Source organism: Peromyscus leucopus, chromosome 16_21, assembly GCF_004664715.2.
Source record: "Peromyscus leucopus breed LL Stock chromosome 16_21, UCI_PerLeu_2.1, whole genome shotgun sequence".
Classification (NCBI taxonomy): Eukaryota; Metazoa; Chordata; class Mammalia; order Rodentia; family Cricetidae; genus Peromyscus; species Peromyscus leucopus.
The window spans coordinates 40,330,370-40,402,458 of NC_051084.1; the positions used below are offsets into that span (position 1 = coordinate 40,330,370).

General features: G+C 42.5%; 1 protein-coding gene across 1 annotated transcript; it reads left to right on the plus strand.

Moving 5' to 3' along the window:
- The first annotated feature begins 19,257 nt into the window (after nucleotides 1–19,257).
- Nms (neuromedin S) lies at nucleotides 19,258–29,540 on the plus strand. The gene is made up of 9 exons (XM_028865840.2): nucleotides 19,258–19,532; nucleotides 21,830–21,885; nucleotides 22,194–22,244; nucleotides 24,404–24,427; nucleotides 24,515–24,568; nucleotides 26,043–26,117; nucleotides 27,821–27,856; nucleotides 28,447–28,488; nucleotides 29,502–29,540. Exons 1-9 carry the CDS (start codon nucleotides 19,352–19,354, stop codon nucleotides 29,538–29,540), a joined length of 558 nt encoding a protein of 185 aa, XP_028721673.2. The 5' UTR covers nucleotides 19,258–19,351.
- Nucleotides 29,541–72,089: the final 42,549 nt, after the last annotated feature.

Sequence of the window (72,089 nt, forward strand, 5' to 3'; positions counted from 1 at the left end):
AGATGGGTAAGAACTTGAGAGGAACGAACTGAGATGGAGAAGAACTAGATTGGAGGGCTAAAAGAGAGGACTAGAGGAATGAGATGGAAGATGAGAAAGAACAAGATGAGGAAGAACAAGATGAGAGAGAAGCTGCTAGGGGAAAGAACTAGATAGATGAGAACCTAGAAGGGACAGAACTAGATGAAGGAATTAAGATAGAACCTAGAGGGGACAGTAGACAAATATAGAGAAATCAGGCAAGGAAGGAGCTAGGCATGAGAACAGAATAGTAGCTGTGTAGAGAGAGAACTATCACAGAATAATAAAGTGTATGAACTAAGGAGTTTCGTGTACATAGATTCATTTTTTCTCATTAAAGATTAATTATCAGCTGGTTGTAGATTCTTCCCGGACCCTTGGAGGGGACTATCAAGGGGCTGGACCCCCATAGTCCCCGAAACAAATTATTAAAAAAAAAGAAGTAATATTGCCCAATTTGTTTTATGAGGCTATAGTTACCTGACACTTTAACCACATTAAGTTACAACAAAGAAAGAAAATTACATATGAACATAGATGCAAAAATTCTCAATAAAATACTTGCAAACCGAATCCAAGAACACACCAGAAAAAAAAAAAATCATCTATAATCAAGCAGGCTTCATTTCAGAAATGTAGGCATGATTCAATATGTAAATTGATAAATGTAAGCCACAATATAAACAAACTGAAAGACAAAGATCACATGATCATCTCTTTGGATGCAGAAAAGGCCTTTGACAAAATCACCCACTCATGATAGAAGTCCTGGAGAGATTGGGAATACGAGGAACATATGTCAACATGATAAGGACAGTTTACAGCAAGCCTATAGCCAATATCAGTTTATGTGGAGAGCAACTCAAAGCAATTCCACTAAATCTGGAACAAGACAAGGTTGCCCACTGTCTCCAAACCTAGTCAATATAGTATGTAAGTCTTAGCTAGAGTCACAAGACAACCGAGGGAGATCAAGGAGATGCACATTGGAAGAAATCAAAGCACCTTTATTTGCAAATGATGTGATAGTATACATAAGTGTAGTAAAATTTGTAGTTGACTTTTTTTTTTTAAACTATTTACTCTTTTGGCTCTTTGGGGGGCCCAGCCACCAAGCCACACAGCCAGACGTGGAGTAAGAAGTAAAAAAAAAAAAAAAAAAAAAATACAGAAATAGAAAAAAAATAAAATAAAAGACCAGAGACAAGAGATACACAGGATAATTTAAGTTAAGAAAAGATAGCTAGAAATAAGCCAAGCTAAGGTTGGGCATTTGTAAGTAACAATAAGACTCTGTGTGATTATTTGGGAGCTGGGTCCCCGAAAGAGCAAAGAGTGAAAAAAACAAACAAACAAACAAAAAAAAAAACCAACATTTTGGCATACCAATGTGAGGCTTGAATATCCCTAGGGCCTAAGAAAGCTGGAAAAAAAATGCGAAAAAGCTAAAAACAAATTTTAAAAAATGGGTATGGCTCCTTTAAGAAACTCTGCATTACAGCAGAGCACTTAAACAGCCTTTTCACGCTAAATAGAAACAAAAAAACTAGGTAAAAAACAAAACAAAACAAAACAAAAACATACCTGCCACAGTGCAGGGCACTGGCATTCCAGAGTTGGGGGGTTGAATGCAGTTCCTAGTCAAACGTACCTCCAACCAGGCTGCGATCTTTAGGATTGGCTTTCACAGCTGGAGAAGCAGACAGAGACAGCCACCAAAGCTGTGCACAGAGGTCCTGGCCATGTTGCCTAGCAGTTCTTGCTCCTGCAGACAAAAACAAAAAACAAAAAACAAAAACCTAGAGATATGCAGTAAAGACAGATCCAGATGGAAAAAATTCTCCAAATGGATTCCAGTGTGTTTTACAATGTGCTAGGCTTAATAAAGAAAGAAAGAAAGAAAAAAAGAGTATAGACAGTCACAGAAAAAAATAGTTTAAAAGCAATAAAATCTTTAAAGAGAGAAATAAAATAATAAAAAAAGTCCATGAAGAGATGGGAAATACACAGGGAGTCTGGATCCTGTATGTTGTATTGATTTTGAATTTTTTGATTGCTGATAAGCAAAGGACAGCTGCTAAGAGACCTGGAACTGAAAGAGGGACTATTGAAATAAGCCAGCCTTATACTTTGGGAGTGCCTAAACTTTAAAATGGAAGAAAAAAATGCATTGCTTTCGAGAAAAGGTTTTACTTTTATTTCCACAGGAGAAGAGAGACTGTGGATTCCTTCAGGATTGATACAGATCAGGTTTGATTGGGGAAGACCTCCTAAATCTTGACAAATGAGATATATATATATATAAAACAAAGGTTACAGCTGGTCTTCCCAGGACTTGGTCATTATCTCAGTTTTATCAGGGACCCCCAGAAATACCTTCACCCACAGACAACAGGAAGCAGTCTGGAGAACATCACACTCACATTGCCAAGAGATGGGGTGGGTGGTCTTTGGTTAGTTGGTGGGTTGTGGATGTTTGTTGTCATTTAGGGGAATGTAAGAATATAAGATAAAAAGACAACGATTAATCTCAGATATTTTGCATTGGCATGGATTTTGGTATATTGATACAAATTTAAAGCTATTTTTGTTACTCTGTTTCTACTCTTGTTTGGGGGTATTGTGTTTATGCAGTTCATTTAAAAATGTACTGTATAATTAAGAAATGAGGTTAGTAACTAATCTGATAAACTTGTAGTCACATTAGGTATGTTTTCAAGGTTAAACAGGTATATTTTAGACAGATGGTTTTCAAACACTCCAAAGACCTACAGAATATGGCATTTAAGGTGTTTAAAAACCTAAGGTTTGTCATGGCAGTGAGACACAGCTGTTCCTGGCAGCACCAATTTACTTCATAAAAGGATGATAGGGTTGAAGAAACTCCATATGGCAAGGACACAGGAAAAAGACTGTTGAACTTTGCCAAGACAAGGCAGGACAGTCCTTCAAGATTCCTGCTTCACTGAAAAGTCTGTCAGATAGTCTAGGCCTTTAGGCTGAAGATGGATGCCCCAATGTTGCAGAGGAACTTTGAGTGACTGTCCAGGCAGCCAGATGTCTCTGTTGTTAGGTAATACTACATCCTTCTGTGGTCTCTGATGGAGTTAAAGGCTAAATAATTGGAGTTATAGTTTTCCTTAGTTATAATGAAAAGTAAATTGGGTATAAAACTTAAAATCACCGAGATAAGATAGATAATAGAGTTTTTCCTCTAAATTTGTTCAGTATAAATAGACTGAATATTGTAAATGTAATTCTTACTTGATTAGTGTTTTTGTTGTATAGAGTTTTACTATGTTAAAGTTAAAACCTTTCATTTTTACTTAGACAAAAAGGGGGAAATTTTGCGGAATTAAATTAGTTGAAGATGTGTTACATTTGTTTATGCTGTGGAATATTTGTTTACTGATGCAAAGATGTGTTGCAGTCTTTTATGTTACATGTGTTTAACTTGGTGAAGTTGTGTTACTTTGCCTGTCTAAAACACCTGATTTGTCTAAAAAAGACCTGGATGGTCAATAGCTAGGTGGGAGAAAGGATAGGTGGGGCTGCCAGGCAGAGAAAATAAATAGGGGGAGAAATCTTGGGTGAAGGATCTAGAAGCAAGAAAAGGAGGAGAGGAAGACATCAGGGGCAGCCACCCAGCTACACAGCTACACAGCAAGCCATGGGGTAAGATGTAAAGAAAGGTATGTAGAACAGAGAAAGATAAAAGCTCAGAGTCAAAAGGTAGATGGGATAATTTAAGAAAAGTTGACAAGAGACAAGCCAACCTAAGGCCAGGCATTCATAAATGAGGATAAGACTTTTTGTAATTATTTGGGAGATAGGTGGTGGGCCCATCAAAGAGTAAAGAGTTAAAAACAACAACAACAACAACAACAACAAAAATTCCATTGGGAAACTCCTACACCTGATGACAATTTCAGCAAAGTAACTGGATATATAATTAATTCACAAAATCATTAGCTTCCTATATGCAAACGACAAACAGACTGAGAAAGAAACTCAGGAAATAACACCCTTCACAATAGCTCTAAAAAATTAAAAAATATCTTGGGTTAACTCCAATCAAGGAAATCAAATATTTGTGTAATTAAAAACTTTAAGATATTGAAGAAATAAATTGGAGAAGATATCAAAAGATGGGAAGATCTCCCATGCTCATGGTTCAGTAGAATTAATTAGTAAAAACAGCTATCCTACCAATAACAGTCTACAGATTCAAAGCAATCCCCATCAAAATTCCAACACAATTCTTCACAAATCTTGAAAAGACAGATTTCAGCTTCATATGGAAACAAACAAAAATTCAGGACAACTAAAATAATTCTGAATAATAAAAGAACTATTGTAGGGATCACCATCCCTGACCTCAAATTGTACTACAAAGTTATAGTAATGAAGACCACATAGCATTAGTATAAAAACAGACACATCAATCAACTCAATCCAATTGAGACCCAGACACAAATTTACACACCTATAGACACCTGACTTTTTTATGACGAAGCCAGAAATACACATTGGAAAAAAGACATTATCTTTAACAAATGGTGCTTATGAAACTGGACATCTGCTAGTAGAAGAATCCAAACAGATTCATATCTTCCTGCACAAAACTTAACTCCAAATGGATCAAGACATCAATATAAAATCAGATACACTGAACCTGATAGAAGAGAAATTGGGGAACAGTCTTGAACTCATTGGCACAGAAAAGACTTTCTCAACAGAACACCATTAGTACAGGCACTCAGATCAATAATCAATAAATGGACCCTCATGAAACTGAGAAGCTTCTTCATGACAAAGGACACTGTCATTTGGACAAAGTGGCAGCCTACAGAATGGGAAAATATTTTTTAGCAACTCCAAATCTGATAAAGAGCTAATATCCAAAATAAATAAAGAACTAAAAAACCTGGATATCAAGAAAACAAATAACCCAATTAAAAACCGAGGTACAGATTTAAATAGAGAATTCTCAAAAGATGAAATTCAAATGTCTGAGAAGCACTTTAAGAAATGTTCATTATCAACATTATTAGTCATCAGGGAAATGCAAATCAAAACTACTTTGAGAGTCCATCTTATACCTGTCAGATGGCCAAGATCAATAAAACAAATGGCAGCTCATGCTGGCAAGTATGTAGAGTAAGGGGAACACTCATCCATTACTGGGGGAGTGCAAACTTGTACAGCCACTATGGAAATCAGATGGTCTACCTCAAGATCTACCTATACCACTCTTGGGCATATACCTAAGGGATGCTTCATCCTACCACAAGAACACTTGCTCAACCATGTTCATTGCTGTTCTCTTCATAACAGCCAGAAATTGAAAACCTAAATGTCTGACATCAGAAGGATGAATAAAGAAAATTTAGTATATTTATACAATGGAATATTACTCTTTCATTTAAAAAATGAAATGAAATTTGCAGATAAATGGACGGAACTAGAAAAAAAATCATCCTGAGTGATGTAATTCAGACCCTGGAAGACAAATATGGTATGTATTTGATAATATGTGGATGTTAGCTGTAAGGTAAGCAGTCTACAATGCATAAAATCACAGAGATTAGGTATAGAGTAAGGGACTAGGGAAAAGGGACAAATCTCTTGAAGAAGGATAAGGGAGGGGACTGGGACATAAGGCTCAAACAGGGAGGGGGAAGGGAGGAGAGAGTGAGGGAGGAGATATGGGGAGGGACAGCTAAATTTAAGGGTCATTTGAGGGACTGTATGGAAACCTAATACAGGAGAAACTTCCTAGATTATATGCATATACGAAGGTGATCTAAGTGAAATCACCAAATAATAGGAGATGTAGCCTCAACTGGGCATCTCTCATCACCAAATGAAGCTTCAGTACCAAGAATGGCTTACATCTAGTTGAGTTGCAATAAAATGTAGCAATAAAATGACTCCCGGTGACAGTCTGCTACATTCATAGATCAGTGCCTTGCTCAGCCATCATCAGAGGAGCTTCGTCCTGCAGCAGATGGGAACAAACACAGAGACCCACAGCCAGACAATACGCAGAAGTGAGACCTTGGAACACTCAGCCTAAATGGGATGTCTTCATCAAATTCCTCCCCTCAGGGCTTGGGGAACCCTGTGGAAGAGGATGTAGAAAGAGACTAAGAGTCACAGGGGATGGAAGACACCAAGGAAAAAAGGCCTTCTAGACACAGCAGGACTGTCACACATATGAACTCACAGAGACCGAGGCAGGTCTGTGCACAGGGCCTGCACAAGTCTGCATCAGATGGTGCCCTACAGCTGAAAGAAGTAGACACATGCCCCCATCACTAACCCAGAACCACTGGCTGTAGCTAGAGTTTTCCTGCCTTGCCCACAGTCAGGACAAATCTTTGTTACCTGCCAGTCCCACAGCCCCTCAGACCCAACCAAGTAAACACAGAGACTTATATTGCTTACAAACTGTATGGCCGTGGCAGGCTTCTTGCTTACTGTTCTTATAGCTTAAATTAATCCATTTCCATAAATCTTTATCTTGCCACGTGGCTCGTGGTTTGCCGGCGTCTTCACATGCTGCTTGTCATGGTGGCGGCTGGCAGTGTCTCCTTCTGCCTTCCTGTTCTTTCTTTTTTCCTTTCTGTTAGTCTTGCCTATACTTCCTGCCTAGCCACTGGCCAATCAGTGTTTTATTTATTGACCAATAAGAGTAATTTGACATACAGACCATCCCACAGCAACTGGCAAATGAAAAATTAGTTTTCTCCAAGGAAGTCCCACTGGGGAAACAAACTACTCTTCAGGGTAGGCTGCATGCCCAGCATGTGGCCAACAGAAAATGAACACAATAACATCTTTGGAGGTTCCTTGTCTCATAATGTCATGTCAGAAATTTAAAATTTTTATTATTATTATTATTATTATTATTATTATTAACCCTATAGGCTTATGGCTTCCAGTTTTGTGTTTTTATGAGATTCCTGAATATGTGAATGAGTGGGTCTCTGTGTCTATAGGTTTCTGTGCCTTTTCTTGGGCTCTTTTCCTTCTGTTCATTTGTTTCACCCTACAGTGGTTTATTTGTTTTTATTATCTTATTTTAATTATTATTTCTCAGAAGCCTATTTGTTTTCTAATGAGAGACAGAAGGGGGTGTGGGGGAGGGGAGGGACTGGGAGGAGTAGAATGAGGAGAAACTATAACCAGAATATATTGTGTGAAAAAGTATTTTTAATGAAAGGAAAAAAACCAAAGGAACAAATACATTTTGAGATCTTTTAACACGGTTAGTATAATTTTTTAAAAAGTGAATAAGCAGAGATCCATCCATACCGACCTGTTTGTTTGAGGAGATTGGGACAGAAATTAGCCTGTGTGATCCAGAGCTGTTAGGCTTACAGGCAGATCACCTACCTTTTTAACATCCCCAGCATGGAAGTTTCAGGTGAACACTATATAGACAAGATGGGGTTTTTGGTCTGCATATTTTCCATTTTTAGGGGCAAAAACAGAAGCTCTAAGCCCTAGTGTTTAGGGCTGGTATTTTTTATTTACATGAAACTAAATATCTGTTTATTAAAAATATTTGAGATATTTCAACCTCTTTCTAATGTTACCTGTGTACAAACTATTTCATACAGCCTGATGAATTTAGAGTAGACATGAGTACTAGACATGTTTTATTAAACAATAAATAAAAATCAGTTTGACTTGGGGATAGCTTATAGTTTTGAGTTCCTTTTGTTTTTATGTCATGGGAAGCAGGCAGTGAAATGTGAAGAGAAAACACATTCTCCTCTACAGTGAACTAGATCAGAAAAGGGGAAACATCACCTGGCTTGAGACAATGGCTGATTGTAAAGCAGAATCTCTTCATAACATGGAAATTATTTTGGGGCAGTAAACAACAGTTGTCATGCTGTTAACTGTGGTTAAGGACACACAGCAGTATAATCATTTGATGGCTTACTTGTGTTTTGAAATATGACAGCCTTTTTTACATCCCAATAAATATGAAATTACCTAGGGGGAAAAGTCCCAGAAAAAAAAAGCAGATGAAGAGGTTGAAAGAAGGTCGAGGCTACACCATCAGGAGGTGAGAAGGGAAGAGAGAACATTTAGGTGGACAGAGTGTCAATCAATGGGAGAGGCTGGCTGCTTCTGCCATTAACAGCTTTGTTGGATTTCATGGTCAGATTCTGAAATAAATCTTTCTGAGAATGCCTGCTCTTCAGATAGACGGGAAGTTGCCACCCCGAAACATATGACTGCAGGAGATTACAATATGCTGCTCCAAAATAAGCCTCTTTTGCGTAAAGAATATTTTGAGCTAATTATTTTGGGAAACAGCAATCACAACGGATGTTCTTAAAAGAGAAGTTATCTCTGTGTAAGAGAAAATCACATTTAAAAAGGAAATATCCATGTATAAGACAGTCTCTCTGTCTGAAGCCAGGAGAAAGAATGAGTAAAATAACCAGCCGGAAACTCTTACCAACTGAAGCCCAACAAGATTTACTACGTTTCTTGGACTGCTCCCCATAACCAAGCCCTCACCATAATCAGCCTTCTTGGAATTTAAACTCTCTGTTTGAGATTTATTCATTTTCCCAGGTACCTCCCTTGTACACAAGAGGTATACGTATTAGTGTGTTTGTGGTAGTATAACAAAATGCCCGGGACAAGGCAATTAATAAAGAATAGAAATGTATTTCATACAGTTATGGAAGCTGAGAAGTCTAATATCAACATGCTGGCACTGTATGGTGAGGCCGCTCTCTGAATCCAAGATGGTGCCTTTATTCTGGAGGGGAGGACCACTGCATGGTTGAACGGTCAGGAAAGGGCTCCCCATCACCCAGGAGCCCTTTAGTCAAGATGCTAATCCCACTTGTAAGGACTCAACTCTCACAATTTAATCATCGCCCAAGTCCATCCTTGGATAGTTTTGTCACATGCGTTTTGTTTCAACATGAACTAAAGCTGTTTCAATCCAAATCTGAGAAGGAACACTGCCATTAGTAGCATAACGCCATTTCATGAAACTTCAACTTGCTTTTCATTTGTTAATTTATCTTTCTTCACAGGGGTCTGCCCCACCTAGGAAAGCATATTTTTCCTTTCCCTGTTTTAATTTACTTTGGACCAAAGGTGTTCCTGAAGGCTGTCAGGTGCTGCTAGGGAACTTAGCAAGTTATGCTTTGAACACACAAACTTATCATTGATTTACAAGTTAAACATTTTACATCCTGCAGACTAAAGTTCAATTCCTTAATAGCCTGCTGAGTTTTTTTTTTTTTTGAGACAGGGTTTCTCTGTGTAGCTTTGCGCCTTTCCTGGATCTCACTTGGTAGCCCAGGCTGGCCTCGAACTCACAAAGATCCGCCTGGCTCTGCCTCCCGAGTGCTGGGATTAAAGGCGTGCGCCACCACCGCCCGGCAGCCTGCTGAGTTTTAATATTACAAACATTTACAAAGGGAATCTAGTTTAACGTGAGGAGAAAGTATTTTTAGTTTGGTTCTCTGGCATATGTATGATTCAGACAGTTGATACTCTGTGTGATAAGGTCATTTATTTAGAAAAGTTACATCTTAGCCAGATGGTGATGGCACACACCTTTAATCCCAGTACTTGGGAGGCAGAGGCAGTCAAATCTCTGTGAGTTTGAGGCCAGCCTGGTCTACAAAGTGAGTTCCGGGACAACCAGGACTGTTATACAGAGAAACCCTGTCTCAAAAAACAAAATGAAACAAAAAAAAAAAAAAAAAAGAAAGAAAGAAAAGTTACATCTTAGTAATACCTAATGAATGAAATATCAGGGAAAAACAAATGAAATAGAGGAGTTGATCTTTTCTGTAGGTAAGTTCAGCTCTTTGAATATTAACCCCTATACTTGGAGTGTGTTTAGAGTTAATTACATTAAAATTTTACATTTACACATGTATATATAGGCAACTCATAAATTTTATCAGTGTAAAAATTTAAAAGCATAATTAATAGAAGAGATTGTAATGACCTCTCACAATAGTACCTTAGCTTGAGAATCACTGCTATTTGTGTGTGTGTGTGTGTGTGTGTGTGTGTGTGTGACATTGCCCACTTGTCTAATATATGTATTATTATTATTTTTTGTTTTGTTTTTCAGGACAGGGTTTCTCCGTGTAGTGTAGTTGTATATTAATTAAAAATACTTGGCCATTAGCTCAGGCCTACCACTGACTAGCTCTTACATTTAAATTAACCCATAATTCTTATTTATGTTTAGCCACAAGGCTTGGTACTTTTCTCAGTTCTGCCTTCACATCTTGCTTCCTCTGTGTCTGGCTGGTGACTCCTGATTCAGCCTTTCTGTTCCCAGAATTCTTTTCTCTGCTTGTCCTGCCTATACTTCCTGCCTGGCTACTGGCCAGTCAGCATTTTATTTATTAACCAATCAGAGCAACACATTCACAGTATACAGAGTGATATCCACCGCACTTCCCCTTTTTAGTGCCTGTCCTGGATCTTGCTCTGTAGACCAGGCTGGCCTAGAACTCACAGAGATCCTCCTGGCTCTGCCTCCCAAGTGCTGGGATTAAAGACATGCTTCACTGCTGCCTGGCTTAATATATGTATTTTTAATTTATGCTTGTCTAGTATATGTATACATGACATTACTTGTTCTGTTCTTGAATAAACTCTTATCTGTAAGTGGGGTTTCATGGATTGCAAAATTGGTCCTCACCTGTGGTGATATATTGTATACCCTAAGAAACTTGCCTGGGGATCAGAGGATAGAGCCAGACACTAGATTAGACACAGAGGTCAGGCAGTGGTGGCACACACCCTTAATCCTATCACTCAGGAGGCAGAGATCTGTCTGGATCTCTGTGAGTTCAAGGCCACACTTGAAACAGAGCCAGGCAGTGGTGGCTTACACCTTTAATTCCAGTACTGGGAAGTACACACGCCTTTAATCCCATGAAATGATGTTGGGGCAGAGAAAGGTATATAAGGCGTGAGGAAATAGGAACTGAGGATTTCCTAGAGGTTAAGAGCTAGTGGCTGGCTGTTCTGCTTCTCTGATCTTTCAGCTTTCACCCTGATATCTGGCTCCGGATTTTTTTTTTAATTAAAAGACCATCTAAGATTCGAACAACACTCACACTTTTGTTCAGTCCATCACATTGACAGACAAATTTTTTTCCCCACCACTTGAATCTGGGCTAGCCCTGTGGCTGGTTTTGACTAATGTGTTAGGTAATTTTGATTGTCAACTTGATTAGATGAAGAAACACCTAGATGGTTAGTGAAGCATGCTGTCTGTGAGTCATCTCTAGAGATGACTAGATCATGGGAGCTCTGGCCGAACGTATGAATGGCTTGATCCCTTGATGGATCTATAATATGACGTCATTATTAGGAGGTGGGGTCTAATACAGGAAGCAGGTCAGAGGGGCCGTGTCCCAAAGGGCAATATTTACCTTGGCTCCTTCCTATATTCTCTTCCTCTGCTTGCTGCCTCCGCCCCATGCTTTCAGCACTGTGCACAGAACTGAAGTGAGCAGAGCCAAGTGACCATGGACCGATCCCTCTGACCCCAAAATGAATCTTTCTTTCTTTGTTTACATCAGGTATTCTGTCATAGAACCGAGAGAGATGCTGACACAACTAGTGGTGTGCAGTTGGTGAAATTGGGACTCAAGAGGCCTGGTGGCTTCAATCTCATTGTCTTAAAACGCCGAACCAAACATGGGATCAAGCCTGGATTAGCGACCTGAAGAATGAGAGACTACGAAGAAAAGGAGCACAGGTACTCTGTGTGTTCAGTAGATGAATACAAATACAGGAACGAGTCCAACTGATAGCAGCCATGCTGTCATGAGTCCATGAGTTAAGACCATGCTGTAAGAACTGCCCCCTGGAGCCCCGCCCACGCTGTAAGAACTGCCCCCTGGAGCCCCGCCCACGCTGTAAGAACTGCCCCCTGGAGCCCCGCCCACTCTGTAAGAACTGCCCCCTGGAGCCCCGCCCACACTGTAAGAACTGCCCCCTGGAGCCCCGCCCACGCTGTAAGAACTGCCCCCTGGAGCCCCGCCCATGTTCTAGGAACCAGCCCCTGGAGCCCAGCCCAAATTGCTGACCTGATTAGATGACTGTGCTTCAGTTTGTTTCCAGAAACTGACACCAGAGCATGTGGAATGCAGCTTTTCTATATATGATCTTTCTTTATTAATTGTGCTATAAAGAACTTACCCCATCAATGCATACAGAACCTACTTAATCCTTTAAAGAGCTGCATATGTTTACACGTTAATAGTCAAGTTCATCCACAATTTCGTCTGTGATGTACAGCTTACTCCTCCATCTGATTATAAGCATCTTTATGGAGTTCTAATATATATCTTTTGCCTGCTCATACTGATTACGGCACCTTGACAAAATATAGAACTTTTCAAAATGAAATGACGTTTGTCAATCTTTTCCTTTATGACTCCCTTGTTTTAAGTTTGGCTTCAGGGCAATTTTCTGGAGGCAGCACTGGTTTTGCAGAGGACTCAAACTGGGTTCCCAGCAACCATGCCAGGTGGCTCAAACCTGCTTGGAAATCCAAGGGATCCGAAGCCCTTCTCTGGCCTCCTCAGACAACTGCACTTCTGGGGACACTCTCCCACACGCATATGTAGAAGTCAAGAGACAATGTCCGGTCATTATTCGCCTTCCACCACGTCTGAGGAAGGGTACCCCCCTTTAGTTTGCCGCTGTGTTAAGTGCTCCAGACAGGCTGGAGGATTTTCCAGTCTCCACCTCCCAAACCACTGCAGGAGTGTAGGGATTGCAGGTAGGCATCATGTCTTCTTTCTTTTCCTTCCTTCCTTCCTTCCTTCCTTCCTTCCTTCCTTCCTTCCTTCCTTCTTTCTTTCTTTCTTCTCTCTTTCTTTCTTTCCTTTCTTTCTCTCTCTCTTTCTTCTCTTCCTTCCTTCCTTCTTTCTTTCTCTCCCCGCCCCCCCCCCCCCCCCCCCCCGAAAACAAAAACATGGCTTTGGAATTCAACCCCTCAGCAAGTACTGTTTACCTGCTAAGCCATCTCCCTGGCCCCGCTGCCGTTTTCCAACGTAAGACTTGATATATAAATGTCCATACCTCTCTGTATTTTATAATTTTCTTATTTTCAGCCCAGGGTTCTGGCATGGTGGGCAAGCGGCCCACCATTGAGACACACTCCCAGCCCTTAGGTTCTTTTAAATGACAGTCAGGCAAGTCTGGCCTCCAGAGGAGACAGGACAAAACGAAGAGTACACCCAGTTTTGGGGGGCAGCAAGATGACTCAGTGGTTGAAGGGGCTTGTGGCCAAGCCTGATAACTTGAGTTTGATCCTTGGGAGCACACAGTTGAAGGACAGAACTCACTTCTGCATGATTCCTAGATATGCGCATAACACCAGTATCCTCACACACCTAGTTACACAGAGACACAGAATCTATCTCTCTTTCTCTGTCTGTCTCTCTGTCTCTGTCTTTCTTTCATCTGTCTGTCTGTCTGTCTGTCTCTCTCTCTCTCTCTCTTTCACACACACACACACACACACACACACACACACACACACACACACACAAAGAGGAAAAAGCCAATTTAAACAAAGTTTATTTTATAGACAATAGCAGATTATGACTTCTTTGGTTTATGACCATACGAAAGTAATCCCTACCCAACAGAAACGTATTCATCATTTGAATTGTGATCCTTTCCTGAGCTAGCAGTATGTAGCACAATCCCTACTTGCAATGCTAGGAAGCACTAGTGAGACACGACTCCCTGTCAACCTCATAATCACCAGGGGAAAGGGTATGTATGCAGTTGCCAAGCCGGGATGGCTGGAAGGTTGGGTGTACTAAATACATTTTCAACTTAGGCAGCTTTTAACTCCACCCTAAGCCAAGGCACATCTGTACTTACATGTCCTAGACCCAAGAGACATGCTCTTCCACAAAGGACCATATGGAAAGACACCAGGATGGTCAGGAAGCAGAATGCAGAGGTGAAGCTAAGTCTGAAGATTAAAGCCTTCGGGAGGGCTTCCAAGAAGAGGCAGAGCAGGTGTGCAGCTCAGGACTGCCTGATTGTAATCATTCTCCAGATTTCAGGAAATAGCGGTCCTTCCCACTTGCCTGTCCCATGGCTCTTGGATGGTTAAGGCAGATACATTCAATCTGGGTCATTGAGACCAGATAAAGTGAATATAGGCTCTAAACTGTTAGTTTGCATATGAAAGGCTCTGTTAGTCCATTTCCCATATCATGACAAGATAGCTGAGATCAACACCAACAATGAGTGAAGTTTACTTGTACTCCTAAAAAAATGACACCCGAAAATAGCTTTCTCTAAATCTGATCATTTTGGTAAGTGCTCAGTAATTTTCCAATTGATTTTTTTTTCTTGCAGATAGGCATCATTTGAAAGCAGTGTGAGAGTTTCCAGCCTTAACTTCTTGATTTTACTTTTTTATTTATTTGACTAGAGAAATCCCTTTGTGTCTGTATTATCCTGTTTGAATTACTGCAATAAAATACCATAGATTGGGGCCTTTGACAGCAGAGATCCACATTTTCACAGCAGCATATGGCTGGTTTCTGGTAAGCTGCCCTCCGTGGCTTGGGGAAAGAAGATCTCCTTTCCCATGGTGTCCTCTCATAGCCTTTCCTCCACCCACGTGAGCGGCTGCGAGAGACCTCTTATAACCCCATTTAACTGTCCATTGAAGGCTCTGTCTCTACACAAAGTCACCCAGAGGCATGGACCTTCAACACAAGATGAATTGTGGAGGGCACAACAGAGCTCAAAGCAGTGCACAGGGGTAGCGTAAGCACCGTATTTTTTCTTATAGTTTTACAATTTTGAATTAACATTACATGCGATACTGTACATCTTGTCTTGAATATCTGAGAACTAGTGTGGACCGGATGTGCATATGCAAATATGCAAGGATTAATATGGACAAAACATAAGTTTGTTTTGAATTATTCGTTACCGTGGTTCATTTGAAAAGTATGTGTATCTTTTAGACACGGACCAGATGTCCGATAAGCACCTGCTGATAGACAACAGAGCCACCACGAGTGCTTGGTACTATTTGCATATTGAATGTCTCAAGTGTTTGTACATGGTTTACACTAACAAACTACTCATTCATAGTTGCCTTTCATTCAGTAAAGACTTTCTGTGAGGCAATAAGTGTATTTTAATATAAGTGGCATAGTCTTTGGCATGTAAGATCATGTGTTATTCTTGAACTAAAATTTTACATGTCATAAAATATATGTCTATTTCTTGCTGACTTAGGGAGGAGAAAAATATGATAAAGGAGACATCATAATTCCCATTCTGTTATGAAAGGAAACTTTTTTTGGGAAAACACACCATTTAAAGACACAAAAAATTCCTTCTGAGCAACTCTCACTCAAAATTATTCTTTTAAAAATAGTATTTGTATTAATTTTTTGGGAATTTCATACAATGTATTTAGGTCATGTTGACCCTCAGTTTCTCCTTGTAACTTCACCCAGATGCATCCTGTATTAGTCAGGGTTCTCTAGAGGAGCAGAACTTATAGAATTATCCTCTATCTGTCTGTCTTTGTGTGTGTGTTTGCACTCCTGTGTATGTGCATGTGTGTGTGTGTGTGTGTGTGTGTGTGTGTGTGTGATTTATTAGAATGGCTTTCAGGCTGTAGTCTAGCTAGTCGAACAATTGCTGACTGTTGGGAAATATTATTTTAAAGTGTGTTGCATTTTTTTCCTACTGCTTTTGTTAACAATTCAAAGATGTGTTTGATTAAATAAAATTAATATGAGCAGGAGGCTGAGTCAGCAAGTAGCTGACAGGAAGTGGTAAGGAGGAACCATGGATAGCAAGGGTTTTTAAGTGAGGGCTGAGAGAAGGACACTGGGGTTTTGGAAGACCCCAGTAAAGGGAGAAGGTTAGCTACTAGTTATTTGGTCTCTCTGAGCAAGCAGGTTCCACCTAAACTGTTGAATTGTGAGTTCTTTAAATTTACATAAGCTCCCTTAGTAGCTTGGTGCCTGAGGGAACAGAATCCTCTCAGGCTGCGGCCCTTGCTGCCGAAGCCATTGCTTAGGGGTAGCCACTGTAGATAATAAAAAACAGTTAACAACAGCTGACTATAGATGGAAGATCCAAGAATCAAGCAGTTGTTCAGTCCATGAAATGTGAGGTCTCAGTTGGTCTCCAGTTCTGGATTAGAAGTGGGTCTTCCGACTTGGCATGATTTAATTAAAAAAAGATCCCTCAAAGGTGGGCCCAATCATTTGGGTTTTAGTTAATTCTATGTAGATAAGTTGACAACCAAGAATAGCCATCATGGGCTGGAGAGATGGCTCAGAGGTTAAGAGCACTGACTGCAGCCGGGCAGTGGTGGCGCACGCCTTTAATCCCAGCACTCGGGAGGCAGAGCCAGGCAGATCTCTGTGAGTTCGAGGCCAGCCTGGGCTACCAAGTGAGCTCCAGGAAAGGCGCAAAGCTACGCAGAGAAACCCTGTCTCGAAAAACCAAAAAAAAAAAAAAAAAAGAGCACTGACTGCTCTTCCAGAGGTCCTGAGTTCAATTCCCAGCACCCACATGTTGGCTCACAACCATCTGTAATGAGATCTGGCACCCTCTTTTAGCGTGCAGTCATACATGCTGTATACATAATAAATAAATAAATCTTTAAAAAAAAGAATAGCCATCACACATCCCTACCTTCTTACCACCCAAACTTTGTGTTTGGATTATTTTTTTCTTTTTTATTAAGAAATTTTCTATTTATTTTACATACCAACCACAGATCCCCTCTCCTCCTGCCTCCCACCCCTCAGCCTTCCTCCCCCATCCCAACCCCCATTCCCACCTCCTCTAAGGCAAGGCCTCCCATGGGGAGTCAGCAGAGCCTGATACACTCAGTTGAGGCAGGTCCAAGCCCCTCCCCCTGGACCAAGGCTGTGTAAGGTGTCCCACCATAGGTAGTGGGCTCCAAAAGGCCCGCTCATGCCCTAGGGATGGATTCTGATCCCACTAACAGGGGGCCCTGGATTCTTTTAAAATAACCTACCCACTCTAATTTGTGCTTTTCACACACTCCAGGGTGTGGGACCATCCCGGAGCTTGGTCAACCCATCAGGAGCTGAGTCCTTAAAAAAAAAAAATTGACTGTTTCTCCTCCGGAAGCTGTCAACTCTCCCTGGCTCCTCCCTTAGAGGTGGGGCTTATGAGGTCGAATGCTGATTGGCTTGATCCTGCGCAGGCCCTATGCAGGCCGCTATAGCTGGGGTGAGTTCATGAGTGCAGTGGTCCCACCATTCCAGAGGACACTATTCAGTAGGCTCCTCCCCAACCTCTGGCTCTTACAATCTTTCTCCCCTTTCTCTGTGATTCCTCAACCTTGTGGGGAGACTATGATATGGATGTCCCGTTTGTGCCCGAGAACTCCACAGATACTTATTCTCTGCACGTTGACCAGTTGTGAGTCTCTGCATTCACAGCTCTGTGAGCTGCGCTGATCAACATTGTTCCGAAAGAGTTCATTCATTTAAAATTTACTTGACTCCGGGAAAATGATGTCCATGTTTAGAACAATTTTTAAAATTTAGAAAATACGTCCAAGAAAAACAAGTTAGCATATTTGAGATACACTGTAAGGCTTCGTTGACTATTAGTTATCTTGTGACCTTTAAAGGGGTAAAATTAATGATATACATAATGAAAAACCTCTAAATATGTATTGCCATATTGCTATCCTTTTGACAAGAAATAGAAGACTTCATTCATTTACTTTCTGTCTCATAGAACCCCCAAAGGACTCATTTTAGAAAAAGTAACTGGTCAACCCAAATCTCATTGTCTGTGGACACACAGACAGGCTCAGCTGCCCTTGGGGTCAGTTTCTCGCTTTGGCCCTCAGCAACTGAGTAATCTCTGGTGAGTTCCTTAATGATTCCCAGATCTAGCTTCTCCATTCATAAAATTAGAATAGCATCAGTGTACTGTGTTTCTCCCCCCCCCTGATAATTATAAGCTAACCTACTTGAGATAATGAGGACAGATTCTAGCATGTAGAAGCTTAGCGCATGAAACCAATTCATTTTTGTTATTAATAAACAACCACAGTACCACGTTTTTGAAGTTACTGACTTAATTTGAAATATTTAACTAGTCTGTGGAAATGAATCTGAGAAAGTCTTAAAAAGGTAAATTTCCAAGCGTGATTATTTATGTGCTTATTTAGTTTTGAGACAAGGTTTCACTGTGGCCCTGGCTGGTCTGGAATTCACAAGAGATCCACCTGTCTCTTTTCTCCCAAGTGCTGATATTAAAGGGGTGCTCCATCACACCTGCCTGAGTCTGAAGAAAATGATATTTTGGTTGATGAGTTACTTTTTAAGAAATTATTTATTTCCTTTTTTGAGATCATAATACAATTGCACCATTTCCCTTTTACATTTCCTCCCTCCAAACTTTCCCACTCACCCCTCCGAGCCCTCTTTCAAATTTTCAAATTCATGGCCTCTCCCTTCCTTATTAATCATTTATACATACACACACATAAGGAAAACCTTCTCAGTCCATATGTTCTTTGTGCATATGTTTTCAGGGCTAACCATTTAATACTGAATAACCAGTCGGCGTGCTCTTTCCTGGGTAAGACTATTTCTCCCACTCTTGGCCTTCCTTAGTTGCCAATAGATCCCTGTGTAGGGCTGAGGACTCTGTGAGCTTTCCCCATACACTTTAGCATATCTATTGGCATCATCTTTGTTCGGTTCATGTTTAGGCAGACATATTGGTTAATTACTTTTTTTCTGTAAAAGAGCTCCCTATGGATTAGACACGGAATAGAAAAGAAGGTGAAATAATGAAATCTTCTAATTGAACGTTGACTTCCTGTAATGTTTATCCAGTCCAGGACTTCAGGATCTGTTCTTAGATGCACCAAAGACTACTAGACAACCTTTGTTATTAAGAGAAGAGAAATGGTTTCTTAGGAAGCACGGCTTCATCATGCAGGAGTTTATGATTTGTGTCCAGCTCGATGATTTAGAAAGGAAGAGGACCAGGCCTTTCCTGAGTCAGAAGTTTTCCTCAAACCATTACAAAATAACAATTATGACTCCCCACTTCTTATTTTTATTGCTGGCTTGAAAAAGATGACTCTACAATGCTTACACCAGGAGGAGATTATTCTACAAATAAGGGCCCAGCATGACATTTATGAGAAAGCCAGGGTCCTCCTGCGCAAAGCTGATTGGTGCTCAGCCAATGGGCTCTAGGATGCTCCAATAAAAGCTGCTTACTGCCCTGGGCTGGACAGATGCAGGGCAAGGGGTCAGCTCTGCCGCTGGACCCTGGGGAAATGCCCACTGCCTCTCTGAACAGCACACATCTGTGGCCTGCAAAGAGAAGTCAGACCTTGAAGATGAAACGTCTGCTTCCCCAGTTCCCTTCCATCCTGGCCATCTACTGCTTCTGCATGCTGCAGATTCCCTCCCCAGGTAAGGAGATTGCCATCACATCTGCCTGCCCTGAGTTCTATGGAAGACTGAGAGATCTTTACCACTCAGGGTCATTCTCAACAGAGTTGAGCTTCCTTCTGTCACCTACCCTCACATCCACCTTCTTGTTTTCAGGCGTGGCGCTTGTGTCTAACCGGAATGATGGACACAGTGAGACGCCACAGCCTTTTGCACAGAGATTTTCTCCAGAGATACTGGGATTAAACAGCCCTTGCCCCAGGAGTGTCTTGACTTTGTGGTGGTGAAATCGAAGGGTATGGTGTGAGTTGGGGGAAAACCCTGCTTAGTGGTCTGTTTCAGAGAGGCTGGAGATGAGAACACAGGGAGGAAAGCAAGGCTTACAGTCCCCCCCAAACTGAAAGCTGATGAGCAGCTGAAAAGAGCAGAGAGCAACTATGTAGACGAAAGAAATTGTATGGAGTGAGGGGTAGGGGACGGGAGTAGGTTCTCAGAGAGTTCTGGGGAACCTGAAGGCCAGCATCCTCCAGTCCCTCAGGCGCTGTCCGCGGTGCTGACCGGGTGCTGCACCTCTTCAATTTCTGAGACGCAGTTTGTAAGGGAGCTAGAAGTGGGAAGGGGGTCTGAAGTCCTCAGCCACGATCGGATCACCATCTCCAGGCAGTTTGTCATAGAGTGCAGGAAAGTGGGCCACTGATGAAAATCTGTGATTTGAAACAAGGACTATTACAAAAATGTGGACTTTTCCATTAGAATTAAATTTGATTTACAGGCATAGAGAACCTTGGGAAAATATAGTGTGCTTGTTTTGTCCTCAACAGTAATTGCAACATCTGGGCATTGTGAAGAACGATATCAGCTTAACATCTCCAGAGTGCTGGGTCTCCTCTGTGGTTTCCCAGTGGGATTCTAGATTCTGCTCGGCTGCTCTGTCTAACTCCAGCTCACAGCCAGCCCCAGACAGCTCACAGCCAGCCCTGGACAAGCAGCTGTCGTCCCTCTGGCCTCCAATAGAATCTTGTTCATAGCTTACTTTGGAAAATTTGGCTTGTAATTTGATTGTTTGCCCATTTATATCTACCCCTCTATTTTTCCTGTTTGATCTTGTTTGCCGAGGGTAGAGTCCTATGGTCTTCATTTTTGTATTCACACAGACCTCTCAATAAGACCTGGTAGAATTGTTTTGCAGAACTGCATTGTTAAATGATCACAATTATCAAAAATATCTTTACATTAACCTGCAACCTGATCCCGTCTGACTTCCAATCATGGATTTGTGTTAGGGTCTGTGGGGGTATTCAGGTTTAGATGAAGACTTCTTGCTTGTGACAGTTCTCAAAATAATTGAAGGGACTTATATACATCCTAATTTCAGTCTTTCTAGAGAAAACCATACGTACCTTTAACTCTACATTACCTTCTATCATTTCAAGTCAGGTTATTACTCTTCAAGGCTTGAACACCATTGTTTGAATATACAGAAGTATTACCTTAGCTTTCTGTTGTCTCAGACTTCAGGGAACAAATAATCCACACTATATATACACATGTATGTATACACAAGTATGTGTGTACATATGTGTGTGCATGTATGAATACATGTGTGTATATTTGTTGTTGCTAGGATAAACTTCTCTTGAGCCATATACCCCCTGTCCCACACCGTAAAATATCCAAATTCAGGACATTCTATGTACTTATTTAATCTTACTTTGTTAGTGCTGACCTACCCTCATGATTCCTTCCAGCTGTATAAACCTCTGAGTGTAATATCACGTGTAAATGAGAAGATGTGTTCATGAGAGTCAAAGGGGGGCTAGAAGGATCCAGTTACATGCTAGTAGCAACTCTCCCCAGAAATCTACCCCTGGAGGGGTTGATGGAGTGGAGACAGGTACCTGCATGTCTTAAAAGTCCCGATTAGATGCACATACTTTGTTAATATTACTTTCTGATATTGGATCCTCACATATTCCACAAAAATATAAACTTATTTGCTCCCAAGTATTTTCTCTGTCTTTCTTGATTTGCTAACAGATGGACTAGAAACTCCCATTATGTTGAACACATGCGGTTTTAAAATTATGTTGGTACACATCTTGGATTTGATAGTTTTAGATAGAAGTGTCTTATCTTTTCAAGTCTTCTTAATTGTGCCTTCTGTTACTTTCTTAACCGCTACCTTCTCAATGACTTCTTTTGCTCATCTCTGTGATGGATTCTATTAAGACCTCTGTATGTTTTTTTATGGCACGGGTGCAGAAGCAAATGATATGACGTCTTTCTGGAATTGATGTTTTGATTATTTTTTGTTATAGGAGTTTCTCAACCCTTAGCTGATTCTCCAGATGGCTTAGATGTTGTGGAGCTTGAGGTATGCTATTATGCAGCCTTGTGAGATTTGTATTTAGTCCCAACCCTGAAAATATCATGTGGTTAATGTTCACTTTTAAAACTATTTTAAGATCAGATATTTGGCTGCAGCAGAAACTCACTGTGATTGCTGCATGGCCTCATTTAAGACATCCTGAGAGTTGGATTGAAATTCACTGCATTGTGTGAGGATATAATTCGAGGTTCATAAATGGAACAATTTTAGAATTTTAAACATGCTGTAAGAGAGTCTACTGGCTAAAGAATTTATTCTTGTGTTTTATTTCTTTTCCTCATTTTGTCTTTTAGCGACTGGTATACTGTCTGAACCAGTGGGAAACACTTTCTAGCCAACCTAAGGTAAAAATAATGCATATACTAGCTCTTGTAGTTATATCAGTATATATGTTTACATAACTGATATTGAATAAATGGTTCTTTTGATGTCTACTAGAGAATGGTGTATATATGTGTATATGTGTGCATAAAAATACAGTTCTGGGAAAAATCAAGTTTCTCTCTTTGATATGAATTACCACAAAATAGTACTTCTGTGTATTCTTAAGATTATATTATCTATATAATAAAATTAGTTATATGCCATGACATATATTATATACTGATACATTATGGTGTTAACAGCTCTCAACACAGTAGATCTCATGTAAAGGGCCATACCAGCAGTAACTATAGTAACAACAGAAGTGATTCAGTGGATACAAAGTCAATGCTGATTAATTGAAAATTGAAAGAGTGGTCTTAGGATAGTTCACGATTCTCAGCACAGCCTATCAGTTTTCACCTTGAGTAACATTTCTTCTTCTCCACTCACTTCCCCTACCCACAGCATCATGCAGTCCAGCCACATCCAACATCTCACCATTGCCCAAATACAGCAGACCCTTGAAATCTTTATACAGCCTTCTCTTTAGCCAGAAATGTCTCCGCTTTCCTCAGAGCCTGTCGTGACAGCCCAGGATCTCAACTGGAGCTGTCTCTGTGCCTTAGTTGGCTTGACTGCTCCATGTGTGGAGTTGCTGTAACGGCTCCAGTCTTCCTGAGGAATGAATGCTCTAACTTCCATAAAGTGCTCTCAACAGCACCCACCGCACAGCAAACGACAGCCCCTAGCTGCGTCTTGTTGCAGCTACGTTTCATTCACAATCCGAGTGCCACCTTCTCTCTCAAACTTCATGAAGATACAGTAGTACTTGCATCTTATTTTCAGTTTACCACTATGCGCATGTCTGAAGATGATTGTTAAACCATCTTTATAGTCTTAGTGTCTGGATGAAGCCTCAAAACGAGCACTTGGAGTCCCCCAACTCTTTTCCACTGCATCCTTACCTTGCACCACAGTGGCTTCCCTGCTTTTCACATGAAGGCTGTGGTGTCTCCCACATGAGCAGGGACAGGAGAAGTGTGGCTGTCCCACTACCTGCTGCAGTATTCAATTGGATTGTGGGGTGTCCAGGCGCAAGGACCCAGCTGGAATGAATTTCCATTTACCCTTTTCATATCCCCAGAGCCTATCACACCCATTATTTTTGGTTACAAACAAAGAGTTGTTCAATGCACAAAAATGCCAACACTTTGAAATTATGAATAGAGAACTAGCGCCTTTTCCCGGCTTCCTTGTTGACCCCCACTGTCCAGTGTTGGGATGAATCAGTGGAGCTCCCAATGCACTGCTTCCCTGTTCCCCACAAACCCAGTCTTCGTCTGCAGGAGACTTCTGTGTTCAAACAACTCAGGAAGTGGTGGTATTCGACAACCAATGTCCTCTGCAGAAACTCTTCAAGCACTGATTTTCTCTTTACCCCATGAGGTCAGAAGGAAGTCAGACAGGAAAAAGTTAATAGGTTCTGTGGATAGAGACCCATTAATTCCTTAGTTCAGGAGAGATGCTTGAGAACATGTCACTGCTAGGTACCAGGGATGGAGTAATGATGCACGCAAAACTACCTGCCCTCATAATGTGTGTATTATAGTTTGGGAAAATGAATGAAATGTTACATGAGTAAAACTTGATACATGTTTTTCTATGAAAAGAGGAAGGTAAGAAGGATATGTATGAAATTTGGAGAAGTTTGATTGGTAGCTGGAAAAGATTATACAAACAACTGATTTTTATGAAATGGGGGAAAGGTTTTCCTCCCTAAGATTGAAAAGATAAGAAGAGATAAGTTATAAAAGGCAACTTTATCTTAAAAGCCTATGTCAACTGCAATCTTTTTTTTTTTTTTTTTGAGACAGGGTTTTTCTCTGTAGCCCTGGTTGTTTCAGAACTCACTCTGTAGACCAGGCTGACCTAGAACCCACAAAGATCTGCCTCTGCTCCCTGAGTGCTGGGATTAAAGTCATGCACTGCCATTTCCCATCTGTCAACTCCAACCTTGACTGTTTCATAATATTTGAGTAAATCCAGCCAGGTTCACAGTGTGACTTACACTGAAAACTTTATCAGATACCTGCTCCAGGCAAACTCCATGTAACTTTCTTCTCAATTCTCTTTCCAGGAAAACCAGGATATATACAAAAGGGTAAGGGCCTTGCAGTGCCTAATACGGACTCTCTACCGTGTTTGGAGCAAGTGACACTTGGTGCTAATATCCCTTTCTTTTATCTAGTTTTTATTTCACTACTCCAGAACACAGAAGCCAAGGCATCCAGTTAACCCTGAGGTCAGTATTTTATTATACCTTCTGTATAAATGATGCTCTTCTGCATACCTTTTATGCCTTCTGAATTTACATACACACACAGCCAAGTATTAGGCAGGGAACTCTCAGATACCCATGAGTGACAGGTCCCAACATGCATTCCCTCTCCCTGCCCAGGATGGCAAGAATTGTCTTTCTCATCAGGGATGGGAGTGGCGGGTGACTGACAGATCTGAAATATTAGAGAATAAACTGCAGGAAAGAGAAATTAAGTAAGAAACCTGTTCTTGTTATCATGTACTTAAACAGAAGCGCAAGGAGAGCCTGTAAGCACAACACCCATTCCCACGGCTCCTTATTGCTTTCTACCTTTATATTTTGAAAAGTGCTGTGTGGTCCACACAGTGCTGTCTCCCCCCAAGGTGACCCACACATGTCATCTTCTGTGGCTGTCAGGGTGTAGATACACAGTGGGAATAACAACAATCACCTCTAACTTGTGTTTACAGCTCTGGGGCGCAAATTCCAGGCCTTGTGGAATTCTCTATCACTCTATCACCGAGCAACATCCTGACCCCCACTTTTTTTCCTTTTACATAAGTTCTTACTTTGTAGTCGGGGCTGGGCTTCCTCCTACTTCTGCCGCTAAGATTACAGGTGGGTGCCATCACGCCCAGCTGACTTTCTTAAAATTCTTAGCGACCCTCGGGAGCAGCTTGGGTAGGTTAAATTCTGTAAGGTGGCCTTTGAGAAACACTGGGACGGTCATAACATCTAGATTTTAGTTTCGGTGCACTGTCACAGCTACTGAAATTCTACTACGGGAAAGCCAATTATTTATATACGCAGGGCTCCCCAAGTCTTCTTAAAGATTGTCAAATACTCAGAAAAATGTTTCCCCCAAGAGGCAACGTCATTGATGTTGTAGGTCTAGGAATGGGATGACATAAGGAGGGGCCAGCTACTGCCGAGCAAAAAGGAGCAAAAGAAAGGGAGAGGCCTTGGTTGCTTCAAAAGCAAAGCACCAGGGGATCCATGGAGGCTAGGAAAGGACAGATGCCCTTGCCTGCAGCATGCAGGCAGGCGAAGCCCAGTGGTGTGGGCTCTGACGCTCACCACCCTGGTACCTCCTCCCCAGCACAGCACATCTGAAGAGAGAGGAAGGATCCAGGGCAGCAGCTGCTTTGAGGCCAGGACAGAGTGCTTAGGGTTAACATCAGTAAGCGACCGATTTATCCTGAGGGAAGATTTCTAAGTGGTGTGTTGGAATTGAAACCTGTATCCAGGCAAGCAAGCTCTTTATTGGAAACATAAATGTTTTGAGTGTAGGCTCCGGAATTGATTTTACTCTGAAAATTAAACCCATTTGTAAGAGAGGCCAGTCAAAATAGCATGTGCATAGATAGCCCTGGGCTCTCAAATATTCGGCTGGAGTCAACAAGGTTACAGCTCCTCTCTGAGATGCCCCCGGCCTCACAGCGTTTCTCTATTACAGTTTGCACCCGTGCATCCCTTGATGCGCCTGGCTGCCAAGCTCGCCAGCAGAAGGATGAAAAGATGGCCGCCTCCAGTATGTGTTTGTTTCTTCCCGCCGTAGTACCATGGCTTAATGTGTACACGATGGAAAACGTGTTATATCACCTCGTGTGACTCATTTTTGTCCTCTCCTTGAATCCCAGTCTCCAGTTTGGTGTGTGTGTGTGTTTGGAGGGGGTGGGGGGAGGTGTGGGCAGAAACACTGGTCCCTTACCCTTGACCTTCCGGTCTGTAACCCCGTGTTGTTGTGACTGGAAGGGCCAAGGGAGGGACCCCGTGGCCCCGTCCCATCCCATCCCATCCCTCTCTTCCTTTGCTTGGTTCACTCTAAGTTTTGTTTTGTTTTGTGTTGTTTTTCAATTCTGTCCTTTTGTCGCATCGTGAAATTTGCTTTGGTGATAGTTATCTGCTTCCCGTGGCCTTACCTGCCTGTTTTAAGGATTTTTTCCCCCTTAAGTTCAGTAAAGACAGTTTCCATAATAGCTGATCCCATTCAAACTATTAATCAAAAAACTATTAATCAAGGTTTTGTGTGACAGCAAAAATAATTAATAAAGAAAAATTTCTTTTGGCTATCTGGAGCCCAGGTACAGTGGCCAGCATGTCCTGTTTTGTCTAGAACCTTCCTAGCTTTAGACCCAGGACTTCAGGGTCTTCAGGAAATTGCTCAGTCTCTAGAACACTGCCTGATCTCCCTGCTGTCTGAACACAGGCTTCCAGGCCCATTCTAACTCTATTCTTATTTTGGGGGGAGGGGGTTTCGAGACAGGGTTTCTCTGTGTAGTTTTGGAGCCTGTCCTGGATCTCGCTCTATAGACCAGGCTGGCCTCGAACTCACAGAGATCCACCTGGCTTTGCCTCCTGAGTGCTGGGATTAAAGGCGTGCGCTACCACTGCCCAGCTCTAACTCCATTCTCAAACCAAGTTATAGCTGAAAACGAGTGGAGGATGCTAAGATCTCCTGACATTGAAAGTTTGCTTGAATCAGAAGTACATTTCGCAGTTGGGTTTATTCAGAGTTGTACACAAATTAAACATATTTGGACCCCAAACTGCAACACTGACTGAGTGAGCACTGACTGAGTGAGCACTGATTGATTGAGTGAGCACTGACTGAGTGAGCACTGACTGAGTGAGCACTGATTGAGTGAGCACTGATTGAGTGAGCACTGATTGAGCACTGACTGAGTGAGCACTGATTGAGTGAGCACTGATTGAGTGAGCACTGACTGAGTGAGCACTGACTGAGTGAGCACTGACTGAGTGAGCACTGATTGATTGAGTGAGCACTGACTGAGTGAGCACTGATTGAGTGAGCACTGATTGAGTGAGCACTGACTGAGTGAGCACTGATTGAGTGAGCACTGACTGAGTGAGCACTGATTGAGTGAGCACTGACTGAATGAGCACTGACTGAGTGAGCACTGACTGAGTGAGCACTGATTGAGTGAGCACTGATTGAGTGAGCACTGACTGAGTGAGCACTGATTGAGTGAGCACTGATTGAGTGAGCACTGACTGAGTGAGCACTGACTGAGTGAGCACTGATTGAGTGAGCAAGCTTTCCTTCCAGAACGTGCAACTGGCCCCGCTGTCAGATTCTCCTCAACTGCTTTTTTGCATCTGTCTTCTGATGAGCTCAGAATGGAACCAGGAAGGGACACCATCACACGAGGGCAGCCGTGAGGTCATGGGTGCAGTTCCTGATGAGTTAATTTATACTCTGTTCCTTTCCAGGACTCCAGGAGTGCTGCTGTGGACTTTCCTAAGAAGGCATGTGAACCTTGTGAGAATACTGATTTCCAGAAAGCTCTAGAAAGGACAGGGAAGTGCCTGGAACCTGCAACTTTTCCAGTCTTATTTGGATAGGATAGATCTTCTCCCCAGAGGATCCTGAATATCTTCTCTAAGCATTGAAGTTGGGGATCCCTGGGCTTATCCTAAGGTAGAAAGTGATTATGGAAAGATGGCGTTAATGTTTCAGATGGTTAATATTTCATTTCTAGTCTCTCAGATGAGTCACTTCGGCCATCTGTGACTAGGGACTTGTCCTCTCTGGTTCAGGGACCCACATGCCATCACACAAACTTAGAGAGAGGAAAAATACTTCTGCCAGTGCCAACCCCATAAACCAGGGAATCGCAGACTTGAGCAGGCCTTAGAACCTGGTTAAAATTGGGATAGCTGGGCTCTACCCTGAGATTTAATAGGTCTGAGGTGGACTTTGAGAATTTTCATTAATAACAAGTTCTCCAGATATCTTTATGCTGCTGGTCTGGGACCATTCTTTTTGAAACCTTCTCCGAGGATGTTTCTTTGACTTAGAATGTGATTGCATAACAGTTTGTGTTTTTGTGTTGCAGGATCCCACTACCACCTTGGGGAGGCCATTTTTCCTTTTCAGGGTATAACAGATTTCCTTGTTTCTGTTTCTAATTGTATTCCCTGTTGTTATCCCAACTGCCAGGACCAGATGGGCACTGTTCTCTCCTCCATTTAGGGTGTGACTCAGTCAAAAATTCTTACAGACTTGCAAGGGAACCAGAGCAACAAGACATAGCCTGAGCATGTCCATATTCTAGGAGCTTGGAGAGCAAGGGGGAGGGACTTCTGTTGATGGACAGATACTGGGTAAACCAGAGTCCACAGTCCCACGCACTACATTCCAGGGTATGTGACCTAAAAACCACACTGACATGAGGAGTCCAAGTGCCATCTTCTTTCCCAGGTGACAGAAAGGTCCTTGCCAAGGTCATGCAGTTCCTAATTTTGTTCTATTCACTAACTGCACACAAGGCCTTAGCTTCTCAATATTTGCATAAAAAACGAGTGAGTCTGACTTAATCCATGACGACTACCCCAAGCTGTATTCTGTGGATCACTGGTGCTAGTATCCTGCAAAAGATAACACACGATTAGAAGATTTATCACTTAGTCTTCCTGAAATCCACAGCACGCTCTGGCCCCCTGAGGGCTCTGGGAAGTGTCATGGAGAATCCCACCTATCTCCTTGGTTTCCCTAACGTCTTTGACTATGGAAATCCTTATCACCTGTCCCCAGTTTCTACCTTTTTCATTTTCCTGACCTACAAAAAAGTGTTGTTTTCTGGAAAGAACTCCGAGAATCAGCAGATCACTCTTCTGTCTCCAGGCTGAGAAGTCTGGAAAGTGGAAGATCTCACCATGAGCTAAGTCTAAGGGAGAAGGTGGGATGGAGAATAGGTGTCATGTTCCTGGGAGTGGTAAGGGCCTAGATTATTGCCCAAGAGGACGGATGAACTTGCCATGTAGGTCTCTGAGGATGGGAGTGAGGACTCAGTTAGAAAAACAAGGCCTTTGTGTCCAGTAGAGAAAAAAGTACAAGCGGTTGTATCACAATATTTGTAAGACTTTCTCCCTCGCCTTTCTTGTTTTTCAGCCAAGGAATGGAAGACACATTGACAACAAGGTCCAGTAGACAAAGCAAGGTTAGCTTCATTGCAGATTTTCTCTTCCAAGCAAATGTGCTATGTCTGACCTGAAGGTATTAGAGGCAGAAGGTGGGGTGCTATTGTTCAAACAAAAGACCCCCCCACAGCACCGTAGACCCCCCCAATCCAGTCTGGCAGAAGCTAGCTGTTCCAGCAATGTTACATCCCGTGCTTTCACGCATGGTTTTGAGAAGCTTGTCATTTCTGGACAGAGTTGTGATAGACATTAAACCTCCTATGGCCTGAGTTGCCCCTCCCGACTTGACCCTTCCAGTGCCCAGTAGAGAATACTACCCCGGTATGTTGAGGTGGTACTCCAAGGAGGCCCTCAGACAAGAAAGTCCATGCAGAGGGGCAACTCTAGCCTGCTCCATCTCTCCTGAGGATCTGGGAGGTATAAACATTATCTATTGCCAGCATCAGAGCCCTGGCAGTCCAAGGTGCCTAAGGAAACTGCCATCATTCTGGGAGATGGAACTATCCAGCAAAAACAGGAGAAAAGTGTTGCTCAAGGCCAAACAATTTATATAAATCCAATAGCCTAATTAGACACCAAAAATAAATATCATGAGGACCAACCGAAAGGAAAACAATGTAGGCATTTGTGACATGTCATATCACTGTGTAACTGTAAAATGTGTCTATCATAACTTGCATGTGGCCCTCATCTTGATCCTGAGGATGGCTGCACTTACACTGAACACATTTTTTGTTTTGCAGGATCCAATTGAACAGGAGAGTTTGGATCTGTGGAGGAAATGCCAAGTTGCTTTATGTGTATATATAACAATATTTCTGTTGTTCGATGCTCTCCAAAATACATTGTATAAAAAAATAAAGCATCGCTATATAACATCTTTATTTTTGTTGGAAGGCTGTGGGAATAGGTACATTGCATGAATGATAAATTTCTAAGGAATTACTGACTTGGGGGTGAAGCAAGCTAACTTGATAACTGAGCACATAGATTTAGGATAACTAAGATCCTGGCGTCAGATCCTAACTCTGTTTGCTTTCTAGCTGGGTGACTCTGATATGCTAGTCAGATTTCCATTTCTGTAATAAATACCTGATGTATATTACTTCAAAGGAGAGAAGATTTGTTTGGGGTCATGGCTTCCTTCCACTTGGCCTTCTTGGCCCGTTGCTTGGTTCTGTGGCTTCAAAGTACATCATGGTGAAATACGTGACAGAGAAGGATTATTTGCCTGCCTCGTGGCAGATGGGAATCAAGAAGAGGGCAGGGACAGGTCCCAATGACTCCTTAGAGGGCAGGGCTTCAGTGATCTAAGTTCCTCCCACTAGGTTCCACTTCTAAAGGTCCCACTATTTCCTTGGGGTTCCACAGACTAGTGACCAAGTCTTTAACTCAGGAGTCTTTGGATGGGAATATTCCAGAGCCAAACTGTAGCACTTGGGTCACTCACTTTCATTCCTGTGCCTTGGTTTCCTGCTTGGTAAAGTAGGAGTTGTAAAATACCGTCTTCTTGAGATGCTTTTGCGAGAGCTTAAGAGATGATCCATAGAAGGTTGTGGAATTGTCATTGTGCATGTGTTGGCTCTATTTTTCCTTGATAGATGATCTTCATTCCATGGTACATACAAGGTACTTGCCCCATACATAGTCACTTCTCTGTTGTTGACATCAAGATGTTAAGGAGTAACAACTCCAGATTGTTCAAGAACTATGGGACCTAGGCCTTAGTCCCTCAGACCTCAGGCTCCTTCTCTGTGAACATCCCAGAGACCATCAAGCACAGCATAGGGTGGTACAGGAGAGGTGTGGGCAGCATGAAGGGCCTCTGTGATACTGACCACCTTCTTTTAGCTTCTTCTGCTCCTCTACAAACATTAAAGTCTTTCTTTGGAACGTCTTAGTTAGAATTATGACTTTATTCTTAACGTGTCTAGGCCTTTGTTCTAAGTCTGAGGCCTACTTTCTGAAATAGAGTATTTAAAGACTCTGCCCAGTAGATCTCAAGACATGAAATGGCATGATAGGAAGAGATGAGCAAATCAACCTTCACTTGATATCTGCCAGTGAGGGTGCAAAGCCATGTTCATGAGGTGTACCATTTGAGCTGAAAGTTCTCTCGCCAAGCCCTCTCCGGTGATGCAAAGTAAGAATGGACTTTGCCTCTTTTTGTCCACAGCAGCCCAGAAAGGATCCACCAGTCTCTGACCACCACCAAAAATAAACAAATAAACAACAAACAACAAACAAACAAACAAAACAGGATTGAAACTAGACCAATCAGCAGTTTCTGTGCCATGGAACTGCTTCTCTCCAAAGAGAGACCTTTGACCTCTGCGCATGCCCCTTCTAACTAGTTTGAGTGCTAGACCCAGATCAAGTCGTGCATCAAGAATGTCCATCTACTCAGCACTGACATCCATCATACCTCAGCTCATTGCGTGAGGCCACTGTAGCCCTCCACTAATGGGGGTGTGTCCAACCAGGGGAGGATGACAAATAGGTTCTTAGAACCTTGCAGCAGGCAGAGGATTCATTAATCATCCAACTCTGCCTTCTCACAGGCTGCTAAAGGAGAGTCGAGAAAGGCCAAATGATTGGTCAAGGCCTCAACAGTGGATGGCAGCATGTCCAGAGCAGAAGTCTTGGTATCAAGCTGAATTGATTATTCTGATGTTCTTACCTTCAGTTAGATTCTTGGGACTTTTGTAATGAGTCCACAAAACTCAGAGGCTCCAAACAGTATTTATTCTTGTTTGTAAAAGGTTTATTTTACGTGTATGTGCATTACATGCATGCCTGGTGCCTGTGGATGTCAAAAGAAGCTATCGAATCTCATAAGACTGGAGTTACAGATGCTCCTTAGCTGCCATGTGAGTATTGGGAAGCAAACCTCCCAGAGCAGTAAGCACTCTTAACTACTGACGCATTTCACTAGCTGCTAGATTTGTTCTTTTATTATAACAGGTACTGAGAAGTTGCTTTGCTAAAAGCACTGACTCCCGTCTTGGGCCCACAAGATAACTGAAAGCACCCCTGCTTTCATTTTGCATCTATATCTTTGTCTCTGAGCACAGATATGATGGTTATTCAAGGAAGACTACAGGGGCTGCAGATGTATATACGCCCCGCACCTGAGAAGCAAGAGTCAGAGAATCAGGGATTCAAAGTCATCCTTGGTTATAAAGTGAGCTCAAGACTGGACTGTGTGAGATCCTGTTTCAAAAACAACACAAACTTGTGAGGCAGAGGCAGGTAGATCTCTGGAAGTTAGAGGACAGCTTTGTGTAGCTAGCAAGTTCCAGGACAACCAGAGCTACATAATCAAGAGACCCTGTCTCAAAAAACAAAACAAATCAAAACAGCAACAGCAAAACCCCAAACAATCAAAAATCATTTAAGAAGTGTCTATCTAAAAAACTATACTGACACCTTACCTATCTCATTCCTCTTCAAACCTCAAGGCTGAAAGCCCAAACATAAGTGTAGCAGCATCTACAATGTCTTGTTTCAGAATCCCCAGAAGGTATCCAAGGTTACCAGTTGTCTTAGTTACCTTTATGTTGCGGTGACCAAACACCACAATGAAAGAAAGTTATAAAAGAAAGCATTTCATTGGGGCTCTCAGTTTCAGAGGATTGGAGTCCGTGACTATCTTGGCAGGGAGGATGGCAACAGGTAGGCAGGTAGGCACGGTGCTGGAGCCTTAGCTGAGAGTTCACATCTTGATCCACAAGCATGAGGCAGAGAAACCTAACTGAGAATTATGGAATCTCAAAGCCCACCTCCAGTAACACACCTCCTCTAATAAGGGTACACCTCCTAATCCTTCTTAAATAGTTCAATCAACTTGGGATCACACATTCAAAGCACATGAGCCTGTGGGGACCATTCTCATTCAAACAATCATACCAGTAATTGCCCTAAACCTGCAAGTCACCTTGGGTTCCAGAAATTGCAGAACTTCTTGATGGGCTATCTCTATGATGGTATCACCCAAGCAGGGGCAATCATCTCATGGGAATCAACTTGTCACCTCTGGCAACAATGACTTCTTCAAGCCACCTTGCAGACACAGAACTGAGATAATGATTAACCAGGCCAAACCGTAAAAAGTGCCTCTTGTCCACTGCCCAAATTCTTCTATTTAAACCTAAATATTATATCAACGCCCTAAAGATGAACTTAGGGTCACTTCACCCTTTTATCTGTGGTGGTTAATCTCAATTGTCAATTTGGCAGGGTCTAGAATCAACTGGGAGATGAGCCTCTGGGCATGTCTGTGTCAGATTATCTCATGTTAAGTGAGGTGGAAAGATCCACCCACTTTGGGAGGCAGCATTCCCCAGGCAGGGCAGCCTGAGTCTGTAAGAGTAGGGAAAACACGCTGAGCACTAGGATGCATGTGCTTCTTGCTCTCTTCTTCTGGCTGAGGATGTAATATAACGGACCAGCAGCTTTCCAGCTCCTGTTGCCTTGGTGCAAGTGTTTACAGTGAAAGGGTTAAGACCACTGGCTCTGGAGTCGGAATGGCTAAGTTTGAATTCTGACTTGAGATCTTGCTCAAGTTACCTAACTTCCATCTTTGCTTGGTCCCCAGCTTAATCTCCTCACCTTTGGAATGGGGACATGGGGCAGTAATACCAACACTCATTTAGTGCCTTCTTTCTGTAATTCAAATAAGGTGATGTATACAAAAGGCTTAGCATAATAAGAGCATATAATAACAAATAAATATTAGCTACAGATAGTAAGAATAACAATAATGTCTAAAACAGTGATTCTCAACCGTGGGTCACGGCCCCTTTGGGGGTTAACAACTCTTTCACAGGAGTCACATATCAGAGATCCTATATATCAGATAGTTACATTAACATTCCTAACAGTAACAAAATTACAGTTATGAAGTAGCAATGAAAATTTTATGGTTGGGGATCACCACAACACAAGGAACTGTATTAAAGGGTCACAGCATTAGGAAAGTTGAAAACCACTGGTCTAAAGCTTCCCTTCTTCTTCTTCTTCTTCTTCTTCTTCTTCTTCTTCTTCTTCTTCTTCTTCTTCTTCTTCTTCTTCTTCTTCTTCTTCTTCCTCTTCTTCTTCTTCTTCTTCTTCTTCTTCTTCTTCTTCTTCTTCTTCTTTCTTCTTCTTCTTCTTCTTTTTTTAAAGCTTCCCTTCTTAATAAAACTTCTGTGGTTATATAAATATTTGGTATCTGTATTGCCCAACATGATAGCTGCTAATGTGGTTGAGGAATGGAAATTTTATTTTAAATTTTTAACATTTTGTGCATATGGATGTTTTTCCTGCATGTATGTCTCTGCATCATGTGTGTGTGTTGCTCACAGAGGCCAGGAGAAGGCATCCGATCCCTCAGAACTAGAATTACAGATGGTTTTGAGCCACCATGTGGGTGCTGGGAATTGAACCAGAGTCCTATGGAAGAATAGTGCTCCATAACCATTGAGCCACCTCTCCAGCTCCAGTAGAGAGAATAACACAAGAAAGACAGGAAAGTGGGACTATGCAGGGAAAGTTCCAGTAACAAAAAGTTTGGAGTGACCATAGAATAGAGGGCAGGGCATTGTTCTCTCCTCTCTCTCTCTCTCACAGGGAGAGACCATAGAATAGAGGGCAGGGCATTGTTCTCTCCTCTCTCTCTCTCTCACAGGGAGAGAGAGAGAGAGAGAGAGAGAGAGAGAGAGAGAGAGAGAGAGAGAGAGAGAGAGAGAAAAGAAGGAGGAGGAGGAGGAGAAGAAAAAGAAGAAGAAGAAGAAGAAGAAGAAGAAGAAGAAGAAGAAGAAGAAGAAGAAGAAGAAGAAGAAGAAACTGACCTGTGCCCAAAGTCCACCTTTACATCTCACTACTTGCTTCTTGTTGAAAAGCACATCATTTTGTGCTTCCGTTTCCTTACCATTTCTATGAGCCCAGGAGTGGAAACTACCTGATTGGATTGTTCTGAGAATTAAATGCTTTATTATTTATATGTGCATGTTATCTGGGGGTGAGTGGGGGGTTGCGTGTATGTATCTGTGCATGCGCACACACACCCCGGGTTCTGGAGCTCAAACTCAGTTCCTGACGCTTACACAGGAAGTACTTTCCTATCTCCTCATCACTCAATGCATTGATTTTTGAGAAGAACCTGAACACTGCTGACACCTCATGTGCACTCAGTGTTTGCTGATCATCTTCACTGTTGTTACAGTTTGAGTCCACTGACTCACAGAGAGTCTGAGGCCGTGATGATGGAGCCCCATGAATGGGGTTGAAATAGCTTCTTCTCTGATACCAAATTAGTAAGCAGCCCTTGGGCACACTATAGTTTATGAACTTTTTAATATAGGGGTTAAGAGCCAGGCCAGGGCCTCAGCTCTGTCATCAGCTATTGCCTGGGAGACTTTTTTGCAAAACTTAACTTCTTGGAGCCTCATTTTTTCATGTGTGAGCCTAGAAGATGATACACTGTCATATAATAGAAGCCGTCGGTAAGTGTTCTGCACACACAATTACAAACAGACATCTACACAAGCTGCTGTTCTATTACAGAAAACTTGCTATGAGTTTCCATGTCTGTAGGCCTATAGTTCTAAGTACACACTCCAGGCACCATAGGTACATTGTAATAAACCCTGCAGTTCTAGAAGCAGCATGTTAGGATCATGCTAATTTCTGTAGCAGATAAATCATAGACTGTCAAGGACTTGACTTAGGAGAATTTTCAGCTCTTGCCATATACTCCATGGCAATGGCTCTGGTTCCTTCTGCCTTACAGGTTCTTCCCAAGATAGGCTAAACAACCTTCTGTGCTCCCACTGGTGGGAAAGGAAGATGGGAGGGAGATCTGTGGGGATCCGGTCATTTCACGGGATGAGGACTCAATCCCATTGTCAAGCCTGCTGCAAAGGAGCCTAGAAATGGAAACCAGCTGTGTGGCCTGGAGGAAGACATGGTGGACTTTGTGGGCAGATGGCTGCTGTCTGCTGTGTTGGGAATATTATCCCCAGGGGAATGAGAAAACAGATACTGAAGTTAGGCCCTTTCCAAACATCCTTCACTATAGGCAGAGTTAGAATTCAAATGCAGGTCCCATTGGCTTCAATGTCTTCAGATCTCACAGCTAAGACTGTTTCCCAACATCCTTCACTATATGGCAGAGTTAGAATTCAAATGCAGGTCCCACTGGCTCCAACATCTTTAATTCTTACAGTGAGGACTGTTGACCAAGGATGTAGTATTGTCCTTGGACTGAGTATAGCAGTGACATAAGATGAGAGCACAGGGTTGATTTGGATATGAATCCATATCATCATATCCCATGATTCATTATGTGTATAGAATATATTCTGTGTGAGCATGAGGCAGGAGTTGGCTAGGCCAAGTAGTAGTGCCAGGGCTGTGTCTGATGTGGGACTGAGGAGGAATCTGGGTGGCCAGAATAATGGGGACAGTTGAGCTGGCATTTCATATTCTTTTTCTACCCGACATGTTAAATAACTCTGGCTTCCTTAGTCTTTATAAAGGCATTTATCTTGAGTAAGATATAAGAAGCATATATATGTGGTACAAACAAACTCCTTTGGAGAGTTGAAAATTTTCATTTCTGGACAATTTTATTTTTATTTAATTCTATGGTGTCTTTGCCAACTCTTGGTATTGCAGCTTAATATTAAACTCATCCTTTTGCCTCAAGAAATGAAGCCATGATCAATAGAACCCTTGAAGGAGGACACAGTGGGGCTTCTTGATGTTGTTAATATTGGTCTTCTGGTAGCTGGTAAAAAGGAATGCCGGGAAATAATCTAACAAAACAAAGTCTAGGAGAAGAAACAACTTCTGGGGCATGTCAGCTACAAGAATTTTGGGGGTGCTGGGTGGTACTGTGGTAGACCACGAGACTGTAGAACTGGAAGAGAAGATGTCCACGGTATGTTTTACTTTCGGTAACCTTGACCTCAGACAGATGACAAAGGGTGAGGGACATTTGTGGGAAGGAAGATCACGAGAGAGTGATTTTTATGCTTTGTCGACACTTGCATGGTAGACAGGATTGTAAAATGTGGCTTTTTATAAAAATCAGAGTGTAGGGTTCCCACTCAGCTAGAATATGGGGATATTTTGGTATGAGATTCATATTACATAGACTGAAAGACTCAACACTATTGTGGTTTAAGAACACATAGGTTTGTCTCTGTAGCTCGCAGTGTGAGTGTGGATGACCCAGGTCAGTGGAGTGACTCTATTCTTTGTTTCCCTCACTGCTCCATTCTGTCCTGTACTGTCCAATCTCGTTGACAGTGACTTGCTCTACCTTGGTGACATGTTTACCCTAGACCCAGGGCTTGGGAATGGCAAATATCACTTCCCTACTTTGGAGAAGAATGGTAAATAGATTGATAAATGGTAAAATACAGTCTACAGATGAGTGTTCATGTTCAACACTCTTGGATTTAGAAGCAGAGAAAGGGTCTTGGTGAGCAGTCTTCCGATTCACTGGACTACGGTTTGGGCAGGGGAAAAGATTCTTTTATCCCCATTAATGGTGCTGTGATAGGAGAGGAGCTGGAGGAGGATGTGGACAGTGCAAACACCTGTCAAGAATTTAACAGATGATCTGCCAGCAAGAGCCAGAATCCTTTCTCACTGCACCCAAGAAGAATGTGGTGACTGTCCATTGAAATCTGTGGGCATGGAGAAGAAACTCCATCATCCGAACCAGACATTCATCAGAGGAACAAGAGAAGGGCTGACGGGAAGGGCCCATTGTCCAATGATTGGAAAGAGTGGTTGGAAAATTGGAGCTGTCTTGGGAAGTCGGGATGAAGGACCTGTGCCTATGGAAGAGATCCTGGGTGAGAAAGGGTCAGTTGAATAGTCAAGAGCCTTCTGGATCTTTCTGTGACTATTCTCTGAAGGAACAGGAAGGAAAGACTACAGGCCCCAAACAATGAACTGTTTTGAAATGATTTAGGATCTTCAGTGTATGGGTGACTTTTTAAAGAATGAGCTGGGTTGTCTCCTTCCGTTGTGATGAGAGGGACATGGAACTGGGTTCCACATCTCGGCTCTGGCTTAGTTGTTGTTGTTGTTGTTTGTGTGTGTGTGGTGTTTTGTTTTTTGGAGCTGAGGATTGAACCCAGGGCCTTGCGCTTGCTAGGCAAGCACTCTACCACTGAGCTAAATCCCTAACCCCTCAGCTCTGGCATAGTAAGGAGGAGATTCTCTGGGCAGTGGGGATGCCGTGGACCTAGGTGAGGTAAGTTTCTCTTGGCATGTTCCCTCTAGCAGCCCTCACCCCCTGGACTCTGTCATTGTTCTTTTAATTCCTGATCTGTCTTCTGTCTCACATATACGATCAGGACAGGAATCCCCACTAGGTAACTCAGTGCTGTGTATAAGGTTCTTAACACATGCTCGACACACAGTATGTGGTCAGTGTCATTCACTGAATTGAATTCTTTTTTTATTTATTTTATACTTTCCACTAGGTTTCTCCCTAATCCAGAAATGGGCCCCCCATCAAGACATTTCTTTTGTTACTCTCCCTCTTCATCCCACCCCCACCCCACCTCCTTCAAGTTCCAATCTCCCCATCCCCCCCCACCCCTGCCCCCAGTTTACCCGAGATCTTGTGTGTTGTTTTATAAGGCCCTATGGTTGGTGCCAAACAGGATGGTCTGAGATGACTCTCAAGAAGAGGTTGATATCCTGGCCAGAGCAGCCAGAATGCTCCAGTCAAGAGAGGACTCTGTCTGTTGAATCTAAGGGTTTTAAGCAAGGCCTGGCTACCAAGACTTTGCATATCCAGCAACATGTCAGTCAATCAATCATGACTGAGTGCTCAGACTGACAACCTAGCTTAGTGCCCTAGCCATTGTGACTCCTCAAAACAGACCAACTTTGTAGACTGGATCTACTCACATCTTACATCCATGGTAACTACACATCTTCCTAGCAGCTCTAGCCTCCAGAGGAGAGAGGAACCACACCTTTTTATTCCATTCTTAACCTCACTATTTGCTCTTCAATATCATCCTTGTCTTCCTGGTCCTTTAGAGCAGGATAAAATCCCTCCTTCTCTACTTTCTTGTCTCCAAACACGACATATCACTTTCCCTTCCCTGAGAAGGGGTGGTGAGGTGGGAGGCTGTTGAGGGTCTAGTATACCAGGTTTTTGGAGATACTTGAATAGAAGCCATCTACCCCAAGCATTTCCAGGCCAATTACCATCCAGCCACCCCTGGAACACCACATTTCCTTGGAAGCTTATTTCTTCTGCTGAGCTACCCTTTACCTCATGGGTTCCATTATCTACACACATCCAGGCTGCTCATAGTTGCTCCTTGGGAAATGTGGCAATGCATTCTGTCTTCCTGTACCCTCTGTGTTGGTCTCAGCGTGCCTGAGGACATCTATGTCACTCTTCAGCCTTGGAGATAGATCTCAATCTTAGTGACAGGGTTTTCCATCATTTTATTTCAGCTGCCCACAAGTTTTCTCCTTGGACTCATGTGAACTTTTTTGAATGTATCTAATAGTTCTAAGTACTGAGTCCCTAGGTTATCATTTGTCTTACACAAGGCTCTCAACAAACATTTGAGTGGATAACTGACCCAGGGAACTTAGGAAAGAAATGAGGGCTTAGTCTATGTTTATGGTCTGAGGTAATAACCTGGCTTAATCATTTGGACAAACTCGATTGACCGAGTAAGGAAGCTTTGAACTCTGTTTTCCTGCAGTTGCCTATGTCGGTTTGATGGGTGGCGAACTCTAGCATTGTTAGTAACTTTAGAGATGGTCATTTGATTCAATGAGGACTTGCTGTGCTTGGTCCCTGGCTGACAGACACTATTGGGTCACTGGGCCTTATAAAGAAATGCATAATGAAATGGGAACCCGGAGGAAGGGCCTGAACTGAGATTTAATAAGAATCAAGCATGGACCAGTTTATCCATAGAAAAGAGCCTAAAATTGCCTTCATATCCAAAAGTGTCAGGAGAGGTTACCATAATTCACAGATGATTGCTTCAAGAATAGTGGCCTCTGGGTTCCTTTTTTGTGACATATCTAAAATAAGTTTTTAAAAATTAAATGTATTACAAAGAAACAAAGTCATTACCTTATCCAAGCCCTCCAAATACGGGACCAAGGGACCATTTTCTGTCTGTTAAAGACTAGATTAGAAGGGCAAAGGCCACCATGTATGAGCATACAGTCCACGGAATATTACTTATGCACTTGCTAAGACGAAGACGGGCTTCTGAAGGAGCTGTGAAGCATTTTTCCACAAGAGGGAGATTTTTAAAGCCTGGGCTCCTCTGAAGATTCTGGGTGAGAAGCTGAGTGAGTCTCTGGATACCGTTTCTGAGACAGGATTAGGTAAAGATTGGATACTGTCCTGAGTCAGGATGGCTCAGCATTTGGATGTCCATAGTATAAATGAGTGTAGCAGAGAAAGTTCTGGTGCACGATGGGTAAGAAAGCAGTGGCCACACAAAGATGATTATGGCTGCAATTGAAAATCGAAGTTGAATTTATCCAGCTGGAACCACAAGGCCTTCTCAATACAAGCTAATTTTTGCTCTTTCAACCTGGATCATTTTTAATTGATTCACTAATTGGGTTTAACACATGTTAAACACCTCAGTGTCAATCATGCTAAGGCCCCACCTTTCCATCTCCCACCACCCCTGTGATTATGAACCACACACAGGATTGATGACCTGCAAAGCCTGCAAAGGCCATGCACTGAAAAACTACAGGATGGTTCCTTAAAGCAATCACAACCAAGTTAAGTTCAGGATAAAGCTGGAGGTGACATCTTGAGCAAAAGCAGAATTCACGTGTGCCTCAGCATGAGTGGTTCCTCACAGCCAGTGTCAGGAAACTGCTCTCTCTAGCACAACCCTAGCCTTCACTGAAAGAAAGTATTTATTTGGTTTGCTTCTTGCCTCTCATTTATTAAGAAAGAAACCAATGGATATCACTTCCCATTTGAGCACACCGGAGCCTCATTGTGACTGATGAAATCAATTTTCCTGCCACAGTGGCTTTCAAACTTTAATGTAAACCCGAAGCTCTTGCTGAGACTCTGCTAGCTGCCCCATCCCAGACATATTGAGCCCTTGTTTTATTTTTTAAATTAATTTTCTAATGAAGTGGGTTTGTGTGTGTGTGTGTGTGTGTGTGTATTGCATGTGATACAGATGCCCACCACAAAGGCCAGAGAAACAGAAGGCTGTAAGTGTTAGTTTAGACACCATGGCAATGATATACATATCTGGTTTGGACCAAGATGGCTAATGATGGACACAGGGTTGGGGCAGGCAGGGTTGTGGGCAGGACTATGAATCAGAAGGAAAAGAAAAGAAAGAAAAGAAAAAAAAAAAACCTGGCTGATTCCTAATGTCTGGGGAACTCAAAAGTAGACAGTGGTAAAATCTGTTATATAACTGTTTGTAGGAAAATGCCACTTTTGGTGTGATCCTTAAGGTTGTAGACTTGGGACTTTGCCAGCTTGCTTGTGTGTATTGAAAGAGAAAAATCAGTAGTCATTTTGAGAGACGCCCCCTACTGCCCCTCCTCTAAAGGTATTTGCTGACCAGAAGTTTTTGAACTGACCAGAAGTTGAACTCATGGGAAGATAAGGCTGAAACAATAAATCTATATATCCTGGACTTGGCAAAACAAGATATGGGGAGTAATGGACTTGACTGACCAGAAGTTGAACTCAGGGGAGAGTAGGACTGGAACAATAAATCTGAATGTATATATCCTGGGTTCAGAACAGCAGGACATGGGGAGTAAAAAAATTATGTCTTTGTAGATACCCTGAATCCTGCTAGCCATCAGTAACCTCATGCTTATAGTTCAGTCAGTAACTTCAAAGGGCTACCTCACCCCTAGCTCCCTGGTCCAATCCTAAACTGCATGTAAACTTTCCTATAAAAACCCCTTAAGGGGGGCTGGAGAAATGGCTCAGAGGTTAAGAGCACTGACTGCTCTTCCAGAGGTCCTGAGTTCAATTTCCAGCAACCACATGGTGGCTCACAACCATCTGTAATGAGATCTGGTGCCCTCTTCTGGCCTGCAGACATACATGCTGTATACATAATAAATAAACAAATCTTTAAAAAAAAAAAAACCCTTAAAGTGAGTGCTCGGGGTGGTCCTCCTCCACCCGCTGTGTCAGATGTTGGACTCGTGGACCAAGTCCTGGGCTTGCTTGTTTTGTTATTAAAAAACCCTCTGTGTGCTTGCATCAGATATCAGCTCTGTGGTGGTCTTGCTTGGCAGTCTTGTGACCTGGGCACAACAGTGTCTCTGCCTGTAGACCTGTGTACCTACTTCCATGCAGCCTGTGTGTCAGTTTGTGTGTGTGCCTGTGCCAGCCTGTATTTGGCCCTTGCGTTATGGTGTGTGCCTTGGTGCCTGCCAGAGGCTGCCTGCCTAGTTGCCTGTATGCTAGTAAATAAACTATGCCTTACCTTACTTCAATTGCTCATATTCTCTTCAACTGTCCAGCCTCCTGAGACCCTTTGCTATTCTTGACATCAGAGATCAGACCTCACAGAGCTTGCCTGGTTGTTCTCTTCTATCACGTTCCACATGATTTTTTTTGAGGCAGAGTCTCTCCTTGGAGCTGGAGCTCTGTGGCGGTCTTCTCGACCAGCGAGAAAGAACGACCACCACTCAAGGATTCTTCTCAAATCACACTTTATTGGAGAGCCTTTTGATTAAGGGAGAGCTGGAAGCGAGGGGCCCCGAGCACTAAAAGCGGCTGCTTATATAGGGAAAAGAAGCACGGATCGCTCCTTGACTGGCTGAAATTAGCTTGCCACCACCAGGCACCACAGGATTGGCTAGGGACCAATATATAGCTTGCGCATGTGCAAAGCCGAGGCGCATATTTCATCAAAAGCATTGTCTTATAAGTAATAAATCTTCAGAATGCAAGGAAGTCGGCGCCATCTTATAATGGCGGTTGTCCCGGCTCCCTGCAGAGCTCATGTTTTTGTTTGCTTGGGTTTTCTAAGCTGGCGTCACTGAGCCCCAATGGTCCTACTGTTTCTGCTGTCACCCCTTTACAGATACGTGTGAGACCATGGCAGGCTTGTTATGTGGGTGTTGAAAACCCAACTCAGGATCTTATGGTACTACGGGCCAGTGCCCTTATCCATCAAGCCATCTTTCCAACTCCAGCCTTTGGTTTCTTAAGACAGATTTCACTCTGTGACTCAAGGTGACTTCAAACTCAAGATAAACTCAAGAAACTGTGATGTTCTAATTCAACAAAATTTATAGAAACTCAATTCAGTAGGAGCAGTGGAAAGCTATGGTAGTTAATCCAGTGGTGGTGTCTCTTGTTCTGCAGCTGTCTCATGGAAGAACTTCCAGTGACCTTGGCAATCCAGAAGTAGCTCACATCTGGCACAGGTCTCTGGGGTAGGGGGGCTATTTGAGGTTTTGACAGTCACCCCTTTAGATCTTGTAAGTCTATATCGCCATGCGGCAGTGACACTTGTTTCCTTACTTCCAACTCCCACTGTGCATGAAGGGCCCTAACAAAGCAGTTGGTGAGGGTGGAGTCATCACAGATCGATGGAAGCTGTTCCAGAAGTTCAGGAGATGAAAGGCAGGCAACCATTAACCTCAGCTTCCTAGACCTGAAGACGATACTGGGTAGGCGTGTCAATCAGTACCTTCCAATGGCTCGTGTCATCCATGGCTCAGAAAGTCCACCCCAAGGAGCAATAACCCCATGAACTCCAGTTCTCAGCATCCTTCCCCAATCGCCAACACACATCTCTTGCTTTAGAAGAGACAGACAATTATTCCTCCTCCTTCTCCTTAGCTCCAGATTGACAGCTTCCACAGCCCAAAGGGAAGTCAGAGAGAGCCTTGCCTTTGCCTGGGGGCCTGAATTCATTTCCGATGACAGAACAATTTATGTTCCAAGGCACCGGCACAAACAATGGAAAAGCCTGAAGCGAATAGAAACAATCAACAAGGTCAATGGGGAGAGTCAAGGGAGGAGGGCACAAAAGACAGACTATTAACCAGTCGCGCCCCAGGGCCACAAAGACTGCATGTCCCGAGGTGCACTGGCAGCTGAGCAATGGCATCAGACAACGCACACTGTGGAAAAACAGATTTCAATGGAGCAGCCCAGATAAGTCACTCAACAAACAGATGAGCAAACAATTGCAGGACATCAATATCTGGACTGGCTGTAACATCTCTCTACAGTCCAGTTTTAAAACAGTTACGAGAGAAGTATAGAAATAAGAAAGTGTGGTACACACACACACACACACACACACACACACACACACACACAAGAAATTAGGCAACAGAAACCACCTTTGCAGAGGCTGAGATGATGATAAAACAGACAAGCAAAGATTCCAACATAACTATTATAAATATTTTTTCGGAGATACACAGTGGGACTGCAGAGATGGCTTAGCAAATTTGAGGGATTGCTGCACAAGCATAAGGACCTGAGTTCGAATCCTCAGAACTCACATAAAAATCTGGGCATGGCTATGTTCCTATGACCCCAGCACTGTGGGGCAGGCAGAAATGGGGGTGGGGTCCCTAGGCTTTCTAGCCATTGACCTAGCTCCAGGTTCGGCAAGACAGCCTGTCTCAGAGGAATAAGATGCAGAGTCATAGAGTAGAATACTTGACTCTTCCAGCCTCCATGCAGACATAGGCATATGTGTCCCCCATTATGTACATTACAGAGAGAGAGAGAGAGAGAGAATTAAAAATAAGAGAGCTACAAAGAAAACTATGCTTAAAGATTAAAGAGAGGTAAGATGAAAAATGCCTCATTAAATAAAGAATGTCAATAAGGAGACAGAAGTTATTTTATTAAATCACAAATTTCAGTGCTGTGGTTGGAAGATATACACGAAATGAGAAACTCAGGATGGGCTCATAGTATGTTGAACTGACAATAGAATATACTTTAAGACTGGGAGAAATTTAGTAATTCTGATTGATTAAAAACATTAGGGAGAAAGCATGATGAAAACCAACAGAGACTCAGAAAAAGTTGAGGCCCTATTAAACTCATCAGCATACACAAAATGAGAGCACCTAGAGATAGAAATAAAAAAGGAACAGGAAAAAAATGTGCACAGAAATAATGGCCACAAAACCCCCAAATTGGATTCCACTAATCTATACATAAGAAGCTCTGTGAACTTCGAGGAAGATGAAGAAAACAAGGAACCATATTCCATCAGTAAGTCGAACTATTAAACATCAAAGAAGGAAACCTTGGAGTCAGGAAGAAAAACTGAATCGTCATCAGGTGTAGTGAATCCAGAAACCATCATTCATTAATTCTCCTCAGAAACAACAGAGTCGAGAGAGCGGTGGGATGCTGCCGTCAAAATGATGAAGGAGAAATACCTCCAGCCGGTAATCACAGCCAGAAAGGGCATCACTCAAAAACAGAGCAGAAGCCGGCAGTACACAGGCCACGGAGGCTTTCAAGGGTAAGGTTGCCTCTGCAAGATCCTCCAGCGGTGGGAACGCGACAGCACGTGATCATCAGAGCCATCAGAGACACCGCGTGGGCACTGAACGGCCACATAAAGTGAACTTCGGATAATAATGACGTTCCAGTGCAGAGTCCCCAGCTGTGACTATTGTAGGGCCATGGTGGAGGACACAGCCTTGTGGGAGGCTGTGTGTCTGTGGGGGCAAGGGCTTGACAGGAAATCTCTCTGTGTGTTTTCCCCTCTACTTTGCCGTGAACCTAAAGCTGCCCTAAGAATCAGTTTTCGAAAATGTGAAAAACAAAGTGAGACAAAAACCCCCAAGCTTGAAATGATTAGAGGAAAACATTTCAAAACAGCCCTAGGCAAGTATTTCTGAAAATCTCTCCAGTGGGTAAGGAAATAATAGCAAGACCTGGAAAATGGAATTGTATAAAATTTAAATACTTCTGCTGACCAGCTTGACCACATGAGTTTGAGCCATGAAAGTCATGTGATAGGAGAGAGTTGACTCCTTCAAGTTGTGATCTCCACCCACTCACTATTGGCACATGGGTACACACGTGCATGCACACACACAAATAAAATCTAATTAAATTAAAAATTTAAAGCCTAAAAATTATTAGGGATAACAAAACAAACCAGTAGACAATAGAGTGGAGAGACAGCAAACACAAGAATGGAAATTCCAGCTATTTATCCAATAGGCATTAATATACACAATACATAAGGAACTCAAGAAAAATCAATCCCAAATAATTCAGTCAATCCATATGCAAATGAATTGTGAACCCTTTTCAAAAGAAGTTAAAATGACTGATAAATACATGTTCAATATCCTTAGCCATGGGTGTTGTTTGTTTTTTGGGGGGACGGGACGCAGGTGGGAGAGATTCGTCCTGACCGTGGGGTGGGCAGGACCGGAGAAAAGCTTCCTGCTACAATGGGGGAAATGCATATTAAAACTACAGTGAGACCTCCCACGCCCTCCCCGAACCCTAGTCAGAATGGCTACTACCAAGAGAAAAGACAACAAGTACTGGTGAAGATTGAGGCAAGATAGAAAGTTTTCTATATTGTTGTGAGAAAGCAAATTAATCCAGATGCTGTGGAGATGAATATGGAGGCCCCAGGATATGAACTCAAAGGTACTAAAGTCAACATGCCAGGGATACCAGCCACATGCTCATACTTGTCATGGTGCTGTTCAAGTCAACATGCTAGGTATCTTACTTAGTGTTTCTATTCCTGTGAAGAGCCACCATGACCACACCAACTCTTTTTTTTTTAATTTTTATTTTTTTATTTATTTTTAAATTACACTCATGATATTCATTACTTACACTCATGATATTAATCACATTTGTGGTATTCATAGATTACATTCGCAGTATTCATTCAATTATATATATATTTAAATTTTAAATGTCGAATGTCATTTCTTGAAGGGGGTAGGAGGTCTTAAATATAGGCTTACAGCACAACGGGAAGACCCCGAAGGGCAGAAGTTCGTTACTGATGTTTTACAATCTTGCATCTAAGCTGTTAACACCCATTATTCAGGATACACAGACAAGGAACTTCCCGTAAGCATTCAGGAGGGTGGACCCTGGCAGGAAATTAGCACAGGGAGGATATCAAGGTCAAGGTCCGAAAGCAAGGCAACAGTTACCCAAAACAGGGGTCAGGGCCCTACAGGTCCGCCTTTTATTAAAAAATGAACTTCTGACTTGGGTTGCGTGGGATGTCAGCAGGTCACCTTACCCGTCATGGAGATGCCTGCCCAGGCCACACAGGTGCTCTGTCTTAGGTTGGTGAGCGCCCCCCAGGCATTACCCATCTCTGAATACTCATTATCATACTGGCTCAATCGTGTGTGAGCTGCATAGTTAATTGTTGCCAAAGATCTCAAAGTGGCACTGGGCTTGCAATCTGTGTGTTCGATACAGAAAAGACCAACAAAGGTCCTATCTCACCCATAGCCAGTAGGCTAAAGGCAACTGAGCCATTCCCTTCCTTAATGAGCCATACTGTACGTTGGAGTCCTAGTATCCCAAAAGCAACTGGAACTTGAGTTTATAAATTTATAATTTTCAAAGCCAATTGAGATGTATATAACTACTGAATTAAATTTATCTTGCCCAATAGAATAAAAGATTAACTAACTGTGGTAGCTACTTTTGTTGCCAGGGTCTCCACCGTGCTAGCTGTAGTAAGCAATTACGAAATGGTAATCCCAGAAACAGTAGCAGCGGTGTGCACCATTGTTATAACAGCAACAGCAGCAGCAGCAATGTCAAATTCTCTTCTGGATTGTGTGGACATTCACTGGCATGGATACAACTCCAGTAACACGAACCACCAAGGCCCATTTTTCTTGATCCCAGCATGACTTTGGCTGGCAGCTCTTCTGGAGAATCCATTCTCATGGTTACAGTTCCTAGGCTTACATTAATGCTTGCCAAAGCTGGCCATATTGGGCTCTCAATCTCCATTGGCATCAGAAGGGTAGATTTTTTCATGAAGACCCACTAGGTCTCTGTCATGTTGGGCTTCAGCAGCAGCCACAGGGCAAGTTCAGTGCTCAGGAATCCAAAGAGGAACCTCATTGTCCTGAGGAAAGACACAAACCAAACTCCGGGACCATACCAACACTAGATCAGGTCTCATCCACATGCTAGTAGAAAGATCCTTCTATTACTCCAGAGGGTGATTTGCAACAGGAGCCCTCCAGTGCTTATCTGCATTGGATCCTCCAGCAGAATCCACCGATAAAAAAATTTAAAATATATAAAACAAGGGAAAGAATAGGAATGATGAGTCCCTAGTTCTCACTTTTTTTAACTTTAGTAAAATGTTTGTTTGTTTAATATTTCAAAAATTTCTTTTATTTTTATTTATTTTTTATTGTTTAAAATTAATTTATTTATTTTTCTATTATCAGCTTGATAGAGTATGTATTCTTATCTCAATAGTGAGATGTTTCATTGAGGCTTGCTCAGTAATTGAGTAAAACCGAAATTTATTATAAGCCACAGTCATCCTAGGGACCTCCATGCTATATATATAGCCTCCATGGTTCTGTGGGTTGTAGTCTGACTGTTCTTTATTTTATATCTAGAATCCATTTATGAGTGAGTACATACCATGTTTGTCTTTCTGGGTTTGGGTTACCTCACTCAGGATGATTTTTTCTAGTTCCATCAATTTGCCTGAAAATTTCATGCTTTCATTGTTTTTCTCTGCTGAGTAGTACTCCATTGTGTATATGTACCACATTTTTTTTCATCCATTCTTCAGTTGACAGGCATCTAGGTTGTTTACAGGTTCTGGCTATTACAAACAGTGCTGCTATGAAAATAGCTGAGCATGTATCTTTATGGTATGAATCAGCATTCCTTGGGTATATGCCCAAGAGTGGTATGGCTGGGTCTTGAGGTAGTACGATTCCTGATTTTCTGAGAAACCGCCATACTGATTTCCACAGTGGTTATACAAGTTTACATTCCCACCAACAGTGGAGGAGTGTTCCCTTTGCTCCACATCCTCTCCAACATTGACTGTCATTGGTGTTTTTGATCGTAGCCATTCTGACAGGTGTAAGGTGGTATCTCAGAGTCGTTTTGATTTGCATTTCTCTGATGATTAAGGATGTTGAGCATTTCTTTAAATGTCTTTCAGTCATTTGTGATTCTTGTTTTGTGAATTCTCTGTTTAGCTCTTTAGCCCACTTTTTAATTGGACTGTTCAGTATTTTGATGTCTAGTTTCTTGAGTTCTTTATATACTGTGGAGATCAATCCTCTGTCAGATGTGGGGTTGATGAAGATCTTTTCCCATTCTGTTGGCTGTCTTTTTGTCTTATTGACTGTGTCTTTCACCCTGCAAAAGCTTCTCAATTTCTAGAGGTTCCATTTATTAATTGTTGTGCTCAGGGTCTGTGCTGTTACACCAACTCTTGTAAAGGAAAATATTTCATTGGGTCTGGCTTACAGTTCAGAGGTTTAGTCCATTATTGCTATGGTGGGAAGCCATGTGGTAGTGTGTAGGCAGACATGGTGCTGGAGAGGTAGCTGAGAGTTCTACATCTGGATCAGCAGGCAGCAGGAAGAGAAACACTGGGGCTGGCTTGAGCATCTGAAACCTCAAAGTCCACCCCCCTACCATGACACACTTTCTCCAAAAAGGCCACACCTCCTAATAAGTGCCACTCCCTATAGGCCTATGGGGGCCATTTTTATTCAAACCATCACACTAAGGAATACCACATGACCATATTTGTCATGGTGCTGTTCACAATAGCCAACCTGTAGAATGAGAAGATGAGTGGATAAAGAAATATGGTCTGTACACATAGTGGGGTTTTATTTAGCCATAAAAAACAGAAATCATGTTGATTGGAGGAAAATGGATGGGACTGGCAATCACTTAAGCAAAATAAGCCAGACTCAGAAAGACAAATGTCACATGTTTCTACTCGTATGTGGGACCTAGAAAAAAATAAAGGACATAAGAGTAGATTGGAAGTGTTCAGGAAGAATAGGGGGGTTAGGGTGATGTTCAAGAGGGCAGTGGGGCTAAATATAATAAAAGTGCATTCATTATATTCACGTATGAGATTGTCATAATGAGACATGTTACTTTCTACAACTAATATACATCAATAATAAAACAGCAAGTTAATATAAAACTTTGGTGCACTTGTTGCTGCTGTTGTTTTGATCTCACTATGTAGACCAGGCTGGCCTCAAACTCACAGAGATCCACCTGCCTCTGCCTCCTTATCTATTTGGGATGGTGTGTATCTGTTTGTGGAGACCGGGGGACGATTTGTGGGAATTGCTTCTCTCCTTCTTCCACATGGGTCCAGGGACTTGTCAGCAAACACCTTTACCTGGGGAGCCATCTTGCCAGCCCCAAACACTCCTTTTTACAATGAAAATAGTATTGCTTTGGTTCCATACAACTTCAATAAAGCAAATTTCCTTATGTAAATAAAGAAAAAATCATATAAATATTTTGGGTCTCTCAGTGTATGCAGTAGTTGTGTCTACATTAATCAATGAACAATAGCAGTATGTCTTAAATGATCTACATGGCCAGGCAACAGTGGTGCACACCTTTAATCCCAGCACTCGTGAGACAGAGCCAGGCGCATCTCTGTGAGTTTGAGGTCAGCCTGGTCTACAGAGCGAGATCCAGGACAGGCACCAAAGCTACACAGAGAAACCCTGTATCGAAAAACCAGTGTGTGTGTGTGTGTGTGTGTGTGTGTGTGTGTGTGTGTGTGTGTGTGAGAGAGAGAGAGAGAGAGAGAGAGAGAGAGAGAGAGAGAGAGAGAGAGAGAGAGAGAGAGAGCTACATACCTTAATTCAAAAATAGTTTGTTCGGGTCTAGAATTATAGAGTACAGTAGCTGGAATCCCACATACTCAGGAGATTGAGGCAAGAGAATTCCAAGTCCAATCCTGTCTAAAATGAAAATTTATCTGGAAATGTGGGTCAGTGGTAGTGTGTTTGCCAAGCATGTATGAGGTCCTAGGTTCAACTGCAAACAAACAAACTTTGATGTTAAAAACTTAATGCAGGAGCTGTGTTATGGACACATCATTTGGTAGAGGCTCTATAACTCTGCATTTTGATTACTTGTGGTTTTCTGTAATGGTCTCCATCTGTCGCAAAGAGAGGTTACCCTGATGAGGGGTGCCTGAGGATAAATACTTACATTTATTTAGAAATTAATAAATATTTATTAATTTAGGAATTATGCCGATTTAGTGAAGTGATGGTTACCAAGATCCATGACTTCACTAGCCCTGGGTTTTAAGAGAAAAAATTGAGTAGAGGACTGGGAGATGGCTCTGTGGATAACGTTCTTGCTGTGTGAGTGTGACACTGGTGTTTTGAACCCCAGCACACCAAAAAAGCTGGGAGGGTGAGTGGCCTATGTGTCAGCCAGCTGCCAGGGTACAGAGACAAGATATCTCTAGGGCAAGTTGGCCATCTAGACGAGTGAAATCAGTGAGCTCTGGGTTCAGTGAGAGACCCTGGCTAGCTCAACAAAGTGGAGAATAATCCAGGTCGATTCCTGACATCAGCCACTAGGCTTCACATTCTTGTGTTCACATGTGCAAGCACACCCATACATACATATGTTCACATACACATGAACACACTTGCACACTCATCACACATGCATGTGCCAAAAAAAAAAATCAGAGAGATTTATCTACTAGATGTCTGGGGGAGGAGGAGATGAAAAATGAACATCATAAAACAAACAACAAAAACAGAGAATGAAAACTTGGAAACAACATTCAAACCAACCACTAACCAAACAACCAACCAACATAACCAAATACAGAACGATTGGTGTTCGGTTTTGTTTTTCAATTGTGGAGGGATCCCAGATCCATACTTGTGTGAAGTTTAGCCATGGCTGATGCTGATTTGTGGGTGGGGTGGCTGAGGTGATCTTGGTTTAGTGAGGTGGAAGGGGGCTGAATCTTGGAGAGGGTGCTGATCTCACCCAGCAATGTGCCATCAGGACTCAAGCCTTGGTGTGTGTGTGTGTGTGTGTGTGTGTGTGTGTGTGTGTGTGTGTGTGTGTGTGTTGATCTACACATACCTCCATGTTGAAAAAATAGTTGGTCTAGTTACCATACTCTTGCGATGATGAAATGTGCTGAACAAAAGCAGTTTACGGGAAGGAAGTACTTAGTCGGCTTACAGTTCTAGACCACAGCCCACCATTTGGGGGAGGCCAAGGCAGGACCTCAAACGGCTGGTCACATCCCATCCTGTACTCCAGAGCACCCATTGCTGCCTGCTTGTAAGCTCATATAGTTTTCTCTCGTCCTATACAGTTCAGGACCCTCTGCTCAGGGAACCGCATTATTCACTATGGGCTGGGTCTGTTTACATTAATTAATCATCAAGACAACCACCTACGGCATGCTCTCCAGTTTAACCTGATCTAAATTCCTCAGCTGAAACTCTCTCCCCAGGTAATTCTAGGGTGTAGCAAGGTGACCTTTAAAACTAACCCACAAGTGTGAAACCAGAGAGGGGGATCCCCAACATCCACACTTCCGTTGCCCCTGTTTCTTCTCTGGGTCTCTACCATTGAGGATCCCCAGTTAACCTTGCAGATTTCTCAGTTCTCTCCGTGGGTTTTTCTGACCCTCCCACTCATATTACAAAGGCGAATCCAGGCATTTCTGTGGTTAAATTTGGGGAGACAGTTTCACTTCAGTAATGTTTATAAGTGACAGACTCATTTTTCAAGACCTTTGCTTAGCTCAAATCAAGTCTAATACTAAAGCAGGTGCAACTACAGAGATGAGATATGGTGACATGTGCTTGTCAAATCAAAGCCATGGTAATGTGTTGCAAAAAAAAACAAAACAAAACAGTGTTTTTAATGAAGGAAAAAGCTTCCCATCAAAGGTCAAGTTCTTTCTGCAAAACTGATTTTTTTTTTTCCCCTACAAGACTAATAGGGTTTGGACTGAGACTCCAAGAAAGTATTTGACACAGCAAAAACCTGAGTTATGACAGAAGAAGACAGAAATAAAACAAAACATGCTGAAGAACAGTGACGGAGGCCCTGAATGTTTAACATAAATTAGTGTATTTCTCAGATCCTTGCACCATGAAGTCCTAAAGGGAAGGCAGGGTTCACAGTATTAAGAGCCCATATGTAGTCTCAGGCTTAGAGCGAAACACAGGCATGCCTCATTGTGACGTGGCTTCCGGTGTGTGATTTGACATTTCGCGTCTTTGACCCTTCACAGGTCAAGGAGGGGTGCCATCATCTGTTTGCGTAGACTAACTGCAGTGTGTGAGACAGTTGTAAAATATGGAGACTAATACTCGCTAGGAGTCCATTGCTCTATGAGGACAGCATGTTTCTCAGGACTGCATCTCTACAGCGACCTTGGAAAGAGCGACCCCACCCACACCCCAGCTCTGAGCTGTTCTCTTACCTGTAGCCGCACCTTGTTCTTCTGTTGTCTTTGTCAATGGATAGGCTACTTTGTACTGATTCCAAGAAGGCTTTCATCCAGGTTTTCTGTACCCGAAGACAAACATGATTTATCACCATCTCATTTAATTTAGAGAACAGAATGATCTCATTGCCTATGGGAAGACATGAAGACAAGGAGCGCATTCGACCTGTCCCTCAGCAACTTGTCCAAGCTGTTTCCCTCAGGGCAGGTGCTGCGCAACCCCTAAAGGGCCACCATTCCCCATTGGGAAGGAGCTTTGTTTCCTTGGAGAGGAGGCAGAGGGGGCTCAATAATCCCCCCTTTAACATGCCTTTCTGTTCTAGTACATGTATCCCAGAGATACCCCAGCAGGCATGTGAACTCTCCACATAAAACTCTTCACTGGGGAAGAGCTCCAGGATGTATCTCTTGGAGATGAATAACATCAGTAACATTCCCAGGCTTGCTGGGGAGGAAAATTCCCTGGGATTCAAGCTTAGCTCTTAACAATATGAATGCCCCTGTACATTAATTAATCTTATCACACATATGCTTGGGTAAAGGGGCTTTTTATTTATGTTCGGGTACAACCCTAAGAATATAAAGAACCAGGGAGAAATGTCACCAGGAAGGGACCAGAGACTCCAAACGATTTGAGCTTTGGCTTACTGTCATCTTCCTGGGGCTTGGGAGGTAGCACAGATGACTACTGTCTCACTTACCTTGTGACCACAAAGTGAGGTCCAAGTTAAACACGCTAAAAGACACCTTGCCTTGCTGAGCTTGTTCATTGGGATTTGGAAATGCAGACTTGGAAGTAAAATGGGATGAAAAAAAAACAAGAGATTTGTGATTTGAATGATAGATGTCGCTTCATTGTCTCGAGCATTTGAAAACGTGGTCCCTTGCTGGTGGCCTTGTCTGAGAAGGCTTAGGAGGTTTGGCCTTGCTTGAATAAGTGCATCACTTTGGGGGGGGGCTTTGAGCTTTCAAAAGTCATATATTATTCTCTGTAAGCATTCTGCATGTGGTTTGAGATGTAAGCCCTCAACTCCCAGCTTCTGGCTCCAGCTACCATGTCTATGCCCGCTGTCCCTGACATTGTGGGCCCAAGCTCTCTAGAACCATAAACCCAAAATAAACTCTTTCTTCTATAAATTGCTTTGTTCATGATGCTTTACCACAGCAATAGAAACCCTAAGACAAGGCTTTAAGATAGTAAAAAGAAAAAAGTTACAAATTTTGCTATATACTGTATATAATTTTTTAAACAGAGAAATGAAAGAAGGAAAGGAAAGGAGATAAAGAACACAGGCAATGGTGGCAATGCAGTATTATGAAACTGTTGGTACACTGCTTTTGTACACTGGTTTGATAAAACGCTGATTGGCCAGTAGCCAGATAGGAAGTATAGGTGTTTAAGCAGACAAGAATTCTGGGAAGAGGAAGGCTAAGTCAGAAGATGCCAGCCTGCCGTCCAGAGAGCAGCATGTCATGGCACACAGGTAAAGCCACAGAACACACGACAACATATAGATTAATAAAAATGGGCTGAGTTTAAGTATAAGAGCTAGTCAATAGTAAGCCTGAGCTAATGACCATAGTTTAAAAATAATATAAGCATTATGTGTTTATTTGGGTCTTAGTGGCTGTGGGACACAAAAAACTTTCAGCTGCAGTACATTTTAAGGGATTGGAACTTTTGCTGTAGCTCAGAACCAGAGTTAATAATACACTTTGAGGTTCCTTAAGACTGCAATTCCACTATGCACTCAGCCTCTTTGCCAAACCTGCCTTTAAGAGAAAAATGTAACTATCAACTTACTTACTTTGAATTTTCCATGTAATGAACTTTGACAACCTAAGCTAACTGACAACTGTAATCTTAAATCATGTACTCTGCCATGCTCCTGACCTAGAGTGAAGTGTATATGTATCACTTAGTGAAAGTAGCAAAAAAAGTATTTAAAAGCCATATTATAAAAGGAATATCCACCATAAACAATGAATGCAACATATGGACATTAGTTGGTAAACAATGATGTTTGTAATGTTGTCTGCTTTTCCATGAGCTGGAGTCATTGGGACTCTTGTAAAAGTCATTTGGGACTTAATCCCTTGTAAAACTCTGTTAAGAATTTCCATAAAATATCCCTGATTCCTTCCTCATGTGATGATTTCTGTGTTGTTCAATAGATATAGAGCAAAGCCCTTTGCCAGGGACAGTGACAGATTCATAGATACCCTTCAATCTGGCACACACTCAGACTCACACAACCATCAGATGACAGAAGACACAGGGAGCATGTAACAGAGAATTCAAATATGAGCTCACTCTTGTTCACTGATGTCAAAGGGAAGGCCTTTGATTTCTTTCCTTAATTCAACACTGGCATATTATTGGTGACTTGAGTATATTATTAATGAGTTAAAATCTACTGGGATTTGGCAATGACTAGAAACTAATCTTGAACACAGTAGATATTTATCTGACTGTGCTAATAATCATGTAAGTGTGAATCATATAGATGACAATTAAAAGACAGATTATCATATAGAATAAAAAGCGAGACCAAACTATATGTTCCCTATATGGATTCAAGTAGCTGAAAAGTAAAGGAATAGAGAAATGTATACCAGGCTAACACCAATCACATAAAAGACAATATGTTCTGTTAACTTCAAACAAAGCAGATGTCACAGGAAGTCAAAATATCAACGATAAAGGTGGGCACCACCTAATGGTTTCCCCATGGTAGGCATTCTAATAAGACACCACCACCAACAAGGCATCACCAACATAATGCATGTCAAAATATGGGAGGTAAAAACCAACAGAACTGAAGGAAATCAGTCCATTCTTACAGTTGAAGAGTCTAACACCGATGTTAAATAATTGGCCAGTGCTGGGGCTGGGGAGTGAACTCACATGGTAAAGTCCCTGCTGTGGAGGCATGACCACCTGTTTGACCTCCACAACCTGTGTGCAAACACTGGTTGCACTGGTGTGTGCTTGTATTGAAAATGCTGAGACAAGAGGCTCTCTGGGTAGCATCGTAAGGTGGGGGCAACTGAGGAAGACACCTGATGCTGTCCTCTGACCTCCACACATGCACATGTGCACACTCCCACCAAAAGTAAATAAATAAGTATAAATTTACAGATGAAGTAAGTAAAAAAAAAACTGTAAAGATATAGCTGAATCAAAGAATTAATTGCAAAAATGTGTATCATACAGCTAAAGCAGTGCTCAGAAGATACATTAGTCAGCTTCCCCTCACTGTGGCAAAGTACGGGAGATAAACAACTCAGTGGGAGGAAAGTGTTTATGCTGACTCATGCTTACTCCATTGTAGCGCAAATTCTAATTGGTTTTAATAATAAAAACCCTGAGTCAGATATCGGGGTAAATGCTGAAAGATCAGGGAGACAAAGGAGCAAGCCATCTCTTACCTCACCAACTCCTCAGCTGAAAAGGGACTGAGCTCCTATCTCTGCCCACTGTATATTCCTCTCTCTGCCCAGCCATATCCCTTCCTGTTTCCTTCTAGTCTGGGATTAAAGGCATGAAATTAAATTCTAAATGCTGGGATTAAAGGTGCGTGCCACCACTGCCTGGTTTCTGTGGTTAACTAGAGGCTAGCTCTGCACTCTGGTCTCCAGGTAAGCATTGTTAGAGCACAAGACAAATATCACCACACTCCATTCTGTTGCTCTGAGCTTGTGGGAGCACACAGTGTGAAGGCAATACAGACTCCATCTTAGGGTAGGGCCACCATCTAGGACCACCTGCTGTACTCAGTTCCAGGAAGGACCTCAGGAATGTGCCATGGCAGCTTGAACTGATACAGGGCAGTATGCTCCTGCAGACATTCTGTCTGTAGTTTATAGCCCTTGAAGATATCTAGATAATCCTGCTGAGCAGCCCAGATAATTCTGCTTAGTAAATTGTGGTTCCCCACCAAAAACTATAATCCAATGGTTTCAAATGTGGTTTCAAGCACAAAGTCTAGACCAATAGTTTCAAAAAAGTATCTTGCCCCATATCCCTTCAACCCAATCCCAAATTGTTAAAGTATGTAATTCTTGGCTTGCAGTTTTTCCCCTATAAAAACTCTCTACACCTGGGCTCTCAGCTGCTGCCACATTTCCCTCCATCTGCTTGGGGGTGGCCCAGGTTGAACCTTACAATAAAAGGACCTTTATGTGCTTGCATTGGAAACCATCTCCTTGGTGGTCTCTGGGGGTTTCGAGAAATGGATACAACAGGGGCAGAACAAACAACTCCTCACCTTATGCGAAGCAAAGAGAGGGGTATTTGGATCCCAGCATGCCCTTGAAGAGTGTGCCTCTCACTAGGCCCACCTTTTAAGACTCCTCCCACAAGCACTGGGGGGGGGGTCCTGAGGACAATGCCTTTTACATGTAGTCCTTTGGGGGATAAAAATCATAGCAGAGGAAAGCCTAGATCCTTAGATGTTCTTACATTTTAAGTGACATCTGCGACCAATAACCCAAACATTTGCTTTAAAAAGTGAAGAAAAGAAGAGCAGTATAAGCCTAAGCTGATGAGAGGAGGAGGAGGAATTTAAAAACAAAAATCAGACTAGAAATCAATAACATTCAAGAGGACATTGGAAAGAACCAACAAACTCCAAAACTAGCCCTGTTAGGAGGATAAAAGCTTGTTAAACTTTTAGTCACACTATCCAAGGAAAGAGAGAGAGAAGACAGATTGACAATATTAGGGATGGATAGTGAGCTACCATTACTGTTGCCTTTGATCCCTGAAAGATAACAGGGGGCTATTATAAAGAATTCTACTCTTTTTTTTTAAAAAAAAATATTTTAAAAAAGGTTTTTTTTTGTTTTCATTTTACATACCAATTCCAGTTTCCCCTCCTTCCCCTTTTCCTCCCACCTCCCCCAATCCCATCCCCCATCCACCCCTCAGAGAGGGTAAGGCCTCCCTCCCTTGGGGAGTCAGCAAAGTCTGGGTACTAAGTTGAGGCAGGACCAAGCCCCTCCCCACTGTGTCAAGGCTGAGCAAGGTGTCCCACCCTAGGGAATGTAGAACTCTCCTCTTACACAGTTGCTAATTCTGATGAAATGAGTCACTTCCTTCAATGATAAGAACAGTCAGAATTCACAAGGGGGCATAAAGAAACTGGTAAGGTTTTTTTTTTTTTTTAATTAAATTTTTTCCATTTATTTTAATACCAACCACAGTTTCCCTTCCCTTCTCTCCTCCCATTTCCCTACCTCCCTTCTATCCCATACATCCACTCCTCCTCCATCTCCATTTAGAAAGGGGCAGACCTCCCATGGGAGTCAACAAAGCATGGCACATCAAGTTGAGGCAGGACTAAGTTCCTTCCCCTGCATCAAGGTTGGGCAAGGCACCCCAGCATGGGAACAGGTTCCCAAAAAGCCAGCTCAGGAGCCAGGGACAGGTCCTGATCCCACTGTTAGGGACCCCACAAATAGATCAAGCTGTACAACTGTCACACACATGCAGAGGGCCTAGGTTGGTCCCATATAGGCTCCCTAGCTTTCAGTCCTATGAGCTCAGGTCAGCTGTCTCTATGGGTTCCCCTGTCATGACCTTGACCTCTCTGGCTCATATAATCCTTCTTCCCTCTCTTCAACAGGACTCTCAAAGCTGAGCCCAGTGCTTGGCTGTGGATCTCTGCATCTGCTTCCATCAGTCACTGGATGAAGGCCCTCTGATGACAATTGGGATAGTTACCAATCTGATTACAGGAGATGGCCAGTTCAGGTATCCTCTCCACTATTGCTAGGAGTCTCTGCTGGGGTCATCCTTGTGGATTCCTGGGAGTTTCCCCAGCATCAAGTTTCTCCCTAACCCCAAAATGCCCTGCCCCACCATCCACACACCTATGAACACCTGATTTTTGACAAAGAAGCCAAAATTATACAAAATTATACAATGGAAAAAAGAAAGCATCTTTGATAAATGATGCTGGCATAATTGGATGTCTGCATGTAGAAAAATGCAAATAGATCTTTATGTATCACCTGGTACAAAACTCAAGTCCAAGTGGATCAAAGACCTCAACATAAATTCATATATATATATATATATATATATATATATATCCTTGATGAGGTATTAGCAAATTTAATTCAATAACATATAAAAATAATAGTATACCACAAGAACTGTGATTTGTTCTACAGAAGCAATGACTGTTTCAACATTGGATAATCAATGCAATCCATCACATCAATCCTGGTTAGTTTTTTTTGTCAACTTAACACAAGCTAGAGTCACTTGAGAAATGGAAACCTCAACTGAGTATGCCCCCCTAGCAGATTGGCCTGTGGGCAAGACAATAGGGCGTCTCCTTGATTAATGACTAATGTGGGAGGGCTGAGCTCACTGTGGGTACTGTCTACCCTGGAGAGATGGCCTCCAACTGTGTAAGAAAGCAGACGGAGAAAACCATGAGGGGCAAGCCAGTAAGCACTGTTCCTCCATGGCTTTTGCTTCTGTTCCTGCCTCTAGGTTCCTGCCTTGACTTCCTGCTCTGATTTCCTTCGATGAAGGACCGTGACGTGGCAGTGTAAGCTAAATAAACCCTTTCTTCTCCAAGTTACTTTTGGTCAGTGTTTTATCACAGCAATGCAAACCCTATGACAACATGTGTAGGGTAAAGAAGAAAAAAACAGAGACCCTATCAATGAACACACACACACACACACACACACACACACACACACACACACACACACACACACAAGTTAACAAAACCCAATACTCATTCTTGAAAAAGACTCCACAAACTAAGACTAGAGGCTGACCTCTTCAACTTGATAAAGAGCCCCTCCAGTTAATGTTATGTTTAGTGGTGAGAAGCCGTGTGTATTCTGTGGGGTATGAATGAGAATGCCCCCCGCCCTAGACTCACCTATTTGAATACTTGGTCAGAGTTACTCGAGCTGTTTGGGAAGGGATAGGAGCTGTGGCCTTGTTGGAGGAGGTGTGTCACTAGGGTGGGCTTTGACGTTTCAGAAGCCCATGACATTCCCAGTTCTCTCTCCCTCTCTCTCTCTGCCTGGTGCTTGTGGATCAGATGTAAGCTCTCACCTATTGCTCCAATGTCAAGCCTGTCTGCCACCACCACGCTCCCTGCCATGATGGTTATGGGCTATAACACTTTGGAAACATGAGCCCCCAGATAAAATGTTCTCGTCTTTGTTTTGTTTTGTTTTTCCAGACAGAGTTTCTCTGTGTAGTTTTGAAGCCTGTCCTGAATCTCGCTCTGTAGACCAGGCTAGATTCAAACTCACAGAGATCCACCTGGCTCTGCCTCCCGAGTGCTGGGATTAAAGGCATGAGTCACCACCGCCCGGCTGAAACATTCTCTTTAATAAGTTATCTTGGTCATGGTGTTTTGTCACCGGACAGAAAAGTAACTGAGACACATTTCACTCCTGACAAACAGCAAGGATGAGTGACACCCTCTTCTTTTGCCTTCCTTAGATGGCACACTGGAGAGAGCAGTTATTGCAATCAGAACAAAACAAAATAGAAAAGAGACAAACCATCTGTAGTCTGTCTTTGTAAAAACCGTAATTCCCCCATATTGACACAAATGTAACTATACATGAGCATGCAAGGCTGCAGGGTAAATGGTTAAGGTGGTTTGTTTTCTGACTATCACCAGTAAATCATCAGGATGTTTTATGTTGTTAAAGTGACTCACTTGAAACACAGAAACAAAAGCCTGCACAGATCTAAAAATGCGCACAGAATCTATATTCAAAAAAACCAGAAAACGAATGAAACACATGGAAACAAAGCTCTGGGCCTGTCTGTGAGGGATAATCTAGGTTAGGTCAACTGAGGTTGGAACACCTGCCTTAACTGTGGAGGGCACTGCTCCATGGGCTAGGTCCGGGACAGAATAGAAAGGAGAAAGTGGCTGGGTACAGGTATTTTTGGCTCTCTGCTTCCTGACCGTGGACTTAAATTTCACCTCTAACTTTTAGACCTTGTGAACAAAACCCTAGTCAACAGGAGAAGGCTGAGTCCTTCCCATGACCTTCAGATGATCGCAGCTCCACAGAGCCCGCAGTCTATAGTGCTACTTGCTCTTAATGTGAGAACGGGGGTCCTGTGGAGGCTGGGGAGGTGTTGGGCATGCGCAGTTGAATATTGTCAGATCTCACTGTATATCAAAACCAGAAGGTGAGATTGATTTACAGTAGCAATGTCAGATTCTCCCCTCCCTTTCAGCTTTCCCTGAGTCATCTTAATACTTCAAGGAACCACACAGCCTCCTAGACTTCCTAGAACTCAATAATGGATTGGGAAGCATTTCAGTGGCCCTTAGAGTCATTTGATGTGACAAAGGTACCTGTGCTCATTGCTATAAAAATAGATTTGAGATTCTCAAAAAGGCCTGTTTCTGAAGCTTCATTTCAGATAGCCTTGTGACGGCAGCATCCTCTAGAGGGGCTGTGTGAGTAAGCAGCTTGAGTAACCAGCATGAATCATTGGTACTTAATAGGTCAAGGTGTGTCTATTTTCTTGGGTCTTCCTGTATATTGTGAGTGGCCTTTATACTCTGAAAGGAACACACATTCATAAGAGAAAACCTCGTATTTGGTGTCTCACAGGCATCTTCTAAGTACTGCCTTAGATTCAAATCCAAAAATACCAGCAATTCAAATACATTCTAAAATCCAGTCATGCTCGGTAATTGCATAATATATAATCTATATTGAGACAGTGCCTATGAAGCCCTGAACCTGAGCACTCTCCAAATAGATCTTGGTCAGAGCCGTAGGTTTCACCATCATTATGTTGGACATGAGCTCTAGGGATGCCAAAGGTTGGCTCTTACGTATCTTCTAAACTTATGGTAAAGACTTGCTCCCAAGGTGGTGGTGTTCTTTAGCATGGTAGGACCATTAAGAGATGGGAACAGCCGGGCAGTGGTGGCACACGCCTTTAATCCCAGCACTCAGGAGGCAGAGCCAGGCGGATCTTTGTGAGTTCGAGGCCAGCCTGGGCTACCAAGTGAGCTCCAGGAAAGGCGCAAAGCTACACAGAGAAACCCTGTCTCGAAAAACCAAAAAAGAGGTGGGAACAAATGGGAAGTCTCTAAGTTATTGAAGTCTTGTTCTCAAAGAGAATTATGGGACTCTGGTCATCTTCTCTTTCTCTCTCCTTTGCTTTCCAGTTGTGAGATAAACAGTTTTAATCTTCTACACACTCTCCACCATTGCCATCTGGCATACTCAACCAGAAGCTGAAAAGCAATGGATTCACTTGATCATAGACAAGAATTTCTAAAACTGTAACCTAAAGTATAGGTCTTTACATGTTGATTATCCCAGGTAGCTATTCTAATCTTGGGAAGCTGAATGGACCTAGAAGAATGTTTGGTAAGTATAGCCTGTTGAGGACCCCATTGGTGTGCATGGCCAACATGATGGGATTGGACTTAATCTTGGTGTGCTGGATGATTTTATGTCAACTTGACAAATGTCTCCATAAGATCAGGCTGTAGGCAAGCCTATAGGGCATTTTTAAAATTAGTTATTGATGAGAGAGGGTGGTGTTATCCCTGGGCTGGTTGTCCTGTGTTCTATAAGAAAGCAGGGCTCTCTGCTCTCACTACTGTGGCAGACAGAGGGCCCAAGCTCTGAGCTTGAAATAATAAAGGCCCTTTGCTTTTACATGAAAAAAAAAAAAAAGAAAAGAAAAGAAAAAAGCAAGCAAGCAAGCTGAGCAAGCCAGTAAGCAGTACTCCTCCATGGCTTCTGCACCAGATTCTGCCTCCAAGTCCCTGTCCTTCTTGAGTTCCTGTTTTGACTTCCTTTGGTGATGCACTGTGATGTGAAAGTGTAAGCCAAATAAACCCTTTCCTCTCCACGTTTCTTTGGTCATCCTTTCTTCCCTAAGTTTCTTTGGTCATATTGTTTAATCTCAGCAATAGCTAATGCTAACTGAGACACTTGGATATGATCGCTCTGCTCTTTTTGGCTGGCAGAGCCTCATTTCTAACCAGCTCCTGCACTTGGGCCACAAGGCACTAAAGCTCATCAGCTACCTCTAAGTCTGCTTCTTGAGTATTGATGTCCCTCTTTGGATAGCCATGGATATCACAGGGGCAGAAAGAAATGTGAGCATGCAGAGAAGGCTTTGTTCCTTTTGACTCCTGGATCCTCTTCGACATAAAAGGGCACAGCTTATAGACAGATGACTAGAGCAGAGTGGACTAAGTCAGGCAAGTCTCCTTCAATAAATATTTGACCCTACTGTGGATATAATGGTAAATAATCCTCCTCCAAGGGAGCAACCACAGTAAGAGAGGGAGGCACAAAGAGATGGACATTGCTTAACCCTGCAGCTACAAGAAGAATGTAGGCAAGATCACCTATGGGAGAACCCCGCCGGTTCCTATAAGAAACAGGTGCCAGCACACCCCTGTGCCCCACAGCCTTATCCTTCCATAGGCCCTCCAACCTGGGCCTAGCAGCTTCTCCTCTGGGGACGTCAAGCCACCACCAAGAGCAGAGCTCTGGGGTTTTTTGTTTGTTTTTTGTTGTTGTTGTTTTTAGCTTCGTCTCTTGTGTAGTCAGAAGTTTTCCTGTGTCTTTCCCAGTCCCACAACCGCTTGGACTCAAGAAAACACACAGAGGCTGATATTACTTACAAACTGTATGACCTAATGGCTCAAGTGTCTAACTAGTTAGCTCTTACAATTTAGCCTTTTTCTATTCATCTGCGCATTACCACGTGGCTTCGTGGCTTACCGGTACTTTCACATCTTGCTTCTCCTGGCGGCGGCTCACAGCATCTCCCCACCCTCCTTTCTTCTCCTCTTTCTCTAGTTCGAATGTACCACCTAGCCTTATTCTGCCTCACCATTGGCCAAACAGCTTTATTTATTAACCACTCAGAGCAACACATATTCACAGCATACAGAAAGATATCCCACAGCACTCCTGAAAAGCTGGATCTGTTCCTCCAGGAGCCACAAAATGTGTAGCAACACCAGCGAAGAGAAAATGGAGTCCTGGCTGGCAAACCGATGCTTTAAAGTACACTCCCCTCCTCTGTCTCACACAAAAATACAAATTGGGGAGATAACTCAAAGGCGCAGCCATCGAGAGCACCACCTCCTCAGAGATCCTCGACTTGAGATGATGCCATTTCTCCTTCCTCTGACTCTCACCATATTCTAGTCATCAGTGGACTCTTTATTCCAGGGTGAGCAATAAGCTTGAAGCATTATTGGGAGATATGGAGCAGAACTTTCAAGTAACTCTAACTGATAGTGTTTTCATGTTAATGAGCATAGAATTGCTCCAAGCATTAAGGGGGAGGCCAGCCTAGGGAGAGCTCCACTTTATTAGACACAAGGACAGGGCACAGGAGGCTGGGCGGTGGGATGGTGCTCGTTTTTGAGGCAGAAGGAAGGATGAGGGCTTTAGGAGTTCTGTGTCTTTTGAAGAGTGTACTGTGGAGGCGTCTTGGGCCAGGGAGGATCTGATGAACCTCTTTGACTTCAGAGATTGTATAATTTATTCTCCATGCATAGTGTTGGGAGTTGACATAGGAAAGGAAGGCCTCAAAGTGTGTGATCTTGACACTCTTTGGAAAGCTTTGGAAGATCCCATCTTGGGATAGGGATTCCCTCTTTCCATAGGGTGCTGGTTTTGGTGCTTGATGCTCCCTGGTGCTCCACTTGTGGTAAGCAGGATGCTATGATCTGTTGGATCCTGAGATAAGTGCATGCTGGGAAATCTGACTGACAGAAAGCTGTGAGTGTCAAAGTGTTAGGACCTTCCTCCTGACCTATGATACTTCCTCTAAGTTGTCAACACATGCCTCCCTTCCCATTCGGGGCTTGTGTAAGTACCTTCCTCCTCCTCCTCCAACTGTAACACAGCCAAAGGCCCCATTTAACAACACAAGGTCTAATTCTGGAACCACCAATCGCATGTAGCTATTCAAATTCAAGTTAAATAAAAGCAAAATGTTTAAATTTTCCAGACACACTGGTAGAATTTCAAGTGCTGAATGGCCATTAGTGGCAATAGTTTCTGGAATGGACATTATAGACGCAATGACAGAGTGACAACTTGGTAGAATCTAGAATCATCCAAAAAGGCAAGCCCCTGGGCATGTCAGAGGGTTTCTAGATTAGGTTCATTGAAGTGAGAAGACTTATCCCAAATGTGGGTGATACCGCCTTTCTGTGGGCTGGGGTACCTGACTTCCTAAAAAGGAGAAAGCTAGCTGAACCCCAGCATTCATCTCTTTCTCTGCTCTCAGGCTGTGGATGTAATACGACCAGCTGCTTCAATCCCACCATGAAGTCCTGCTCAGATGGACCGTACCCTCCTATTGTGAGCCAAAGGAAACTTTTCTCTCGTTCCCGAACTTGCATTTGTCACAGCAGCAAGAACAATAACTAATACAGTAAGCATAGACTATCGCCACCATTTAGAAAATACTACTGAATAAAATTACTCTGAATATCCCAAGCAAATGAGGATGTGTACAGGGAACTGCTTCAAAGCATTGGAAGTGAAGGCAGGGCAGCGAAGGCAATGGGGTGTTATCAAGCCAGAAGCTGCTATCACGGAGATGGGGTGCATGAACAGCATACAGTTCCCCTCTGCTGCTGTCGGGGAAGGGACCAATGCCTCCAACAGAGACAGAAGCAACACCAGAGGCAGAATGGTTTCCCCATTCTCCATAGTTTACACCACTAGAGTATGGTCATCACCTCCCTGGCAGGGAAGTTTTGGAAATGTGGAAATGTGGTTTTCTATCCTCCCGCCCCAAGGAAGCCAGGTTCTTAGGAGCATAGATCAGTTCTTAGGAGCCTGAGTACGAATGGATAAGCAGCATATTAGTAGTGGTTTATAACTTACTACACTGTGTGTGTGTGTGTGTGTGTGTGTGTGTGTGTGTGTGTGTGTGTGTGTGTGTGTGTTTAGCCTTGTTTATCTGAACCAGGACCAAATTTGTTTCCAAACTTTGAGTCTCATTTCACCAAATTGTCAGCCTTACATCTTTGGACATTTTTTCCCCTCCTTTGCAGTGGAGATTATAACTCTACTTTTGGTTCATAGGTTAGCTTCTTTCTTTTAAGCCCCACACCTGAGTTAGCTTGCTTGGAAAGCTGAAGTGCTTCTTCAGAACCCGGATAGCAGCAGAGACTCAAACCTATACCCAGGATCCTTACTACACCACATACTCTCACACACACACCCTCATCCAAGTCAGGCGCCCTTTCTTGTTTTTACAAGCCAGTTCTTGGGACCAGCCAGGGGAGTCTGCTATGCTTTCCCTGGAAGCCCTCATTGTGTGAATCAAAGCTTTGCAGACTAGGCTGGTACGAGTCACAAAACTATTCTGTGCATCTGAACCAAAATCTGGAAAGGGGTCCATTTTGCTTCTGTGAATAATCGTGATGTCCTCTTCCTGTATTCTTCTGAAGTGTGTGTGTATGTGTGTGTGTGTGTGTGTGTGTGTGTGTGTGTGTGTGTGTGTGTATGTGTGTTCATTCCTCTCACCATGGATCTCTGTTATAAATCTGTGTATGCGTGCCTGAGTGTATGTGTGTGTGCCACATGCACACAGGAGCCTTTGGAAGTCACAAGAAGGCATCAGATCCCCTGGAACTGGAATGGAGTTACAGGTGGTTGTGAGCCACCATGTGGGTGCCAGGAATTGAAACTGGGTCCTCTGCCAGAGAAGTAAGTTCCCTTAACCACTGAACCGTCTCTTCACCCTCTGTGGACTATTCTTGATCACTTAGCTCTTTTAGTTGCAAATTCTTTGTTTGGGTGGTTCACTTAGTATATTTAATATACTCATGTTTTAAAATGTCAATGATTTTATTCCACTTGAGGAGATTTGATTGGTTAGAGAAATGACTAAGTCATTGAGAGCACTTGCTGCTCTTCTAGAGGACCCAAACATGGTTCCCAGCCCCCATGTCAGAAGGCTCACAATCACCTGTGACCCGAGCTCCAGGGGACCCTGGCCCTGTTTACAGGTTCACAGTACTGTCTTACTTTCGTATGTCTAGTATAAAAGTTCGCTTACCAGGCAGAGGCTCCGCCCTGGTTCCTTAATGGTCTCTGGCTATCACTTTGAAATGCTGCCTAACGCTAGGAAGTCCGAGCCTGGATCCCCTTCTGCATCCCACACTTGTTATACACTGAATAAAGGGAATGTCTGCAGGTGATGAGTATAGGCACAATCCCTTTCTTGATGCCTTACTTCCGAGTTAGTTGGAGCCACAGAAGTGGAACCTGACCACATGAAGGGCAGGATTTGATGACTAGTGTTTTCTATAGCAATCCTCTTCATGTTCCATCTATGACTCTGATTCTAAAAAGATTATTTTCACCAAATGAAGTATGCTAATCATTCATTCCTCTGTTCACCAGAAATGTGGTTGATATAATCTGCATAATACTTGACATTCTGCTGAAGTAAAAATCTGTGGCATTCCGGTGAACCTCAGCAGCATTTTCTGCTGGGCTGTTTGAAATACTCATAATGGCTCCTTCTTCTACCATTTCCACATAAATGTTGATTCCAGCCTGGAGCTAGAATGTAGGTTCTTATAATAGAGAGAGACAACAGGCTGCTCTGAGGAGTGTGTGTGTGTGTGTGTGTGTGTGTGTGTGTGTGTGTGTGTAGCATGTGTGTGTCACGTTGTGCACGTAGGGCTTAGAGGATAACTTTTCCAACTCAGTTCTCTCCTACATTTATGTGCTTCCAGGGATAGGATTCAGGTGGTCAGGTCAGGCTTGCTCAGCAAGTGATTCACTTGCTGCTGGCCCTTTCTAGTCTTCTTGCTTGTTTTGTTTATTGAAACCAAGTCTCACAAAGCTCGGGTTGTCCTAGAACTCACTATGTAACCAAGGATGGCCCAGAACTTCTGATTCTTCTGTCTTCATCTCCCAAGTGCTGAGGTTTGCATCAGATTCTTAGTGGTCCCCATGCTCTTCTTTTTCCTTTGGAATTTCTCTTTTCTAGAGTTATGTTTGGATGTGGTTTGTGCACCAAGGGCTCAGGAATTGAAGGCTGAGCTCTAAATGGCAATCTGGAGAGGAGCGTGGAACCTTGAAGAGGTTCCTTTAGTGAAATGAGCTATCTTTCCAAGGCTATTGGTCTTGAAAGCCAAGAAACAGTTCTCAGGGATCCCAGGAAGTTCCTCTGGAAGTGAATTGTTATGAAAAAGAAGCCTGCTCTCTCTCTCTCTCTCTCTCTCTCTCTCTCTCTCTCTCTCTCTCTCTCTCTCTCTCTCTCACACACACACACACACACACACACACACACACATACACACACACACACACCTCGGCTCATCACATGATCCCTCCTTCCTGCATGTTTTAGGGCCACCTGCCATGCCATCAGGCTCTCACTAGAGCTAACCAGAGCTGAAAGCATGTCTTTTGGACTCTCAACCTCCTAAACTGCAAGCCAGATAAACTTCTGTTCTTTATAAAATACCCAGACTCAAGCATTTTCTTATAATAGAAAGTGCACTAATATAACCAGGCAAAGTATTATGAGTGAGTCTCTTAGAATGAGCCATTAAAGACACCTAAACTATCTAATCTACCTTGGATTTTTTAATCCTAAGGAAATAGAGGTGGAACCCACCCTCATTGCTTAGAAGTGACATGAGTGTCAACATTACACATCCTAACATAATTTTATATATAAAAAAAGTTAGGCATCCAAGCTCAGCCTAAGATCCTCTTCAGATACATGACCCCCACACAGGTTTGTCAGAGAACTGCCATGTAGTATTATAATCCATAGGAAGTAGGTGTGGCTCCTGTCAATCAATGTGAGGCTTACTCAGTCTGGTTTTCATTCTCTCATCTGATCCTAAAACCTTTCTAGGGAGAAAACAAGTTGAAATCCTTTTTATATCTCAAACAAGGGAAAGCTGTGTTTCTCCTGATCAAATAGATATTTATTCTGAGAGGTGTTGAGACTAATAGATCATACCTCATCTTCTGGGAAGCTCAGAGCCAAATGTTTCTCTGTTTGGCAACCAGGTAAGACCCTGCAACCTGAGTTTTGTGTAATTACATTATTGCTAGATCTTTTGTATTTTCCCACTTCTTATATTCTTATATTCCCTTAGCTATTGCATCATGATATCTATCTACCTGTCTATTATCTATCTATCTATCTATCTATCTATCTATCTATCTATCTATCTATCATCTATCTATCTATCTATCATCTATCTGTCTATCTATCTATCTATAACTCTATATCTCTATATTTATCTCTTTATATCTATCTGTCTGTCTGTCTGTCTATCCATCTATCTATAACTCTATATCTCTATATCTATCTCTTTATATCTATCTATCATATCTATCTATCTATCTATCTATCTATCTATCTATCTATCTATCTTTAACCTGTCTTCTAAGGTTAAGAGGAAGGTAGAAAAAGATTCAAATTCTAACAGGTAACATTATTGAGTATTCAAGTGAAATGAAATTGAATTAGCTCATTCAGTATGCAGTGGGGCCGCGATGAGGTTAGCTGCTATTATTATCATCCTCATTTTACAGGTGGGAAGCTGAAAAACATAGACACAAAGGGGTTTGTCCAAGATTACACTGCTACTCAATGCTTGATGTAGAATATGAGCACAGGAGTTCAAGCTCCAGACCTAGAGATAGATTAGGGAAAGATGGGAACAGAGTGGTCAAGGAAAGCCCAGATTTTTAAGAGAATTTCTGTTATCTAGGATGTTCAGTTATTTAAAGAGAGTCCCAGAGCATGTATGTGAGTGTGTAAATATAAATGCATGTTTGAGTGCATGATCCCATGCCATCAGTCTTATGTATGATGTATATAAAACAGTAAATATAGCTATGTCTAGGGAAATGGAAAGGAGAATCTTTTTCTAGATTTTTCTATTTAAAATATAATGGTACTTTAAAAGTATGATTGGCATCACTGACACAAATTTTGTCTTTCTTTAAGAAATATATATCATATATCTACACAACTTAGGTCAATGATACCATTCTAGAATTGTTTTGTTTGTTTGGTTTTGGTTTTTCGAGACAGAGTTTCTCTGTGTAGTTTTGGTGCCTGTCCTGGAGCTCGCTCTGTAGATCAGGCTGGCCTCAAACTCATAGAGATCCACCTGCCTCTGCCTCTAGAGTGCTGGGATCAAAGGCTTGCGCCTCTGTTGCCCGGCCACCCCTCTAGAATTTAATATATAGAACAGAAACTTTTTTACTGACAAAAACTATTTAGAGAGAGCATCAGACTCTATTTTTTAACTAATTTAAGCAAATTTTCTTTTTCAGTTTCTTTCCATGGTGAATGTAAGACCACGTGGCTTACAGATAATTTAATAGATTTTAAAATTAAGATTTTCGTGTAAGTTCTAATGAATTAAGTGAGTTTGATTAATGCTCTTATAAACCCATTACAATTAGTGCCTTCATAGCAGTTCTTACATTTATGAGGCATAGAAGCCTACAAATTAATAAGCATATAGTTTTTATAATACCCAAGTGTAGTAGAATACTAACGCATGAAGAGTTCAAAATCTTGACTGGCATTTTCTCTTTACCACACCAAAGTGCTGAACAAGAGCCTGACTTGAGGGAGTTGAATAATAGAACGAGGAGGTGGGGAACCATAATACTCATATCTGGCTTTGCTGGAAGGGCCTCTGGGAAATGAGTCTGTAAGTGGAGGGAGGGGTGAGTAAGGAGAGCAGCTTTGTGTGTGCGTTGGGGTGGTGGCGGCAGGGTTTCTCTATATAGTCCTGGCTGTCCTGGAACTCACTATGTAGACTGAGCTAGCCTCAAACTCACAAAGACCCTTCTACCTCTGCCTCCTGAGGTGCTGGGATTAAAGGCACGAGTTTCCAAACTCAGCAGATTTTTAAAAAATGTTAAATACTAAAGACAAAAATTCAACAGGCTGTTGAGTCTTTTAAAAATATATTTATTTTAAGGCCGGGCAGTGGTGGCGCACACCTTTAATCCCAGCACTC

What these genes read in the sequence shown, in the direction of transcription:
- Nms (XM_028865840.2), top strand. Translation starts at nt 19,352, where the DNA reads ATGCAGGGCAAGGGGTCAGCTCTGCCGCTGGACCCTGGGGAAATGCCC. An exon ending in TGAAAAGATGGCCGCCTCCA is followed by an intron (nt 26,118 to 27,820) that starts GTATGTGTTTGT and finishes GTTCCTTTCCAG; the next exon opens with GACTCCAGGAGTGCTGCTGT. An exon ending in GGCCATTTTTCCTTTTCAGG is followed by an intron (nt 28,489 to 29,501) that starts GTATAACAGATT and finishes CTTGTTTTTCAG; the next exon opens with CCAAGGAATGGAAGACACAT.